Source organism: Phaseolus vulgaris, chromosome 2 (genome assembly GCF_000499845.2).
Source record: "Phaseolus vulgaris cultivar G19833 chromosome 2, P. vulgaris v2.0, whole genome shotgun sequence".
NCBI lineage: Eukaryota > Viridiplantae > Streptophyta > Magnoliopsida > Fabales > Fabaceae > Phaseolus > Phaseolus vulgaris.
The window spans coordinates 24884904-24945851 of NC_023758.2; the positions used below are offsets into that span (position 1 = coordinate 24884904).

The following is a 60948-nucleotide window of genomic DNA, read 5'->3' on the forward strand; positions in this document are numbered from 1 at the left end:
TGAAAATTAGATCATATTTACGAATTACAATTAGATTAAAATATACTTACTATCCTCTTTCTGCATGAAGCCAGGGTCTTTGATCAACTACATTGCCAGACTCATTGTCAGGTGTAAGAGAGTCTTGTATCGGTGAAGGTTGATTCATAGTTGGCTCTGTAGAAAAGGTAGTAGGATTTGATTCTCCTACATGATGTTCAATATCTTGTCCGTGAAGTGTAGGAAATGGGGCGGCTCCTTCATAAATAGGATGTGTAGACTCCATAGTTGTTGGAAGAACAAACGAAGGGGGAATGTTGGTATTGGGTAAAGATATATCATCAACACGAACACCTCGACCACCACGATTAGGTGGTCTACGACCACCACCTCTACCCCTTGGTGTCATCTGCAAGTAAAAAATATTACATATATAAGATGTAATTAATACAATAATCAAAGTGGATCAATCAATTTTGAATAAACAAATAAAGTAATCATGATCAAAAGACTCAAACCTGATTGTGTTTTCTACAACCAAATATGTCAGTTATCTTCTCTGTTATTCACTACAATTATGGGAAACCACAATAAAATTAATGTTAAACATAATTTGGACAAGGTATACAATCAATTTTAATGCATGAATTACCGAAGAGGTATCTGTGTCACTGAAATCACTCTCAATGTTATCCTCACTTGAAATGTATTCCTCCTCGTCTTGTTCATCTATGTTTGTTTCATTTAGTAATTGTATATCTACTTCTTCTCCCCCCATCAACATCAACAAGAGAATCATGAATGAATTATGGATCAACATGTAGCACTACTTCAAGTTGTAGAAGATCATCATCTTGGTATGGAGTGTCATGTTCAACCTCACTTACTGTGTTATCAATGATTCTAATACGAGTTTTTGTTTTAATTACTCCCTACCAACCTTGGTGTCCCTCTGGATATTTGGTGTAATAAACTTGCTCTGCCTGTTGGGCAAATATGAATGGATCATATGCTTTATTATATCTCCGTGATTCTTTTACTTGAACGATCCCATAGTTCTTATCTACTTTGGTTCCTATATTAGGAGTATTATCAAACCATTCACACTGGAAGAGAACTACATTCATTATTGGAAAGCCAGTATACTCCAATTGAATAATATTAGACAATATTCCATAAAAATCTGACTCTGATTGACCATTGGTTCCTCGTACATAAACACCATAGTTAGTGGAATTCATGCCTTCACTCCAAAGAACAGTGTGAAATTTGTATCCATTGATAACATAGATAGACCATGATTGAACTTTTCTCTTAGGACCCCATGCTAAGTTAACCAATAATGGATCTTCAATATTATTTTCTGGATTTAGAACCTAAACAAAAGATTATAAATTACACAATGTCTATCTAAAAGTAAAATTTGTATAAAAGGCAAATTAAAAACATACATATTGTTTGAACCATGTAGCAAAATAGGATGAAATGTATTGGCCAATTTGAGCTTCTGAAGCAGTAGGACTAATCTCTCTTAAATATTCAACATAAATACTGCAACAAAGAAATTGATTATTCAAACCTCATGCAACATAATTAACTTTCTTTTCAAATGAGTGAACATTGTCTTACTCAAAGTATGGTTGAACCTCTTCACAGTTTTGAAGAACATACAATTGGGCAGCATCAAAGTCTTTTTGATTTAGATAATATGTCATGCATTTTCCGATTTCTCTTCCTGGATAATTGAAAATTGAAATAGGAGGAGCACGTGAAGAACCCTCGCCTACTTCAAGATTACGAGGGATCCTAGTCCTTCTTGTTTCAACATGATCAAAATAATAAAATGAGGCAAATGTAGATGTTTCCTCCACCAAGTAAGCTTCACAAATAGAGCCTTCCACCCTCGCTTTATTTTTTACTTTTTTTTAGGGAGTGTAAGAACCTAAAAAAAGAATATGGATGTACATAACTTTAAATATTAAATAAATAAACAACAAATATTATAATAGTGATTAGTAATTTTATACCTCTCAAATGGATACATCCAACGATATTGGACTGGACCACCAACTTTTGCCTCGTAAGGTAGATGAATTGGAAGATGTTCCATGGAATCAAAGAAGCTTGGTGGAAATATTTGTTCCAATTTACACAATAACACAAGAATATTTTCTTCCATAACTCTTAGGTGTTCAACATTTAGTGTTGTCGAACTTAATTCTCTGAAGAAAAGACTAAGTTCAATAAGAACTTTCCAGATTGATTTTGGTAATGCGTCAAATGCAATTGGAAGCAAACGTTGCATGAACACATGACAATCATGACTTTTCATGCCATGTAACTTGCCTTGATTAAGGTCAACACATCTACCCAAATTGGAAGCATATCCATCTGGAAGCTTCAGTTCTTTAACCCATTTACAAATCACCAAACCAAAGTCGAGTAAGTCAGCTTCTCATATGCCACAACTATATACCTCACCTCATCTTTGCCTTCTTATGTTTTTATCTATTATGAGTTTGATTCTAATGCAATTATATCTCGTCATACAATGACAGTCCTAGCAGGTGACAAAAAGGCAGATGAAGAGGTTGTGATTGTGAATGCATCATCATGGATTGATGACAGGTTTGATTTTGACCCTGAGGAGTGCAATGTTGCCAATGGGAAATGGGTGTTTAACTCTTCAGTAACGTCTCTCTACTCTGACATAAGCTGCCCATATATAGATAGACAGTTTTCTTGTGTCAAGAATGGGAGGAATGATTCTGACTATCGTCACTGGGAGTGGCAGCCAGAAGATTGCACCTTGCCACGGTAAGTTCCTCACTCCAACTTGCCAATTGTAATTGTAGAACTTGCTTTATGTATATAAACATTTTTATCATATACATGTATGATTAGTTTATGTAAACTACATTCCAAAATGACTATATTTTGCAGTTTCAACCCAGAGCTAGCCCTCAAAAAGCTTCAAGGGAAAATACTGCTATTTGTTGGGGATTCACTGCAAAGAAACCAGTGGGAGTCTTTTGTCTGCTTGGTAGAATGGGTCATACCTCATAAGCATAAATCTATGAGACTAGCTCATTCGGTCTTCACTGCCAAGGTATTGATATATTGATTGAAATGATGGTCAAATATGTTTACTCAACTCAAACAGCTATTAACTAGAACAAAACTTAGATGCAGTTTTACATATGCTTTTGCTGTTGTTTTCCAATCAGAATTGGAGTTTCACTTCAATAGACAGAACTAAGATGAAGCTTTAAGAAAAAAAAAAGCCAAAAGAATACGACTCTAGGGGTAGCTATTTTCAATCAATCATATAGCCAAAATACAGGCATACCGTTCGCTCGCACCGCTCGCATGCTCGCACCGTTCGCCTCCGCTCACACCGTTCGTCTCCGCTCGGCTCCGCTCACACCTCCGTTCGCCTCTGTTCGTACCTCCGTTCGTACCACGACCATCACCTACAACTTCCTCCTCCTCCGACCACCGCTGCAGCTTCCTCCTCCTCCGACCACCGCTGTAGCTTCCTCTGCACCTTTCTTCACTCCTATAAGCAATTTTGGGTATTTCGTGCCCTAACAACACCTGTACTTCCAAATAACTCCAAAGCTTAAAAAAAACAAATTTCAAATTAAAAAATATTAAAAAATATAGCATTTGTGTAAAATTAAAAATAAATATTAAATAAATATTTAAATATCCATGATAGTAAATATGGATATTTTAATAATTAAAATTTAATAATTAAAAAACTATTTACAATTTAATTCTAAAAATTTATTTATTTTTATAAAATTAAATTTATTTTAAAGATATCATTTTATTTAAATTTAATTATATAGCATAATTTACTTTTTTTTTAAGGATTACTTTTTATTAATAATAATTTTTTGTTATGTAATTTTATTTAGAATTTTTATTTGAGCTGATATTTTAAAAAGAATATTTAATAAATTTTATTTAAATTTAAGAAATTACAAATATATTCGACATATATTTTTTAAATAGAAAAAGAAACCAGTAATACAACTAATTATTTTTTAAACGGATGAGTACTCATTAATATTCAAAAGTGTGTGTGATCCTTGTATAGTTTTTTAAAATTAAAATGAATTATTATTATTATTAATAGTAGTAAAATAAATAATTATCTTTAGCGACCAAAAGAAATTCGGTGGCTAAAAAATAAACGTATTTGGTGGCTGATTCAGTGGTAAAAATAAACAATTATATCTAGCGACCGAAACAAAATCGGTGGCTAAAAACTAAATAAATTTGGTGGCTAATTCGGTGGCAAAAATAAACATTTATATTTAGCGACCAAAAGAAAATCGGTGGCTAAGAAGTAAACATAATCGGTGGCTAATTCGGTGGCAGAAAAAAGCAATAAAATTTAGCGACCGAAATAAAATCGGTGGCTAAAAAATAAACATATTCGGTCGCTAATTCGGTTGCAGATATATATTTCCCAATTTATTCGAAACAGCCACCATTTTAGCGACCAATGGTTTTGTCACTCTCATATTCGGTCGCAAAACTAACTAACATGATAAATAATTCAGTCGGTCGCTATTTCGGTCGCAGATCTGACACTACGGGTATTTGGTGGCTATTTCGATTGCAAATTGCGACCACTAATTTTCGGTCGCTAAATTCGGTGACTAAATTGTTATTTCCTTGTAGTGTTTTTTTCCTTTTTTGCATTTTAGGGTTTTCGATGGTTTAATCGTTAATGGTGTTGTTGTTTTTTCAGTATATGGTTTTATGGTTGAAAACCTCAAGATTAACAAAGCACGTAAAAGGTAATGTTTTTGACCTCCTCTTTTGGTTATTTTTGATAATTTTTTGTTGCGTCCTCTTCTGATTCCATGGTTCATCAAAGGATATCTCCTTTTTACGGTTATATATTCAGTCACCGATTGAAGATTTTTGTCCTTTTTTCGATTCTAGGGTTTTCAAGGGTTTAATGTAAAAGGTACTGAGTTTTTACCTTCTCTTTGGATGCATTTGATAATTTTTTGTTGCGTCCTCTTCTGATTCCATGTTTCATTAAAATATATCTCCTTTTTACGGTTACATTCAGTCACCGATTGAAGATATTTGTTCTTTTTTGCATTCTAGGGTTTTCCAGGGTTTAATCTTAAAAGGTACTGAGTTTTTACCTTCTCTTTCGATGTTGTTTTCATTTTGATTTTTTCCTCTTTCATATTGATGTTCATAAACATTTTTTTGGTAAAGTCTAATATTTATGCGAAGGAATTTTTTGTTTATTTGTTTCTAGGCTTCTCGTCTAAGGACCGAGAAAAATAGTCTTAGAGTAGAAATGGTACAATTAAAATGGCACCTGAATATTTTATTATTAAAGTGAAAAGGCTATATAAATAGAAATTTAGTTATTCAGGTTTCATTTTAAAAAGAACTATCATCTCTCTAAAAACTCCTTTTTCCTTTCCTCTGCCTTCTCTCTAAAATCCCGACCTCCTCGCTCATCTGTTTGACGATCGGAGTCCACCATTGGACTCCTGGCAGCGAGATCTACAATATTGACCGATCAGAATCTTTCATAGAGTATGTTCATTTTTGTTCCCTTTTTCCTTTCCTCTCCCTTCTCTCTTAGATTCTGACCTCCTCTTTCGTCAGTTTGATGATCAGAGTCTGCCATTGGACTCCTGGCAGTGAACAGTACAAGATTGACCGATCAAAATCTTAGATAGAGTAAGTTCATTCTTGGCTCTTTTTCCTTTGAGTTAGTTTTGATCTGGTTGGGTTGCCTTTTAATTTAAGTTTGCATGTGAGGTTTTTATCTTCAGAATTAGTCTTTGTTAGCTCAGGGTCCTAGTGATGTAGTTAGATTTGTGATCAGGACTCTGTGGTGCAGGTTAGGGTATCCTTAAGCTTTTGGTGGGTTTGGAGCTCTTAGTGAGCATATGCTAAAGTCCAGGTAAGGGAAGCTAGTTTAAAATCTTCAATAGAACCCTAGGTTAGAAGATTTGAATGTGAGTGTGACGTGGTCACAAATTCCAAATTTTGTTGCAAGATTTCTTGTTTTGAGTAGATTGTAGTTTAATTGAAAGTGTTGTGATTGAGAATTGGTTGTTTGATTTAAATGGTTGTAGAATTAGAAATCATATATATATATATATATATATATATATAGATGGAGATAATAACTCAATGATTCAATGAGAGTGATTGTATCATGCTGAACAGGAACTACCAATGTAATGTGTAGATTTATAATTTATGAATCGAATGAGATGTTGATTTATAATCTGATAGGTATATTAAGTTATGCAGACTTTTTCTGCATATTTCGCCCAAGCTAGCAAGTTCTAACTCAAGCTAGAAAATTATGGGTGCTCTGTGGAGGATTTTAGCTCAAGCTAGCGAATTCTAGCTCAAGCTAAAATTCTGGGTGCTCTCTGGAGGATTTTAGCCCAAGCTAGCGAATTTTAGCTCAAGCTAAAATTCTGGGTGCTCTCTGGTGGATTTTAGCTTAAGCTAGCGAATTCTAGCTCAAGCTAAAGTCTAAAAAAAATAATAAAATAATAATAAATAAATAAAAATAAAATATATATTAAACTAATTTTTATTTGCTTTTAAAAGATTGATTTATTTATTTCTATATAGTTTTTCTTATAAAGTATGTAAACTTTTATTTCATGTATAGTTAATTGAAAATCTCTTTAATTAGACATTTATATGATTAGTCAATAAATTGTTGTGTATTTTGGAAATTTTAAACATTGGTATGATTTGATTGTTTGATGGTGGATATTTTGAGGTTCAAAATATGAATTCTAATCAAGACATAGTATTTTCAGGAAGGAAAATACCGTGTTAAGATTGTTTAGGATGTGCATTGACTAGGGATTCGTCTAGAAGGAGATATCCTGACTCTCCTGAGATAATGGAATCACATAGATGAAGTTATTCAGGTGGTGAGAGTCGAAGGAGGTTCATATGAGTGGGTAAGTTGTTTGAAAGATAATTAACTTGACCTGTTATATGAATTAACCCTGTCATACTAGGAGAGAGATGATATTGAGATTAATTATGCGCATAGATGTGTGGATTTCACAGTGATGTAGTATGACAGGTGCAGATCTCTGAGTCTAAGTCAACGCACGAGTCTTCTGGAAGTAGAGTCAAGTGTCTATGTGTTATGAGTCAGTAGAAGTCTGACATGAGAAAGATGAATATTGAAATTGTTGATAGACACTTGATGGTTATGTGAAATGCATGAGAAATGATGAATTTATGTGGATGTTTAAACTCATATTTGTGTTATAAGTTTTAAAAATACCTAGCTTACCCTTTGTTTTGTTTTGTGGTTGTTTTTCTTTGATCTGTGATGATCGTGTATTTTACACGGGAGCAGATGATGTTACAGGTGATAAAGTTTCTCGGTGAGAAGATGGATAATGGAAAATGTTTATTTTTCTTTTGAAATTTTGTTTTAAATTTTATGTAAATGTTTCAAGTCTTATAAAGAGAGATAATTTGAAACATTATAATAATGAAATTTTAGATATATTTGTATTATGTTTATATATTTATTTTAATATTTCATACAGATTATGGTTATAGATATGGGAAAATATAGGGATGTTACATCTCGGTTCAAAATTTCTAGGTTTGTTTCCTGCTATTCTGATTGCATTGTTAATTTAATTCATATTGATGTTCATTCTGATTTTGTTCTCTTTCACACTGCCTTCAAAATATAAATAATGTTGTTTTTTTATATATTTTTTGCAGTAAGTAATCATTATGAGAACATTAAAGTAAAGAGATTCTGATAAATTTAAATTTTTTATATATTATTTTATACTGACACCGTTTTGTATTCTTTATTCTTTGTCAAGTAATCATTATCATATAGTATTATTATTATTAATTATATTCTGGATGCTTCTCTTTTCTTTATACACTGCCTTCAACATATTAAAGTATAGGGATTATGAGTAATTTTTAATATATACGGTGCCCGTTTTGGTTTTCCCATATATTGTGACTGTACTGTGCTTTATACACTACTTTCAAGATCATAATATTTTCTTTCCAGATTTACTGCAGCAAGTAATCATTATATATTACATTATATTATATATTGTAGCCTTTTTCTATTCTTTAAACCCTGATTTAAACCCATTCATTTATTATTCAGAGTCCTACTTCCTTTCCCACTTTCTTACTTCTGTTGTTCTATTATTCACTGCCATGGCGCCCAATGCTGAAGAAATTATTAGACTTGACACACGAGGTCTGTTTTGTTCAATGAACATCCGCGGTGAAATATGTATTTTTTGTGGGTATTTTCTTAATTTTTTACTTTTATACATTTTCTACAATTGCTTAATTTTTTTTATTTTTTTCAAAATTTCTAGCTTGGGTATGTTGATCGTGCATTTGCTATTGAGTTTCAAAAAGAACTTGGTGAAGAGTGGACCCTTGCAGATAGCGCAGGGAATGTACATATAGTAGAATATAACCAAGATTTGTTGTCGCCACAAATCATGACAGGGTGGTGGACTTTGGCTGATTTTTATGGGTTTGAAGGGGATCACACTATCTTATTCCGTTATGTAGGCCAAAACGCTTTCCATATAACCGTTTATATGGAAGATGTCCCTGAAATTTATTTCAATAGTTATTTGGAAGAAATTGAAGGGAGGAAATCGTTGACCATTGGTCCCTTTCACCATTTTTCCATTAATTTGACTCCGGTAGACGTAAATGCAAGTTCTCTGGTGAGTTTATCATTGATTTGACTGTTATATTGTATTCTTTTTTGTTTACTTACTATTTTGATTTTATTGAAGGGTATATCTCCTGCATTTTCTGAATATCTTCGCCAAGGTAGATTCAAAATGGTTACGCTGCATGGACTATTGAAGGATGTTGAATGCAAGGTTTTAAAACGAAGGTTTCCTTATAGAACCATCAAAATTGGTAGCGGCTGGAAGAATTTTTGTCGTCGTCATTCTTTTCGTCCAGGCCAGAAAATTATCTTTGAGTGCGATAGCAGGAACCCATCTTCTCATATCAGGGTTTTGTTGTTGATGACAAGTTTTGAGGACAATTTTTTATGTTAACAAGTCTTTTAAGTTTTTTGTTATGCTTTTAGGCTAAACCTTTCTAGTCGTTGTTTTTAAACGAAGACAAATATTTAATTTTGTTTGTTATTTGTTAAGTATTTGTTAAGTATTACTTAATTTTTGTTAATTTACTTTATTTTTCGTTGTATTCGTTTCCTACTGTATGCATAGATAACGTCTTAGATTGTTCATTCACTATCCCAAATTTTTTCATCAGAACGCGTAAGAGTCAAATATTATAAATTACATGTTTAACAAATCAAATAATTCAGAGCTAGTGTAAGGATCGAGAAAAATAGTCTTAGAGTATAAATGGTACAATTAAAATGGCACCTGAATATTTTATTATTAAAGTGAAAAGGCTATATAAATAGAAATTTAGTTATTCAGGTTTCATTTTAAAAGAACCATCATCTCTCTAAAAGCTCATTTTCCTTTCCTCTGCCTTCTCTCTAAGATTCTGATCTCCTCGCTTATCAGTTTGGCGATCGGAGTCTGTCGTTGGACTCCTGGCAGCGAAGACTACAAGACTACCCGATCAGAATCTCTTATAGAGTAAGTTCGGTTTTGTTCCTCTTTTTCCTTTTCTCTCCCTTCTCTCTAAGATTCTGATCTCCTTACTTATCAGTTTGGCCATCGGAGTCTGTCATTGGACTCCTGGCAGCGAATCCTATAAGGTTGCCCGATCAGAATCTCTGATAGAGTAAGTTCAATTTTTACCCTTCTCTGAGTCAAATTTTGAACTTGTAGGTCTATCTCAATCTAAGTGTATGCATGTGCCTCTTTTAGTTTTAGGATTAGTCTTTAGTAGATCAGAGTCTTAGAGATATAGTTAGATTTTTTATCAGGACTCTGTGGTGCAAGTTAAGCTACTTTTGAAGATTTTGGTAGGTTTGGAGCTCTTCGTGAGCATATGCTCAAGTAAAGGTAAGGGAAGCTAGTTTAAAATCTTCAATAGAACCCTAGGTTAGAAGATTTGAATGTGAGTGTCACGGGGTCACCAATTCCAAATTTTGTTGCAAGATTTCTTGTTCTGAGTAGATGGTAGTTTGTTCGAAATTGAAAGTGTTGTGATTGAGAATTGGTTGTTTGATTTAAATAGTTTTGGAATTAGAAATCATATATATGTATACATGGACATAATAACTCAATGATTCAATGAGAGAGATTGTATCATGCTGAACAGGAACTGTCAATGTAATGTGTAGATTTATAATTTATGAATTGAATGAGATATTGATTTATAATCTAATAGGTATATTAAGTTATGCATAATTTTTCTGCATATTTCGCTCAAGCTAGCAAGTGCTAGCTCAAGCTAAAAATTTTGGGTGCTCTCTGGAGGATTTTAGCCCAAGCTAGCGAATTTTAGCTTAAGCTAAAATTATGGGTGCTCTCTGGAGGATTTTAGCCCAACCTAGCGAATTTTAGCTCAAGCTAAAACTATGGGTGCTCTTTGGAGGATTTTAGCCCAACCTAGCGAATTTTAGCTTAAGCTAAAATTATGGGTGCTCTCTGGAGGATTTTAGCTCAAGCTAGCGAATTTTAGCTCAAGTTAAAATTCTGGGTGCTCTCTGGTGGATTTTAGCTCAAGCTAGCGAATTCTAGCTCAAGCTAAAGTAAAATAAAAAATAAAATAAAATAAAATAAAATAAAATAAAAATAAAAATATTAAACTAATTTTTATTTGCTTTTAAAAGATTGATTTATTTATTTCTATATAGTTTTTCTTATAAAGTATGTAAACTTTTATTTCATGTATAGTTAATTGAAAATCTCTTTAATTAGACATTTATATAATTAGTCAATGAATTGTTGTGTATTTTGGAAATTCTAAACATTAGTATGATTTGATTGTTTGATGTTGGATATTATGAGGTTCAAAATATGAATTCTAATCAAGACATAGTATTTTCAGGAAAGAAAATACCGTGTTGAGATTGTTATTAGGGTGTATTGATTTGTGAGTGTCCTGTGTGGGTTGAAGGAGGTCCATTTGGCTGAGTCTGAGGTTTGAAAGAACTTATCAGAGCAGATCAAATGGATTTACCCTGTCATATGAAGATGATGAGATATTGAGATAATTATGCGCATGGTTGTGTGGGTTTCACAACAGTAGTATGACAGGTGCATGTCTCTGGATGCTAATTTCAATACACGAGTCTTCAGGGAGTAGAGTCAAGTGTCTATGTGTTATGAGTCAGTAGAAGTCTGACATGAGAAAGATGAATATTGAAATTGTTGACAGACACTTGATGGTTATGTGAAATGCATGAGAAAGGATGGATTTATGTGGATGTTTAAAGTTATATTTGTGTTATAAGTTTTAAAAATACCTAGCTTACCCTTTGTTTTGTTTTGTGGTTGTTTTTCTTTAATCTGTGATGATCGTGTATTTTACACGGGAGCAGATGATGTTACAGGTGATAAAGTTTCTCGGTGAGAAGATGATTGATGGAAAATGTTTTTTTTTTTCTTTTGAAATTTTATTTTAAATTTTATGTAAATGTTTCAAGTCTTATGAAGACAGAGATAATTTGAAATATTAAACTAATGAAATTTTAGATATATTTGTATTATATTTATATATTTATTTTAATATTTCATACATATTATGATTATTAGATATGAGAAAATATAGGGATGTTACAGCTAGGATTTATATTTTTTATTCTAAAATATTGTAAATTACATGTTTATCATTTCTTTACTTAAAAATAATAGAATTTGAAAATATTATTATTGAAAATTAATTCAAATACAAAAGATTTTTTTGTACTTTATTTAAAAAAATACAAATTGAAAAATGTTGAAAAACATGAAATAATTATTTATCAATTTTGCAAATCACAATATTCCATTTTTTTAATATTTAAAATAATGAAAAATTAAGTATAATAATATTAATAATATATTATTAATATCAAATAATATCAACATAATGAATATTAAACTTGAAAATGAATTCAAATAGAAAAGGTTGTAAAATAAGACAAATTGAAAATTGTTTAATAGTATTAAATAATTATTTAACAAAGTTGAAAATAGCAATATTCCATTTTTTAAATTAATGAAAATATTAAACTTGAAAATGAATTCAAATACAAAAAATAATGTAATTGTAATGCTATTTAAACAAATGAAGGATTAAGTCTATAAAGTTAATGTCAAATCAATTTTGTCTAAAAGTCCATCAACAATCAAGTTTGTCCATCAACAATCAAGTTTGAGGAGGGAGGGATTCTTTTTGCTGTTTCTTTCCATGGTTTTGAGAGTGGGGGAGTGGATGAGGGGAGAGGGTATAGGGTTTTTTTCATTCTTCACGAAGGGCCTATTTTTTTCATTTTTAAATTATTTTATAATAAATTCTTTAATAATATTTAAAAAATATTAATGAAATTTAAAGAATTTATTTTTATTGCAGCTGATACAAGGATTTTCTTAAAAGATGCAATTACCTAAACTCACCGCCTCTCTTCCATTTTGTGTTATTTGTTCATCAAATTTGCTTTGTCCCATCACATTTGCTTTGTCTCAGCCACCGCTATTTTGATAGGTTTTCCTTTTTTTTTCCATGTTTGTGAATCTGAATCCACGGTATATGAACCCCAAGGTAAGATTTTTTCGTTCTTTTGTATGCATGGGAAAGCAATACTGTATCATGAAATGAAATTGATAAGAACTTCATCATTTCCTAAACCCCACATTACCTTTTGTTGGAATTTTTACTGTGAATGTTTTGCTTGGCATAGTGATTTTTTCCCAAACTCTGTTAAACCTTTTCATAGGGTTCCCTTTTTTTCCATGTTTGTGAAACTGATTGCACAGTATATGAAACCCCAGGTACGATTTTTTCATTCTTTTGTACGATTATGTATAGATTTATGACATTTTACCTTCTTCATGAAACTTACATTCTCAATCTTCGTAGTATCAATTTTGTAAGCTTTCAATCTGTGTTTTATAGATAGGTTTTCAAAGCAAGGGTTCCTTTTTTTTGTAAACCAGAAAAGGTCTTTTGCAAATCTGCAAAAAAACGCATGTGAAGTTTCTATTTTTGGAACATCTTTCTGTAAATGGACCAATTTTTGAACTTTGGTTTTCATCTGTTTTACATATTGCATGTACGTCAGTTTGTATAACATCATTTTTTATAGATAGATGTCTGTGAAAGTCTCTTCGCAACATTTTTCTCTTTCTAAAGTCAAACAACATTTTCATTAATGTTAATGCTTAAAGTAGAATGATGTTCTTTTGAGTGGAAAAGCAATTTTGTTTCCAGGACCTAAAAGTTAAGAATTTTATCACAATGTTAACGTTACCGTATGTATTAGACCATTTTATGGTTTGATTCTTTCAAAAATCGTTTCCTTTTCGTGAAACATTGTATAAATCAATCATCATTCATTATTTTTCTTACTATTCGTACTCATTTTGAAATCTAGATTTTACTTATTTTTTACTTTTTCAAAATAATTAAGCACCAATCCTTCTATATAAATAGATGCGTGGTATGTTATTTGGAATCTCATTTAGCATCAACAGTTTGCATTTTCCTCTGCTCCTTGTCTGAACATAGAGATTTCAGACTTAGCTTTAATGTAGCGAGAGATTGGAAAAAATCTTTGCAGAAATTTTTCTTCTACATCCTCTCTGCTCGTGAGGCTCTGATTTGGTAATGATTTGAACCACTTTTTAGCCTTTCCTGCCAATGAGAAAGGAAACAAGTGCATATAAACATTCTCAACTTCACCTAATATAAAGCCCATTGCTCCCACCAATTTATAAAATGTATCCAAATGTGAATATGGATCCTCATGTTCCATTGCTGTGAATTGATGGGCACCGATGAGAGTAAGAAAATAGGGATCTATTTTCAATGTCTTGGTGGTAGTAGGTATGACCATACTAGAAAAAGGCATTGACCCCTTGATCGTGACATAATCTCCAAGTGTCCTCCTAGGATGTGTTGCTTGATTTTCTGTCATGTTGGAAAAAGAAACAGAGTATTTATATTTTATATTTTATATTTTATTTATATTATCTTTTTTTTTAGATTTAAAAAATAAACAGAAATTTAACTAGTTAACTAAAATAACTGCCTAAACTACAGATTAAAATTTAAAAATAAAATAAAACAAAACAAACTAGAATAAAACACTTAAAAGAAATTATATCTAAAATATTTAGAAAAAAAAATAAAAATTTACGTAAAATAAAAACTAAAAACAGAATAACATACTTAAAAATACAAATAAATACTAGGAATAAAATAAAAACAAAATAAAATAAAGCTAAAACAAAATAAAACTCAATCTATAATTGTAAACAACTAACTAAAATTCTTTAAAGATACTACGTAAAAATAAAAACTAAAACAAATAATGATAAATAATTAAAACAAATAAATAAAAACTACCTAAACCTAAATATAACTACGTAACTAAACCTAAAAAGAACTAAAATAAAATATAATAAAATAAAAACAAAATCAAAAGAATAATCAAAATAAATATGAAAATAAATAGAAACAAATAAAATCAAAATAAGAATTAAAATAATAAAAGTAAATCAGCAAATTAAAATAAAATCAAATAAAAACAAATATGTTTAAAACAAAATAAAAACAATAACAAATATAAACACAAAATCAAAACAAATCAAAACAATTAAAATATTCACAATATTTAGGAAACTATACTCAACAAATCAAATATGTTCCCCAACAACGGCACAAAAAACTTCATGACTTTTTACGGCAAGTGTACCGCTTTGTCATAAGTAATTATTTGTCCCTAAGGATGAATTATCAAGTACAATAATCGCTAAATATAGAACAAAACAATTAAAAGTGTGTTGAAAGTGGTTGTGTCTGCGATGATCAATAAGAAAACAGACAAAAAATTGGTTGTTTCAAGTTGGAAAAATAGGGATTAGGTTTCATCTCTCTCACTCTCATGTATTTTGATTAACATGTCAATATTAAGTTCTTTGATTGAAATTGATGCCTGTATAAAAATCATTTATATCAATTCCTCGCATATAAAATCCTTAAAAATGTCCCCTAACTATCGATACCTCACATAATTATAAGAACAACTTAGAACGAAGCTCAGACGTTTAATAACAATTAACATTTCAAGTTTATTCCTAGCACTCAAATATGTTAAGTATTGTTATTTAGTTCAGAACCCTAAAAATACTTTCCAGTCAGATTTAAGATTCTCAATTTGTCACGGAAAATTAAAAGTAAAACAACAATACTAATAATCAATCAAGAACTGAATATTTTAATATAAGATATCACCTCAATACATAAGAGTTCGAGCATATTACTCTAAATCCCAAAGGATAGAATTAGCCACGCATACTTCTAGCACCTTCCATTCTCCCAATTGGGTTACAATTCACTCTATGGTGTTTTCCTCTCAATCTAGCACACTAGGGTTGAGCCTCTAGCCTTCTATTTATCCTAGTTTTCTAGGGTTATGTCGCTTCTTGTGTCACGCTAATGGGCTAAGTGATAAAACATAAAAAATGTCCAATCTTTCTCTTACATCTTTTTCCATTCTGAGACCTTCCAACTTTTTCTTTTTAGCTCAAATTATTCTCCTTTACTCCAAATCTTCAATCCTCCCTAAAAATCTGCAATTAACACTAAATTTGTGAATAAAATGCTCTTATTCAAATAAAGCTCATAAAAAATTTTAAAAGGTATAAATTCATAAATTAGGGATTATTTTATATGTAAATTAGCAATAAATTCTCATAAGTGTCTATTTTTTAATATGAAATATTACTGAAATTAGACACTTATCAGTAATGTCTAATGAAAACCCTAGTCTTAATAGTAGTCACACTATTACATGCAATTTATGTGGTAAATACAGTCATACGGAGGTCGTTTGTATTCGCAAAGTGGGTTTTCCTTCTGGCAATGTTAAAACCTCAAAGTTTTCTTCTACTAGAAAAGTCTGCATTTTTTGTAATCGTTTTGACCACACTGTCGACACCTATTATAAAAAGCATGGGTTCCCTCCTGGCTACAAATTCACCAATTGGACATCCCAAGCCAATAATATGATTACTACTGACAATTTTTTTAGCTTTTTCCTAAAGAACAGGATGTAAAGGGGATTAAACTTACATCACTGCAGTGCCAATTCCTGACCATCATTTTGCATCAGCAAAACCTTGAGGATCCTGCCCCTCACACTCAAATTAATCAAGTCGGCACCTTCTCTGCGGATGAAATCCCTAATACTGAGCATTCTTCAACATGTAAGTTTCTCTCTTCACTATCTGCTATAAAAGAATCTTGGATTATTGATTCTGGTGCCACAGATCCTGTTTGCCACAATTTGAACGTTTTTACTACTTATACTAGAATTAAACCTGTCTTAATTAGTCTTCCAAATGGCCAAACTATTTATGCCACATATTCTGGTTTAGTACGTTTTTCTGATAAGTTTGATTTGTCTGATGTGTTATATGTGCCTCATTTTCAATTGAACTTAATATCTGTTTCTAAACTCACACACCAACTTAAATGCACTTTAAATTTCACTTCAACTCACTGCATTATACAGGACAATCTCACCCTAGAGAGGATTGGTACAGTTAAAGCCACCGCTGGCTTGTACCTTGTCACTACCTTGTGTGCTTCTAGCCGTTCTAAATCGCATTGTTTTGCTCCTTTTATTAATTGTAATAGCACAGACAAAACACTGTGGCATTATAGACTAGGACACCCTTCACTTGAAAGATTACATGCCTTAAGCAAACAATACTCTTTTATTACTGTTGATACTCATCATGTATGTGACACTTGTAGTCGTGCAAAACAGAGAAAACTTCCTTTCACTTTAAGTAATATTGTTACCTTTGCTATTTTTGATCTTGTACACTTTGATATTTGGGGACCATGTTCCATAATTTCTATGCAAGGTTTTCGTGATTTCTTGACTATTGTTGATGATTACTCGCATTATACTTGGGTTATTCTGCTGCATAACAAATCTGAAGTGCGTCAGCACATCATTAACTTCACTGTTTTCGTTCAAAATTATTTCAAAATTAATATCAAAACGATTCGTACTGACAATGATGTTGAGTTCAATATGTCAAATTTTTATGCTTCAAAGGGAATTATACATAAAAAATCTTGTGTTGAAACACCACAACAAAATGGCATTGTAGAACGTAAACATCAACACATACTAAATGTAACCCAAACTTTACTTTTTCAAGCAAATCTTCCTCCTACTTTTTGGGAATTTGCTGTAAATCATGTTATTTTCTTAATAAATGTTATTTCTACTCCATTACTTAATAACATCACTCCTCATGAAAAGTTGTTTGGAAAACCGTATGACATTTCCTTTTTAAAAGTGTTTGGTTGTCTCTGTTATGCTAGTACCATTACTGCACATAGGAAAAAAAATTAGATGATAAATCTATCAAAGGTATTTTTCTTGGCTTTCCGCAAAATACAAAAGGTTATATTATCTTAAATTTAAAGTTTCATAGCATAGAGATATCAAGACATGTAATCTTTCATGAAAACCACTTTCCATATAAATTGGACAGTGGCTTGCCTAAGGACCCTAACACTTTATCTCTCCCTATTTCTAATGCATATAATTCTGCTTTTGATTTTTTTTTTCTTCTGATATTGCACCTCCTGCCCAGGCATGTGCCTCTACTCCTGCACCCAATATTGTCTCTCCACTAGGCTCATTATCCTCTTATCTTCCAGCAAATAGTGTCTCTGCTCCTGCATCCAACATTGCACCTCCACCAAAATTATCATCGCCTGCATCTCCAGGAAGCACCTCACCCCAATTTCCAAGAAGATCAGCTCGTTCTCACTGACAACCTGCCTATCTTGCGGATTTCCACACTGCAACTAACACTGTAAGTATTAGATATCCTATTCATAATTACTTGTCTTATAATTCCTTATCTTCCAATTTTAGAAATATTATTTCCTCTATCAATTCTCATCCTGAACCTCGGACATATAATGAAGCCTCCAAACATGCTTCTTGGCAATCTGCCATGCAAGATGAGCTTCAAGCTCTTGCTTCTAACAATACTTAGCAACTTACCCCTCTTCCTCAAGGAAAGAAAACTATTGTTTGTAAATGGGTATATAAAATCAAATACCATTCTGATGGCACTGTTGAGCGCCACAAAGCTAGAGTTGTTGTCAAAGGGTTCACCCAACTTGAAGGACTTGATTTCTTAGACACTTTTGCACCTGTTGCTAAACTCACTCCCCTCCGCCTTCTCTTTGTTGTTGCCACTACCAAAAATTGGATTTTAAAACAACTTGATGTCAATAATGCCTTTCTTCATGGTGATCTCCATGAAGAGGTATACATGACCCCCCACCTGGCCTCTCTCTTCCTTCTCTCCAGCATGTCTGCAAGCTTCAACGATCTTTGTATGGCCTCCGTCAAGGTGGTCGCCAATGGTACGCCAAGCTTTCTACTTTTCTTTTATCAAATAATTACTCTATTTCTACTGCTGATCACTCTCTTTTTCTTAAATATAATAACGATAAACTCACTGTTATTCTTGTTTATGTTGATGATTTGGTCTTAATTGGTGATGACACGGAGGAAATCAATACAATTATTGCATCCCTTCACCATCACTTCAAGATAAAAAATTTAGGTCATCTCACTTACTTTTTGGGACTGGAAATTGCTCGCAACAGTTCTGGTCTTCATTTAAGTCAACATAAGTATACTCTTGATCTTCTTCACGAAATTGGCTCATACCTCTCGTCTCTCTCCCAATCAAGGCACCCCTCTTGATGCTAATGCAACTTCCCAATACAAAAGACTCCTTGGACTTCTAATCTACTTAACCAACACGCGACCTGACATCGCCCTCGCTGTCCACAATTTAAGCCAATTCATATCTGCACCCACAACTCATCATCAACAAGCTGTCTCACATCTTTTGTGTTACCTCAAGGTCACCCCTGGTGAAGGACTATATTTTTCTCATACTAGCTCACTTCACCTTTGTGGTTTTAGTGACTCTGACTGGGCAACTAGTCCTACCACACGCAAATCTGTCACTGGATATTCCATCTACTTAGGAGACTCCTAATATCATGGAAATCAAAGAAGCAACCAACTATCTCCCGCAACTCCTCCGAAGCCGAGTATAGAGTCCTTGCCACCACTACATGAGCTACAATGGTTGTCTTACCTCCTTTAGGATTTACATCTTCCTCACTCCCAGCATGCAACCCTGTACTGTGACAAAAAATCTGCCCTTCAAATAACGTCCAATTAAGTCTTTCATGAACTCACCAAACACATCGAAATTGATTGTCACCTTCCGCACAGTTCTCTACTCTCAAATCTAAGCTGGGTCTGACAAATATCTATTCCCAACTTGAGGGGGAGGGGGAGGGGGAGAGGAGTGTTAACATATTTAGTTTTTTTTATATTTGCCATTCGATAACATTCATCAACTGTTTCTACAGCAAAATTGTATATTTTATTGTTTTATCGTAGTTACTAATAATTATTTTCAGCCTAAAGACATCTTAAAAAAAAAAACAAAAGATAAATTAAAAATAAAATGATATATTTTATAATTATTGACAAAAATAGATATGAAATGATAAATATTTTCTTAAGAAATATTTCACATTCGGCAACAGCGATTTTTTACTACACCCGAATATAACTCATTTTTTATAATTTAAAAATAAGTAAATTTAAACCAATTTTATATAAATTGTGATATTTACCAAAAATATAAGTTCTAAACTAATTAAAACCTCATTTTAATTTTGTATAATAATATAATTTTAATTAATTAATTAATATGTCTACTGAACTAATTAATAATTAAAACTTAATTTATATATACTAATTTATATGTACTAATGATTTAACTTACAATATCATTATATATTTTATCTTTTAAGTAATACAATATAAAAAAGATTTTTTTTATTTTAAAATTTTATTAAAAAAATGTTATAATTCATCACAATAAATAATCTAAAAATTATGGACACAACCTCTTTCAATTTCATGTTATGAATTTGTTATGAATTTTAGTTTCATGCTTATTAATTTCAATTTCATGATTTTTCATGTTTATCAATTTCATGCTCATGCTCTCATGTTTTAAATTTTTTTTAGGAAATTTGTGAAGTTATTCAAAATGAAAAAAAATAAGAAGGACTTGAAAATTAAATCTTTAATAATTGATTATATTAGGAAATTTCTAAATGAATTATTTTAAATATATAGTGAAAAAAATTGAAATTTCACATAATTTTTTAACATAAAAAAAGACCTCGTCAAAAATTATTTTATTAAAAAAAAGAGAGATTTTGAAAGAATAATTTAAAACTATACTATTTCACTTTAATGTTTTTGTCTGAAATGTTAAGTTTTTATATGTAAATGTTTTATTCCTACTAGAAAGGATAATTTAGAAAAAAATTGTAAATTTTTTGATAAAATAACATATTCAAAATATGCACCATTTAGTAAAACATATATAGAATGTTTAATAAAAAAAATTAAGTGTATTTATTTTTACAAATATTCACACCTTATGTTATATTTCAATTTCATATTTTAAATTTCTAATTTTTTATTTACCTTAATGTTTTTATTTATAAAATTAATATTTAAACTTGTTGTTTAAAATATATATTTAAAAAAATAATATTTAAATTTATTGTTTAAAAATATAATTTAAAAAATTAAAATAGTAAAAGATAAAATAATTTTTTATTTTAACATTGAATTTTAAAAATTCAATGTCAATTTCTGTAAGAATTTTTGTTTTGTATGTTAAAATTTATTTAATTAAAGATATTCATTTAGGATGTATATAAAAGGGTGGATAAAATTTTAATAAGTTTTTTGGGGTTTTTTCCCCTAAGGTTTGGTTAGTAAGGAAGGACGGGTGAATATATTAGTAGAGAGGTGTTATTAGAAGCTAAAAAAACCTTCTCCATCTCTCTTATTATTATGAAAGAGAAACACGAGACCGAATTTCTTACAATTGTGGCATCTATTTAACACTTCCATAGATTATTTTTATGACACTCCTACTAGGAATGTGAAAATATTTTTTTAACCTTTTTGTGTCACTTCCATAGAGTAGTTTCTGGATTATATAATCCGAACACGCATTTAAAAAAAGACTTTCAGATTACATAATTCAGAAACTAATCATGCATCTAAAAGAAGAAGACTTTCAGATTATGTAATCCGAAAGTTAATTACAAATTTAAAAAAAAACTTATGAATTATATAATTCAAAATATTATTGAGAGATATTTTTAGAAATAAGAAAATTGATGGAGGTAAAAGAAAAATATATGAAAGTGCAGGAAGAAACAACCACATCTTCATTCTACTTCAAAACTAGGCCTGATATTTTTTATTTTTTATTTTACTTTTAATTGAAAACACTATAAAAATGATCCAAAAAAATGTTATTTATTTGCTATAAGCTCTACGGACAAATCTGCAAACTCTTGCGCATATTACTAACCAAGATATTATCCCAATCTGCAATGATAAAAAGAGTCAATTAGAAACAACTCTAAATTCCAAAAAAAATAACGAAAATCTTATAATCTTATAAATATAAAAACAAATAAAAATAGTTCCCAACTCTCCTCATATTTTACTACTAATAGAAAAAAATGATTCGAATGATATACGAATTTTGCCAAAAGTTTAGTCATTTTTCTGCTAGCAAGAGTTTATTTCATTAGTCGATTTTATTTTATATTAATAGTAACTAAATATATTTTAAAAAATAACTAGTTTCTTTTACTATTTGATAAATAACTTCATTAAATAATTATTGAACAAGTTCTTATTTGGTAATCACTTATATATAACTATTTTTTATAATTTAAAAAGAAGTAAATTTAAACTAATTTTATATAAATTGTAATATTTACCAAAAATATAAGTTCAAACTAATTGTTTACAAGTTATTTTGGAAATTTGATTAAAATAAGAGGAAAACAAGCTATGAACATATTAAGAAACTTTCATGCATTATCCTAAACTTTTAAACACGTATTTAAATTGTAAGATAAAGCTAAAAAAGTTTTTCAAAATGTAATTTTGGGTAATCAAGACAAAAAAGCACCATTTTAATCTTAAAAAACAAGTTTCTTTGAATTAAATCCTATGACTAATAGTAGTAGTAACCGAAGTCTGCACTTCAAAAATGATGACATCATGGCAACCATGCACATTAAGCGATTAGTTTTTGACTCCCAATCCAAAGATTCCTCAAAGTTAAAAAAAAAAAATACAAAGAAAGGGAAAAAGGTATTAACAATAGTTACCGGGGCACTGTTACTTTGAACTCCTCCGGACTTCCATGATAACAAGCTCCCTACAAAGAGTGTAAAATAAGTTCAGAAGTCAAAGCAAAAGCCCCTTGTTTCTTCTCTCTCAGAAATTCACAAGTTACAATTAAAAGCTGATTTTTATATCGCATGCAGATCTTGTCCAGATGAATGAAAGGGTTAAATAAGCAACTTAGTAAATCAAAGTACTATTCAGTCATTATTGCATTACCAAATGGTTGCACAAGTTGCCGATGTACGCTAGCCACAGGAACACGCCAAAACCACATAAGCAGCATTGCATATGTTAAATACTACATGGCAAAGTCAAAAAGTAGTGTCTTATAAACCTTTACCAAGAAATTTTGTTAACATACACACACTTCTGAAGATACCTTAAATATGAGCACCACTTTTGAATATACAGCATAATCTTTGTGACTTGAATGTCGATCTGCATAATATTTTGAACTATAACTTAACGAACTCAAGAAAATGAATTTAAATTAAGTGTTTTATTCAAACTTTCTTTATAGGTACATAATATACACTCATATAATACATTTAATCACATTTGTTTTTCAATCATCACTAAATATACACATATTGTTGTAGTTTTAAGGAGATTCTTACTCATGTAGCATAGAGTATATTTACTATTTACTGCAAAAATTGAGATAACCTTGCATTGTTCATCCGTTCATCAACTTTGGTTTTATATGCATGGTGCTTGTAAAGTCCACATAAACTGATACACATCATTTTTGTTAATTTAAAGTTGAACTTTGCAATGTCTTAATCTACACTGTAGGAAGTACAACAGTCACACACTCATCAGAAAGTAGAAAGAAAACTTTACAATTAATTTTAATTCAGTTGATACACACCAAGCAATGTGTTTTTATAAGCAAAATCTCCTAATTAAACTATTAGATAAATATAGAAAACTCATTAGAGTAAGTAAACTAAGAGAGGCACGATTGGAAATATGGAGCAATGATGGGTCAAAAGTTGCAACTTAATTGCAGCCATATTAAACAGCTATCCAGAGCTTCTGAGAAATTTTTATTGATAAGAGAGATAACAACAATTGGTTTTTCTCAATATACACTTCATTGCTTTTGCACGAAATAAAATAGGAAAAGTAGAAAACTTGCAACAAGAAATAAACTCACACTTTGAAAGTTCCCTCTCCTTAGCAGTTGCCAGCCTTTTGAGTTTTGCTGCTCGTGCAAATGTTGATGGCCTGAGAGGATAAAAAGAGACACACCACACCATAAATTTTGCAATCATATCTTACAGTCATCTCCCATTTCACTGATTTCTACTTATGCTATTTAATTTTTCTTCCTCCTATCCGCCTAATTTCTCTATTTGAATTTATCAATAGTTTCATAGTTGGCCTTGACTTTACTCCTTTGTTCTACTAGTCTAAATAATGCCAAATATTTCTTATTAACTTTATTTTTTCAAAATTGAAATGAACTTCAATATTGTAGTCAATATCAATACGTCTCTGTCGAAGATCACTTCAATTTTTCTCATTCCTTGTTCTCTTTTATTGAGCATGTAATTTTACTGTCAGACTTTCCACAAATTTGTTGATTTATCCTTTAATTTCAAATTATCAACCCCAAAACATAAGTGTTGCAAAATATTAACGAATGCAAACGATAACACCAACTCAAAACAAAAAAGGGTTCCAAAAGAGGACCACCCCCTTTATTTTCAGCAGAGGAAACATTGGTTATAAAGCCTTACTTACTGCGACATTGAACTTGCCTCCTTCAAAAGTTGTTTTATTTCTGCACGCAACCGATCTTCTTTTTCTCTATCGGATCCACTCTGCTGGAAAATCATACGCATAGATGTTAATGCCATAAGGTTTTGTTAAAGGAACGAAACTTCACCATCAATCGATCCTCTAATTAGTTTATGAGAATGGACGGTATATGACATTTGAATTTATAAGGTTCATCGTGAGAATGGGTATAACATTGTTTTCGTTTCAAATTTCAATTAAATAACAATTGTTAGAATGATACCTTCGCAACGTGATCGAGGCAATAGTATGCAAATTGAAAAGCAGCAACAATCAAAAATATGAGAGGTGCTGCTAATGACCTTTCACGTACATGGCTTCCTTCGTCTTCCATAATTCACTCGCTTCCCTGCTTCGATTCCAATGCCTGTGTTCTCTTGTTAGTTTTTTTTTTGTCTGTTTTTAACTTTCTCTAAATTAATTATTATTTAATAATTTATTATAATGTAAAAATATAACTAACAATTATATGCTCTATTTCTTATATATGGTTCTTCTGAATTAGTTTATGCCCTATAACTCTTAATCATGTAAATGTTTATCGTAAGAGTCTATATTAGAAAAACATCCATTGTCGATTTAATAATAAATAAAAACTGTGTGATTATTTTACGATAAAACTTATTTTTAAATTCATATAAATAATTTTTAATATTTACAAATTGGTATTCGGGTGTGTGTACATGTATAGTACTGTTCTTTTTCTAATTTTTTTAATGTGGATTTTCGAGAGGAGATGTAAGAAAATTTTGACCTTATTTATAAAATTTAATAAATTTAAAAATCAAGGTATTATTTTTAATTCAAGACTTTAAGATAATATATTTTTGAATTTTATTTATTTATACTAGTGGGAACACAAGCACGTGATGTATCCACATTTTTCATTTTTATTATTTATATATTCATGAAATTTTAATAAATATTAAATTATATGAGAAGACATGTAAATTATCTAAGTGCACCACTTATAATAGTTTTATTAAAATTTTACATTAATTTTTTATATTTTCATTTTATTGTTTTTGAATATTAAATTTTGATTTGACTTGGGTGTAATGTTGAACTTTGTAAGGTTATCAAGATTAAGATTAAGGCTTAAAAAAATTGGAGCAGCAAACAATGTCAAAACATAATGCAGATGATAATGTTCTTCAAGATCTTCCCATTTCAAGTTTAGAGTAACTTTCATGTTCATAAAACGCCTTATGCAAGGGTTGTATATTGGAAGTTGTAGAATCTATCACCATATCAATTGAATTCGCGTCTTCCATGGCAAAGAAGTTGAAAAAAAATAAAATAATAAACTAAATACAAATTACCAAACTTCCAACTTATGTAATATCTAGTAGATCAAAGCAACAATAGGCATAAAAGCTTTGCCCGCAAACTGGGCTTAGGATTCACTAAATTTAACATCTTATTTAAAAAGTATTATTCACCAAATTATCCATTATTAATTTTTTTACAATATCTTTGGCGGCTTGATAAAGGGGATTCTCCACTTTAACTGCTCTCAAATTTTTTCCTATTTTATCCTTAGATTAATATTTGATTTTATTTCATTATTTTGGGCATTGCGTCATTTCTTATTTTTTTAAAAAATATTTGAAATAAATGGAGCAACCGTTTTGAATTGAAAGAGATAATTTATTTTGAAAATTAATTCCTTTTCTCTTTTATATTTCGACTCCAAAGAAAAAAATGTTCATAAATTTTGACACATCTTGAACTCTCTTCCTTCACGCTCCATGTTCTTCTCCTACTCTCACCCGTCTCAATCCTTCTTCAATCACCACTGTACAACAACAACCATCATTGTTTCCTCCTCCTCACACTTCCCAAAGCGTTCAAAGCAGAGACACGTCTCATTTTATAAGGCAACTAAGAGGAGAGGAAGCCATGAGAGATCCAGAACGCAAGGAGGCACCGCGAGTTCGACATGGAAGCAATCAAATTGAAACCACAAATACTCACCAAAGAGTTCGATAGTGTCCCTTAGAGTCAAAAAACACCTAAAGTTAAAGAGAATCAGCAATACCCAAAGAGAGAGGAACTACCGGAACAAATGGTTACAAGTGCGAGAGAAAGAAAAAGGATATGAGCAAGTTATGCCTGTTTTTTTGTTCATATTTGGTTACTTTTTAATTTTTATTATTTAAAAGTAATACTATTTAATAGAAGGTTGTTTCAAATATTGTGTCGTTTTGAAGTTCTGGAAGGTTCTTCATTGGCAATAGATGCCGAAGCCACATCGCTTAGGTGGAGATTACGATGCGGAAGCCAACCGTTTGGGGATAAAATCGGTGAAATGTTTCAATGGCTCTCGGTGTCGTTTTGAAGTTTTGGAAGGTTCTTCGCTGGCAGTAGTCGTCGAAGCCACATCGCTTAGGTGGAGATTATGATGCGGAAGCCAACCGTTTGGGAATAAAATCGGTGAAATGTTTAATGGCTCTTGAGGTTTGAGATGTAAATGAACGGGATAATTAATACAGATTCAGAATTTTATAAAAGAAGTTTCAAAGCTTCATTTCATTCACTGTTATAGGATTTGAACATTTTTGTTTCTATTGCTTTCTTAATTTTTTTTTATATTTTTGTATGAAAATGTTTATTCAAGGCAGATTTGAGTTTTTATTTACCATTCAATTCTCTCTCAATTCTGGTTTAATTTGAGTGATTTCCATTGCTCTGTTAGGTGTGTACTTTTGGAGTGCAATGTTAATGTATTTTTTAAGTTTAAAATGTATTCTACATTTTAGAATTCAAAATTTAGTTTTAAACCCAACAAATAATTTCGAAACTTATATTACAAATTTTAAAGTGCAAAATGTATTTTGTCTCGAAAATATTGTTTAGACATTTTGGATAATTTTAATTATGATGATGATTTGGAGTGACAAAAACATGTGTGTCGGCAGAAACAGAAAGAAACCATGGATGGTCCTAGAAAATGCTTCCCCGACATGAGAAAACCTAACTCCACCCTTTTTCCCTCTCCTCATTTTCTGTTCATAGAGTTTGATTTCGTCGATTGATCTAATTAGGGTGTGGGAAAAACCATTCTTATTATGAGAATGTTGGAGTCCCTCAAGCTATGTTTGCTTCTGGGGTGGTGGAGGTTAAGGGTGGGGTGAATGGGTGTCACCCCCCGTTTGCTTCTATGAGAGGGGAGGTTGAAGGTGAGGGTGAATGGAAAGATGGAGGTAGTTAGGGTGCTCTCATAATTGAAGAGAAAGGGTAGTGGAATAAGATGAAAGTCACCTAAGATGTATGCAAAGACCATGATGCCTTTACTTTCTCACGTTTTGGACCATCATTATTAATAATAATTTTAAATTGTTAAATGTTACTTTACAAATTTATCCTAGCCTATTAAAATTTTTTAATAATGAAATGAATTATTTTTGTTTAAAAATAAACAACTTTCACATATTTCGTAGATTTAAAAATTAAAATTGGAAAATAAATATATATTAAATATAAATAGATATAATTTAAAAATTACAACTAGAAAAAAAATGTATTCAACAAATTAAATAAAAACAAAACTTCAAATAATTTCTTAAAATATTAAACATGCATTATAAAATTAGAAAATAAATCAGATCTTATATAAATAAAATATTTTATCATTAAAAACCCTATAGTAATGAAAAATAATAATAAAATACTAAAAAATAATATAACGTAATTAACAATAGAAAATAATTTCATAAAAAACTATTATCAAATAAATTACTAACTCATAAACATAATAATTATAAAAAAAAATATTAATATAAACGTAGCAACAAATTAAATAAAAAGAGAACTTCAAGTAATTTTTTAAAATATTAAATATATACTATAAAATTAGAAAATAAATCACATCTTATATAAATAAAAAAATACTATTTTTTAATATTAAAAACCCTTGCAGATGAATGATGGTAAATTCGGAAATAACACATGCTGATGTGATTTTCCCTCTACATCTCTTCATTTTGAGGGGAGAGGATATTTACTGTTCACATGTATATCCTCTCATCCTCTTCCCCGCAAAACCTTGGATCCAAACAATTGATATCCTCTCACTTCTTTCCTTATGAACAGTACATCTATAGAAGCAAACAGAGCCTAACATACCCCAATCCAAACAACCTCAATTTTCTTCTCAAATCTTCACACTTCCACTCTCCCACACCCTCAACTTTCCACTCCCCACACTCTCTAATCCTAACATAGCATCAGTGTCAATTCCTCCATAAAGCTTCAGGGCTTCTATACACGTACGTAAGCATATGATATGATGCGATATCTGTTGAATAAACTTTAAATGTAATGTGTGGGTTTTAAAATTAGAAGTTACTAGAAAATAGTAGAATGAGAGTTAGGATAGGTGAAAGGTCAAAAGTTGTGAGTGGGATTTTAATTATGTTGTTAGTGAGGTTTTAAGGCCATAATGAAGATTTTTCTAGAAGAGCTTCCTAAAGCCTATAAATAGGATGCTCTATCAGTTGTAAGATGCACCACATAAAGAAATACAATAAAGAGAAATACAAAGAAGAGTGTTTCTTTAGAGAAAATTCAAGTGTGAGTGGTTGTTTGTTTTACAATTTGGTATCAAGAGCCAATGGCGAATGTGATGGGTGAAATACCGCTACCACGGTTAATAAAGGCGACCACATATGATAATTGGAGCATTCAAATGAAAGCTCTTCTCGGTTCTCAAGATGCATGGGAGGTGGTCGAAGAAGGTTTCGAAGAACCAACAAATACCACGGGTTATACGACGGCTCAAACCAAGGTGTTGAAAGAGATGCGATCAAAGGATACGGCGACACTATACATGTTGTTCCGAGCGGTTGATGAGTCGGGCTTTGAGAAGATTGTCAGTGCAACTACTTCAAAAGAAGCGTGGGACATCTTAAAAAAGGTGTTCAAAGGAGCCGACCAAGTTAAGCAAGTGCGTCTACAAACTCTTCATGGCGAGTTGGAGAGCATGAAGATGATGGAGCCAGAGAGTGTATTTGACTACATTACGCGTGTACAGACTGTGGTGAATCAACTCAATTGAAACGGTGAAACGTTGACTGATGCACGAGTTGTGGAGAAGATTTTGAGAACATTAACCGACAATTTTGAGAGTATTGTGTGCAATAGAATAGTCAAAGGACCTAAGACGCTCACAGTCGACGAGCTTGTCGGTTCTCTCGAGGCACACGAGCAACAGAAGAAGAAGAAGGAGGAGGAAACACTTGAGCAAGCATTTCAAACCAAGGCGTCAATAAAATATGAAAAGGTACTCTATCATCAAAATTCTCAAAATAGAGGCGTGGTCGTGGAAGTCGTGGAAGTCGTGGAAACAGTCGTGGTGGAAAAGGCAGTAGTCAAGAAGGGTACTATAAGGAGAAGGAACAGTCTAGCCAACCAAATTGGCGTGGAAGAGGACGTGGTAGAGGAAGAGGCGGCCGATCGAATTATTCCAACATCGAGTGCTACAAATGTCACAAATATGGTCACTATGCGAAGGATTGCAACTCTCACAAATGTTACAATTGTGGTAAAGTGGGGCATTTTGCAAAAGATTGTCGAGCTGATATAAAGATAGAAGAAACAACCAACCTAGCCTTGGAAGTCGAAACGAATGAAGGTGTTCTCTTGATGGCTCAAGATGAAGTCAACATTAATAGTGACACTCTGTGGTACCTCGACTCATGAGCAAGCAACCATATGTGCGGTCACGAGTACCTATTCAAAGATATGCAAAAGATTGAAGATAGTCATGTGTCATTTGGAGATGCATCAAAGGTGGAGGTCAAAGGGTGAGGTACGTTTTTTTACTTACAAAAAGATGGCTTAATTGGGTCACTCCAAGATGTTTATTACGTACCAGACCTCAAGACCAACATTTTTAGTATGGGGCAACTCATGGAGAAAGGTTACTCGATATTTTTGAAAGATCGACTACTACACTTGAAGAACAAGCAAGGGCGTTTGGTTTCTTGAATCGAGATGACAAGAAATTGGATGTACAAGCTGAATTTGAGAGGCATACGAGAAATTTTTTTGCAAGTCAACATAGAAGATAAGGCATCACTGTGGCATCTCTATTTTGATCACCTACATCATTGTGGTCTAAAAGAGTTAGCGAAGAAGAATATGGTGCACGGGCTACCCAACATAGACTACAAGAGAAAATTTTGTGAAGAATGTGTGCTCAGCAAGCATGTGAGAACCTCGTTTCCAAAGAAGGCTCAATATTGGGCTAAGCAACCTCTCGAAATGATTCATACCGACATATGTGGACCAATTACTCCATAATTCTTCGGCGGTAAAAGGTATTTCATTACTTTTATCGATGATTTCTCACGAAAAACTTGGGTTTATTTTCTAAAGGAAAAATTTGAGGCATTCGAGGTGTTCAAAAAGTTCAAGGTGATGGTGGAGAAGGCAACTGATAGATAGATAGATCAAAATTGTACGATCTGATAGAAGTGACGAGGAGCAAGGCATAAGGCGATTTCTAACTGCAACAAAATGGTGTGGCCGAGAGGAAGAACCGGACAATTCTCGACATGGTTCGATCAATGCTTAAGAGCAAAAAGATGCCAAAGGAATTTTGGGCGGAAGCTGTGCAATGCGCCATCTATGTGCAAAATCAATGTCCACATGTGAAGTTAGATGATCAAACACCACAAGAGGCATGGAGCGGACAAAAGCCAACGGTTTCTCATCTCAAAGTGTTTGGTAGTGTGGCTTATGCACAAGTACCAGATCAACAAAGAACGAAGCTCGAAGACAAAAGCAAAAGGTATATTTTTATTAGGTATAATGAGAAGACAAAAAGATATGAGTTGATTTTATGATTGTTCATTTGATTAGTGACACTTTACTTAGATTTAGATTTTTGAACAATTATAGGTGAGAAGCCTAAGGAAAATTCCCACCAGACATTAATTTAACAAGTGTTAAGTAGAGGTGAAGGTTCATTTCCATAAGGCCAAAGGAAAAACACAATTCAATGGTGAGAATGAATGACAATTAGGTGCAGAATTTAAGCAAACACAAAGTGAGCAATGTTATGGACCGAATTGAAAAACAAGGAAACAACAATAAGAACAAGACATATTTTGGAATTGAAATTGGAATGGAAAAAGATGAGTGAAAGGAAACTTAGGAATGGTGGAATTGTGAATGAGCACGCCACTTGGATGGTGAATTGAATTCAAGATAAATGTAGATGTCGCCACTTAAGAGCTCACAACACTCACAAGATAAGACCAATGGTTTAGACAGACAATGCTCACAAACTCTAACACAATTTGTGTATAGTAACTTTACTCTTCATTCAACATGTCAATAGATGAGGTAAACCTCTCTATTTATAGATTTAGGAGCCTTGGAAAAGAAGAAAAGAGGGTAGAAAGGGGAAATGAAATGTGGTGCAGTTTTGCTATTGATCACTCCATGTGTTTCTAGAAGGTAGGGTTCCTATCTTCACCTCCTAATATTGCTATATAGACCTACTCTTGTTTATTCTTTACTATTTGGACACTTTAGTCTTCATTCTTCACGTATTCCCCAAGGAAGGTTCAATGGAACTCCCCCCTTTTAGAGGAATAGAACATCAAATAGATTTAGTTCCAGGAGCTAGTGTACCTAATAGACCATCTTATAGAACTAACCCTGAAGAAACTAAGGAGATAGAATCACAAGTACAAAATTTGTTGGAGAAGGGTTGGGTTCAAATGAGCCTAAGTCCTTGTGTTGTACCTGTCTTGTTGGTACCAAAAAAAGATGGCAAGTGGAGAATGCGTTGTGACTGTAGGGCCATCAATAATATCACCATCAAGTATAGGCATCCAATCCCAAAACTAGATTATATGCTTGATGAATTACATGGGTCCATTATATTTTCCAAGATTGATCTTAAAAGTGGCTATCACCAAATTCGAATTAAAGAAGGTGATGAGTGGAAAATCGCTTTTAAAACCAAATTTGGATTATATGAATGGTTAGTAATGCCTTTTGGCCTTACTAATGCACCCAACACTTTTATGAGTCTTATGAATCATGTCTTGCAAGATTGTATAGGTAAATATGTAGAAGTTTATTTTGATGATATATTAGTGTATAGTCAAGGCCTAGACGACCACCTAAGTCACCTTACGGAAGTTCTCTTAGTGCTTAGAGACAATTGTTTGTTTGCTAATATTGATAAGTGTACTTTTTGTGTTGATAGTGTAGTATTTTTAGGTTTTGTAGTTAACAAAAATGGGGTACATGTTGACCCCGAGAAAATCAAAGCCATCCAAGAATGGCCAACTCCACAAAATGTAGGAGATGTTAGGAGTTTTCGTGGGTTAGCAAGTTTCTATAGAGAATTTGTGCCTAACTTCTCGAGTCTAGCTTCACCACTCAATGAGTTAGTGAAGAAGGACACTCCATTTTGTTGGACTGAGAAGCGAGACCAAGCCTTCAAGAGGCTTAAAGCTCAACTCACTAATGCACCTATTTTAGCTCTACCAAACTTTTCAAAAAAAAATTGAGCTAGAATGTGATGCATCAGGAGTAGGCATAGGTGCAGTGTTGTTGCAAAGTGGACACCCAATTACTTATTTTAGTGAAAAACTTCATGGTGCCACCCCCAACTACCCCACCTATGATAAGGAGCTCTATGCACTTGTGAGGGCCCTGAAGACTTAGGAGCACTATCTAGTTTCAAAAGAATTTGTAATTCATAGTGATCACGAGTCTTTAAAATATATGAAGGGTCAGCATAAGTTAAATAAATGTCATGCAAAATGGATGGAATTTCTTGAACAATTCCCTTATGTTATCAAATACAAGAAGGGCAATGCTAATATTGTGGTTGATGCTCTTTCTAGGAGACACGCCCTCTTTTCAAAACTTGGTATCCAGATTCTTGGATTTCAAAACATACCTGAACTGTACAAAGAAGATCGAGATTTTGCATCCACTTTTGTTAAATGTGAACATAGAGCACATGGAGGATTTTATGTGTCTGAAGGGTATCTTTTTAAAGAAGGAAAACTCTGTATACCCCAAGGAACACATAGGAAACTTCTTGTAAAAGAAACTCATGAAGGAGGTCTCATGGGCCATTTTAGAGTTGATAAAACTCTAGAGCTTTTAAAAGGAAAATTCTTTTGGCCACATATGAGAAAAGATGTTCATAGACATTGTTATAGATGCATTTCTTGTTTAAAACCCAAATCTAAAACAATGCCTCATGGATTCTATACTCCTCTACCTTTTGCAAGTGTTTCGTGGGAAGACATTAGCATAGATTTTATTCTAGGACTTCCTAGGACAACAAGAGGTTTTGATTATATTTTTGTGGTGGTGAATAGGTTTAGTAAGATGGCACATTTTATTCTATGCCACAAGATAGATGATGCAAACAATATCTCTAGGCTCTTCTTTAGAGAAGTGGTAAGACTTCATGTTCTACCCAAAAGTATAGTATCTGATAGAGATCCAAAATTTATAAGTCATTTATAGAGAACTCTCTAGGAAAGGCTTGGAACTAAATTGAAATTTTCAACTTCTTGCCATCCTCAAACGGATGGACAAACTGAAGTAGTAAATAGATCTCTTTCAACTATGCTTAGGGCAGTTATGAAAAGCAACCACAAATCTTGGGATGAGTACCTTCCCCATATTGAGTTTGCATATAATAGGGTAGTTCATAAAACTATCAATATTTCTCCATTTGAAGCTGTATATGGGTTTAATCCTCTTACACCTTTAGAATTGTTGCCTCTTCCTAATCCACAAGAATGTGTGCATAAGGAAAGAGTAACAAAAGCTGAATTTGTCAAGAAAATGCATGAGAGGATTAAAGAACAAATACAACAACAAACAAAGAAATATGTAAAACAAAACAATAAGGGGAAGCGAGAGATAATTTTTGAGGAAGGAGACTGGGTTTGGCTACACCTTAGAAAAGATAGATTTTCAACTAAGAGAAAATCTAAGCTTAGCCCCCGGGGAGATGGACCCTTCCAAGTTCTCAAAAGAATCAACAACAATGCCTACATTCTTGATTTACCTTACGAATATGGAGTTCATAATACTCTCAATGTTATGGACCTAATGCCTTTTGCATGAAGTAATAAAGAATAAGTATAAGTATTGGATTTGAGAACAAATCCTTTCCAAGTGGGAGGGGATGATGGAAGAGGCCCAAGCCCAAACCCAAGTTCAAGTCCAAGCCCAAGTTCAAGCCCAACAAATAGAAGATCTGGGCCAACTACAAGAGCTATGGAAAGAAGGACTCAAGATGATTGGGACACTGCTACTGATGGTAGAGAAACTTTCCTTTATATGTTTAAAAGTGCCATAAGTTTAGTGTTGGGTAGAATTTAATTTTTGTCAAAGTAGAATAGGAAATTTTACTTGTAATTTTTCTTAGAGTTAATTTTTGGCACCTAATTACCAACCTAGATTAAATTAGGGTTTCTAAAACACCTAATTTAATCTAAGTCGGTCATGAGAAGGCCCATGAAGGAGAGAATATGAAACGCTAATCACACCTCCCATGTGTTCTCCTTTAGGCACCAAATTCCATTTGAATTTAGCTTTCATTTCACTTGTATTTGGCTCTTCAAATTCCAGCCCTCCATTGCTATAAAAGGAGGTGTTTGGTTCATCATTTGCTCAATATTAATGAAGAGTGATTTGCTGCCCAAATTGTGCCAATTTCACTCATTGTCTCCTACCTCCCTAGGATAGACACTTTAGTCTTCATTCTTCACCTATTCCAAGTGAGATGGCCTCACCACTCACTCTCCACACCTAGCATGCACCTTCAAGGAGTCCAACTTTCTACGTGAGATCCTTGTTCATTCTCCTCCATTGAAGCTTCCGCCAATTCCTCCAAAGAAAAGCTAATCGGATGAACGAACAACTACATCAAATCCAACTGATGCCAAAGAAATTCAACAACAAGTAGAGGACTTAATAGCTAAGGGGTGGGTGCAAGATAGCATGAGTCCATGAGCTATGCCTGTAATTCTTGTCCCTAAAAAAGATTGGAGTTGGAGGATGTGTACAGATTGTCGCGCAATAAACAACATAACCATCAAGTATAGGCATCCCATTCCTAGATTAGATGACTTGTTGGATGAATTACATGGGTCTAAAATATTTACCAAAATTGATCTTAAGAGTGGTTATAACCAAATACGGATTAAACCGGGGGATGAATGGAAAACCACCTTTAAGACCAAGTTTGGTTTATAAGAATGGTTAGTCATGCCTTTTGGCTTGACTAATGCTCCAAGTACCTTCATGCGACTCATGCACCATGTTTTAAGGCCTTTCATTGGCAAGTTTGTAGTGGTCTATTTTGATGACATTCTTATCTATAACTTGTCTTTAGAGGATCATGAGAAGCATATTAGGGAAGTGTTAGAAACCCTTAGGAAGGAGAGTTTGTATGCTAATTATGCTAAATGTATGTTTGCATTAGACCATATAGACTTCCTAGGGTTTGTTGTGAGTTCCAACGGGGTGCATGTAGACAAAGAAAAGGTTGCAGCAATTCAACATTGGCCAACACCCACTAATGTTAGTGAGGTACGTAGTTTTGATGGACTTGCTAGTTTTTATAGGCAATTTGTGAAAGACTTTAGTACCATTGTCGCACCTCTAAATGCCATAGTAAAGTAGAATGTGGTGTTTAAATAGGGACAAGACCAAATTGAAGCTTTTGGAAGTTTGAAAGAAAAATTGACTAAGGCCCCCATTTTAGCCCTTCCTAACTTTGCTAAGACATTTGAAATAGAATGTGATGCCTCAAACATAGGCATTGGGTTGTCCTCCTTCAAGAGGGTCACCCCATAACTTATTTTAGTGAGAAACTCAAGGGGATTCATCTCAACTACTGCACATATGATAAAGAACTTTATGCTCTTGTTAGAGCCTTGCAAAATTGGCAACATTACCTTTTTTCAAAGGAGTTTGTGATACATAGTGATCATGAATCCCTTAAATATTTGAAAGGCCAAAGCAAGCTTAATAAGAGACATGCTAAGTGGGTGGAGTTCATTGAGCAATTTCCTTATGTGATCAAACATAAGCAAGGTAAAATAAATGTGGTTGCGGATGCTCTTTCAAGAAGGTATACCTTGCTCAATGTTTTGGATGTTCAATACTTAGGTTTTGATCACATAAAGGAAATATATAAAGATGACCTTGATTTCTCTCTCATCTATTAAGAGTGCTTAAAAGGAGGACACAAAGACTGTTTCATCCATAATGATTTTCTTTTCAAAGGAAAAAGACTTTGTGTTCCCCAAGGGTCTTTACGACAATCTCTTGTTAGAGAGACACATGAGGGTGGTCTTATGGGACACTTTGGGGTAGCTAAGACTTTAGATACATTGCATGAGCATTTCTTTTGGCCACACATGCGCAAATTCGTACATAGCTTCTGTGACAAATGCATAGCATGTAGGAAGGCTAAATCTAAAGTGCAACTCCATGGTTTATATACTCCTCTTCCCATCCCCACTATGCCTCGGGTAGACATCTCCATGGATTTCATCTTAGGTCTTCCCAAGACATCAAAGGGTATGGATTCTATCTTTGTGGTAGTGAACCGCTTTTCTAAAATGGCTCACTTTATTCCATGCCATAAAGTAGATGATGCTTGTTTTGTTGCAAATCTATTCTTTAAGGAAGTAGTTCATTTGCATGGGTTTCCTAGAAGTATTGTATCCGACAGAGATTCAAAGTTCTTAAGTCACTTTTGGAGGACTTTGTGGGGAAAACTTGGAACTAAACTCTTGCTTTCTACTACTTGTCACCCCCAAACTGATGGTCAAACAGAAGTAGTTAATAGAACTTTGGGTCAAATGTTAAGGTGCCTTATTTTTGGGAAGCCAAGGGTGTGGGAGAATTTACTACCTCATATTGAGTTTGCTTATAATAAAGTAGTAAATTCTACTACTTCCCACACCCCTTTTGAGGTTGTCTATGGGTTCAATCCCCTCACACCTCTTGACCTCCTTCCTATTCCTGTACTTGATGAGGTGTTGTGCAAAGATGGTTTTGAAAAAACTTCTTTTATTAAAAGACTTGCACCACCACATCAAGCAACAAATGGAAAGGAAGGTAGGTAAGTATGTTGAGCATGCCAACAAAGGGTGCAAGGCATTGATCTTTGAACCCGGGGATTGGGTTTGGCTACACTTGAGGAAGGATATATTCCCTACTCATAGGAAGTTCAAACTTATGCCACACGGTGATGGTCCTTTTCAAATCATCAAGAGGATTAATGACAATGCCTATGAGTTGGATTTGCCTAATACTTAGGTAGTCATTCTTTTAATATCAGTGATCTGACTTCCTTCTCTGCAGGTCTTTCAAATTCGTGGACAAATTCCCTCCTACCCGGGGAGCATGATGAGGACTAAGGAGAGAGGGCACCCACCCATGATGATGACCAAGCTCAACCCATGACCTCAACACCCACCATACCTTAGAGGATTACTAGGAGTAGAGCACAAACTCAGGGGTGTTGAGCATCAGTTGGTCTCCCTTTTTGTAATTTATGTAGAGTAGGTCTATATAGCATAATTAGGAGGAGAAGACATAAGAATGGGCCTATAAGATGTCCATTAGGGTAGGAAGGAAACCTTACCTTCTAGAATATGTTGAATGGTGCGGCATTGATCAATGTCAACACCCTAGCCGCACCATATTTTGCTTCTTCCCCTTCTACCCTCTTTTCTTGTTTTCCAAGGCTCCTAAATCTATAAATAGGAGGTCTCCCCCTTTGTAAACACAAATTGAAATTATAGTAAAGAAATTTTGCACAATTTTTGTGTGAGTTGTGAGTTAGTGAGTCCCCTCCAAAATTGGTCTTATCTTATGAGATATGATGCTCTCAAGTGGCGGCCTCCTTTCACTCATCTTGGTGATTCCACCCCCATCAAGTGGCATGATACATCCTTGCTTCACCATCTATAAGTTCTTCTTTCATCATCTCTTCCACTAATCCATTTTCATTCCATTCTTTCATAAACATGTTCTTAGTTATGCTTCTTTGAATCAATTCGGTCTTATCTTTTGTTCCTTTGTTGCTTGTTCATTTCCACACCATAATTGTCATCATATTCACCATATAATTGTGTTTTCCTTTTTCCTTTTTGAAATGAACCTTCACATCTACTTAATCACTTGGTTAAGTTAATGTCCAGTGGAGATTTTCCTTAGGTTTTCACTCTTTATTTTGTCCTAAAATCTCAATCATAAATATAAAAATGTCATCTAATGATCAATCTTAAAAGCAACTCACATCATGAACTCACCGTGTAGATTTTCTGTTTTAAACCAACCATGATGGGTTAACATTATTAAATGTAGGAAAAAAAGTGCAATTCTTAGTTGAGTCTTAAATAAGTTTGTGAGTTAGTTGAGCCTCAACCAAGGCATGGAGGACCGTGTAGTGGTTTGAAATTTCCTACATTTTTAGTAATGAATCATCCGTATGTGACTATATTATGAATAAATTTAATTTGATGCATCACGGAGCATGATTTTTTGTAATGAATCATCCGTATGTGACTATATTATGAATTAATATGATGCATCACGGATACGTAGATAGTTTTGCCACCCCTTGTTTGTATTGCGGACAATTTCTTTCGTGGGTAAAGGTGAAACTCAAAATCTAAATCCATCTAAGTATTCATATAAGTGCTGTTGTCACTGTAAAATGAAGCGTGAACTCAACATAATTGTGAGCAAAATGACGTATAAAAATTATTAAAAAAGAGTATATGTACAATTAAATAAATAATGTATGACCTAAGTAGAATCGAATAACTAATAGATATTTCAACTTCGTCTATCATGCTCAGCAGTTCGGAGCACTTGTTTTGCCAATGATGAAAATGATTTTGTTGTATCTTGCATCTCTCTGGCACGAAGGTTGGTACCCTGACACCAAGTTAGAAGATGAGGAAACAAATGAGTTCTGGATTCTCTTTCCCAAATTTTCTTGGGTGCATTGGCATATGACTACGAAATTCTAACTGTTTTATAGTTTTTTGTCAAGGTATATGTTTTATTTATTTTAGCCTGACAAAAATAGATTATGTAATCTTAGTTTATTTTTAGTTTTTAGATTTTGTTTACTAGATAAGAGAAGTAATTTACTATTTCTTTTACACCAAATTAGGTATAAAAGAAGATTACATGTACTCATTTTTGTAACTTTGTTATAAAGAGTGTGAATTTTTCTCTTCTCCTTCCTCGTATTCATCTAAGAGTTCGTTTTGAAACTTTTAGTGAAAAGATCCACCAACCCTCCAACTTTTGTTTTCTTGTGTGTTCAATAAAGAGTTTTCATAATCTTTAAAAATGGCCAAATAATATTATGGAATATTTGAGAAAGCAGGTTCATTGTTAGAACTGGAGGATGAATGTCACCCACACAATATACTGAAACAAAGAAAGTGTCTGGTTGTAGGGTACAACAAGGAGAGCTCTTCATTTGAGCATCTCTTCTATAATCAAAGGAAGTAGTTTAGAAATATAGTAGTCAAAACACTCCCATGGAATGGTACAAACCATCCAAAAACAATTTAAACTTGAACATAGAAAGAGGTTTCCATATATGCAGGGGAATTTTTTAGCACTACTAGAAGTAGAAAAAGTTATACACATATACTTTGAGGATAGATAACACTTTTTTTACTCAGAAAATAATCTAACTTGCTTTTGTATATTGAATTGCTGTTGGTTTAGCACAAATTTTAAGGAGAAAAGAGTTTGATTTTACATCTTTGCTTAAAAAATCCACAAACTAGCTTGAAACTATTTTTATTGACGTAATATTTTGCATTATCTATCATTTACATTAATATTAGACAAATAATATTTTCGATATAATAAATGCTTGGTATTTTATAATGTCCAGTTCTGGCATTCATTGAGAATATATTTTAATCCCTCACTCTAAGAGTAGATACAAGGCATTAGTTTTCACTTAGTTGGAAAAATATTTGATTTCGAAAAGGTTTTAAATCACATCAGTTTTAGATTCAACAAAAGAGTGGATTACATTCAATTCTACCCTGATCTCACCCAAGCACTGCATCAACACCAGTTTGTCATCAAACACTTTGGATTTGGATTCTTCAAAGCATTTGATCATTCTTGATCAACAATCTCCCCCTATTTGATGAAGACAAATCCCTAGTTGCTTGTGTTGATCTTGATTGAATCTGAAACCACGAAACAACCTATTGTTTGGCTTGACAATTAAGTCAACCAAACTAAAACAGCTTTCAACCTTTTCAAAACCCCTAAGAGTAAAACACAGGTTGATTCGACAAAACAATAGGTTGTTTTTCACTTAGTTGGAAAAACACTTGATTTCAAAAAGGTTTTAAATCAAATCAGTTTTAGATTCAACAAAATAGTGAATTACATTTAATTCTACTCAGATCCCACCCAAGCACTATGGCAACACCAGTTTTTCATCAAACACTTTGGATTTAGATTCTTCAAAGCACGTGATCACTCTTGATCAACACAATGATCTCTTTAAATAAAGATTATAAAAGGGACACAATGATTAAACTCACTCACTAAACATGGTGTCTAGTCAGTCCAACCCAATTGGTCTTGGTTTTATACACCCAACAATGCTTCCATCTAGTCTATTCTTAGAATTATTTATGAATAGGTATAGTCTACCTATGTATCGTTTTTGTTAACATGTGGGTTTTGGTCTAGCCTCCCCATATTTTTGTATTTTCTTTCTTTTTTTTTCCTTTTTTTAATAATACTTTTTTTATGTAATGGCAGATGATTGTTGTTACTTGAGGTGTCAGCCTAGCTGAAATGTTAAGTTGCATAGTGATGCCTACCATGAAAGTTTTTATAAAAAAAAAACTCAAAATATATGTATGTAAAAAACATAAAAATGGTTCATATATCGAAAGATATAATACAAAAATTAATGATTAAAGATAATTAAGAGATAGTGTTTGGAGTGTGCAAGATATTAATAGGAAATTATAGTTGAAGTAGAACCTTAAGAATGAAAGTAGTTTAGGAGCGTAGAATATGATCTTCTAATTTGGATAAATTGAAGATAAAGTGGTGGTGACATAAAGAAGAGAAACATGTGAAAGTATTAAATAGTATATTTTAATCTTAACTCAATTCTTAAAAAACTAATTTATAAAATGAGTTTTGCATCTATTTATTTATATATTACTAAATATCTTTATTTATAGTTGATGTAGAATATTCAACACACTCTTTCACTTCGAGACTGCACCTCCATAAATTTTTTAATTAGAAAATTATCCTTAAATTCATTCAAATTGTATATTTTGTAGAATTTATGAAATTTAAAATTCAGAATATAAAATTGCATTTCAAATTTTAGAGTTCAAAATAATTTTTTTTAAGTAAAAAAAGTATTTTATGAATTTGAAAATGCATTTCAAAAGGTATTTTTTGAATTTGAAAATGCATTTCAAAATTTATAATTCAAAAACATAATTTTGAATTTTATATTTTAGAATTCAGAATTTACTTTTAAATCCAAAAATACTTTCCAAACTAGTATTCCAAATTTTAAAGTGCAAAATGTATTTTGTCTCGAAAATATTATTTAAACTTTACTAAGAATTTGAACATAGACTTTTTGATAATTTTAATTATGATGATATGGAGTGACAAAAACATGTGTGTCCCATCTCAGATAGGCAGAAACAGAAAGAAACCATGGCTGGTCCTGGAAAATGCTTCCTCGTCACGGGTCCTCCGGTGAGAAAACCCAACTCCACCCTTTTTCCCTCTCTTCATTTTCTGTTCATAGAGTTTGATTTCGTCGATTGATCTGATCAGGGTGTGGGAAAAACCACTCTTATTATGAGAGTGTTGGAGTCCCTCAGTGCCAATTCCTCCATCAAGCTTCAGGGCTTTTACACACGTACGTAAGCATATGGTATGATATGATATATTCCTCTTCTTTCACTGTAACATATAACATGATATGATGCTTTTGTAGGGGAAGTTAGGCGCGCAGGTCAAAGGGTTGGTTTCGAAGTGGTTACTCTCGATGCTCGCACTGCCCCACTTGCTTCCCTCCACTTTTCGACGTACACTTTTTATTCTTCCTTTTTTTAGCTGCACAACATCAACATCCCAATTTGTTTGTTAGGACCCATTTATTTCGAAATTTGTGTTTCTTGGTCACGCTGCTTCTGGGTCTTTCTTCATTTTTTAAGGAAAGGTTTTCCTGTAAAATTACATCCTTAATACACTCGTTCCTCTAGCAAACTCTCTTGATGTTTAAAATTTGTTGAAAACTATAATATATGCAAGAATTCTTAATTAAGAGGTGAAATAAAGTTTAAGGGATAACAAATAGTATGTTCAAAAGAGTATGTTACTAGAATTTCTTTTTAAATCCTACCTGAAATAACACACAACACAACTCTGCCTATATGATTCAATGGTTTTATTTGATGGCTTTGGATTTGCAGCCCTGAGTCTCACGGATGGCCAAGTGTTGGCAAGTATAAAGTTGATGTAGCATCTTTCGAGTCACTAGCACTGCCCGAGTTACAGGTCTGCTTACTTTTTTTAATATCTTTTCGGTTTGCTTTCTTTTCTTTGCAGCAGATTAGGTTACTGCATGTTTTGCCAACCATACAACCATTTTTACATGCATCTTCCAGTTGTGGTATTATAGGCATAAACTGTTCCCTTGCATTTTTAAACTGTTGGCTGGTGTTATTTTCTGCATGTAGATTTGTCCCTCATTCAAGATACTGAAATGCTGAATGTATTATTCCACCATATCCCATGTATTATATCAGTTCTCCAGCTTTTAAGACTTATATTCACTGACTAGGTTAGAGAAGACACCAGCCTCTTCATCATTGACGAAGTTGGTAAGATGGAGTTATTCAGTTCGTCATTTTTCCCTGCAGTTCTAAGAGTTTTGGAGTCAAATATCCCAGTTTTGGCTTCCATTCCAGTTCCAAAATTTGGCAGAGACATACCAGAAGGTAAATCTTCTTTCCATATTTTGAAGTCCCCATTTTTCAAGCGGTATCTTGTTTCTTTCTGAACAATACTAGGAACAAATTTCCTTTGTTTGATTCTTAAAATAAGCAAGATAGGGTAAAATCTGTCACTAGGTCTTATAGGCATGAAGCTCAAAGATGATTTTGTTGCAATTCTCTGGCTAATTTTCTTTGCTGAACTTGTGAATGACTAATGCTGTCAATTTCTGAAGTTGCAAGGTTGAGGAATCATGCAGGGGCAACTTGTTTTACATTGAATGTTGCTAACAGAGATGCTGTTAGAGAACAGATACGATCACTATTGGAAGATCTGTTGATTAAACACTAGTCATTGCAAGTTTGTAGTCTGAGCTCACAATGTAGATTTTCTGTTTTAAACCAACCATGATGGGTTAACACTATTAAGTGTAGGAAAAAAAGTGCAATTCTTAGTTGAGTCTTAATTAAGTTTGTGAGTTAGTTGAGCCTCAACCAAGGCATGGAGGACCGTTTAGTGGTTTGAGATTTGCTACAGTTATGCATGATTTTTTGTAATGAATCATCCGTACGTATATATTATGAATAAATTCGATGCATCACGGATACGTAGATAGTTTTGCCACCCTTTGTTTGTATTGCGGACAATTTCTTTCACGGGTAAAGGTGTATCTCAAAATCTAAATCCATTTAAGTATTCAGATAAGTGCTGCTGTCACTGTAAAATGAAGCATGAACTCAACATATTTGTGAGCAAACTGACGTATAAAAATTATTAAAAGAGCATATGTGCAATTAAAAAATAAATAATGTATGACCTAAGTAGAATCGAATAACTAATAGATCTATCAACTTCGTCTATCATGCTCAGCAGTTCGGAGCACTTGTTTTGCCAATGATGAAAATGATTTTGCTGTATCTTGCATCTCTCTGGCACGAAGATTGGTACCCTGCCACCAAGTTAGAAGATGAGTTCTGGATTCTCTTTCCCAAATTTTCTTGGGTGCATTGGCATATGACTACAAAATTCTAACTGTTTTATAGTTTTTTTGTCAAGGTACAAGATACCTGTAATTTCCATGTGTTTTCGTGCAGCTTGATTTGTGCCTGTTTAGCAGCGGCTGTTTCCTGTAGCACCAGTTTAATGTTTGATTAATTTTGCACTCATATTTCAGCATGAAGAAAAACGAAGCTTTATAATGTACGGAGAAACTGTCTAATTATGCAATAAGTGTAACCTTTTTTGTTGAAACTAAAGAATGTATTGTGGCTATATGCCATTAGGCCCTAAAATTTTGATGAAAATATAACTTATGTTCATAATAACCAAAGATAGTCTCAGATATTTCAAACGAAGGTATCATACAAGTGTCTCAAAATTTTGTACTATTCCATTCAAAATCAAATGAGGCTATTTTGAAGTTTTTACAATGCTTAATGCGCAAGATTTTACAATGTTTTTACAATGAAGATTCAAAAATTTTACCCAATCTCAGACATTCAAGTTACAAAAGTGCTGGAAGATAACTACACTCTGCCAACTTTTAGCATTCAAGTTGAAGATGTCATTAAATCTATACTGTACATGAGAAGGAATGACGAATACTACTTCAGTCTGATTCTTGAGACTATAATCAACTGCTATTTGGCCAGTCTTACTAGATAACTGATTGGAAATCTCTAATGGGTAGGTAATAAATTGTAGATTAAATCTTCTGGTGGTGATCTACTTGATCCTCAACCTACCTATTACACTAACAAATGCACTTAATACCTCCAACTTAGAAATTAACAATAGGGGCTAGGCATACACCTTTTACTAGTAAATCGGCACACAAATCATGTGATGCCTGTGAATTGTTTTGGTAGAAAATTCAAGGATAATTAGAATGCATGTATGATGGGTATATTCTTACATTGGAGGAAGAAGAAAATCCATATTTCTTCTTAATTTGATCAAGCGCACCATCTTTTTCCTCCTGCTGCCCTTCCTTATCTGATGCCTTCTGGTAGTTTCCCTTCATTTCTTTCAATCTTCCTGTAATTGAAAAGCTCGATTAAAGTGGCTAGCGATTATGAAAACCTTGCAATTATCTTCTGTACAAAAAAAAAGACTCGTAAGAGATTGAAAATTCCTAAATTGAACTCATTGTCACAAACCTTTCAGAGACTGAAATTTTCCAACCAAATTCTTCTTATTAAGAGATCCTAATATGCTTTGTTCTTTGCGTTTTTCTCCATGATCCTCTAGGTCAATGTCATCTGCATGGGAAGAAAGTAGACACCTCAAAGTGGTTAGTTTAAACTCGAGTATCCATATGTTAGAAAATACTATGTAGTAACTGCCTTAGGAATCAAATTAATCTAGTAATGTAATTTAGTCCTGTTTGTAACATACAGCTTTAAGCAAGCAGATTCAGATCACCAATAAAAAACAGACAACGTGAATTCATTGCCATAAAAAGAGTTTCTCATCTTTCTTTTAAGAAAATGTTTAGTAGCACATATATGTTGCATTGTTTTACCTATGTTTAATTCAAGCTGACTTTCATCCACTGTTGGTTTATCATCACTATCATTACATGTAAAGTTCGTATTTGAGAATACTGCTGAGAGTTCCCGTATGTTTTCTTTAGGATCTTCTTTTCCCATGAGGGCCCCATGCTTTTCTTTACTACTTGTAAAATCTTTTATAACTGAGCTGAGTATACCCTGGAATGCCGGAAAAAAGTACCAAATACCATCATTCATAAATACAGTTGTGTTAGTTATTAAAATGTTACTGTTTTACCTTTTTCTTTTCCTTATCGATGACAGGGCCAGGAACAAGTTCTTCTTGTGATGGCATTCTTTCCTTCCTGTAGATGCAGCTAACAGAATCCAAAAGCCTAAAACAAAGTCGTGCATTATGCACTGAGACTAATATCGACTAATTCTAAACAGAAATAGTAGAGAAGATAAAATGCTGTAAATATCTTTTTCTGTGGGAAATATTTTCCTATAGCCAGACAGAAGTTTATATACGGTTATTGGTAAATATTGATAACAACATTCCAAATGCCATTGTCTAGGATATATACCTGAAAATATTCCTCTGGGTCAACAATGAGACAACAAAAATTTCCTGATCACCATTCACCTGTACATTTGACATTGAGTTAAATAGATGTCTCAAATGTTTTTAAAAAACCCCGTGTACTAGTCCAAGATACAGTCATACCAAAACAATATCTCCCTTGGGTGAACAACATATCTGGCTATCAGAATATGGCTTCAATTTTGGAGGTGAATAATTGAAACCTCTAATTGAAGTCTCCACTATCAGAGATAACGCTGGCAAAGACCTAAGATCGTTGAATATGACTTGTTAATTCACTAATAAAAATAGAATGCTACATGAAGTTGACATGATGGGAGGCTATTAAGAAGGATTTAAGATATATGAGATTGCATGAAAACATTAATCAAGATTCAGCATTAAAATATGATAGAATCCATAAAGCCAAACCCACTTGGTGCACTTAGTGGGGTAACAATTATTGGTTGTAGCTTTTTTCTAACTGAAGAATAATCCTCAAAATGGGGATTGAATTTTAACACCAATTTGTTGGCAAGTCTTATCTCATGTGATATACCACTCAATTCTTCTAAAAAAGTATGTGCAGACCACCACCTTAATTCCACTTTCCCACTGTTGAAAAGGAGAATAAGACTGATATCAGAGAGGCTGTAAATTGTCGATGCCCAGCAACAGGAAGAGGAATAAAATTTCTTCTTGTAAAGCACCTTTTTAACTCCCTGAAACGTGTGAGAGTGAGTAACTGCAAGCATCATCTGATAGTCGGGTCATTCATAACTCATGAGTAAGGACCGAAGTCAAGAACATGTCACCTGTACAGCATGCACAAAAGAATATACATACAAAGCCTTCTCAGAACAGAGCAAAATGTACAATTGCTTTGCTGTTGCATCTTCAGTACGATTCCCTTCTCTCGAATCTAAACCATCTTTTGTAACCGATCCTGTGACTGGTTCTCCTAGTCCATCTGTATTGCATAGTACAAAGTTTTACTCTTTTTAGTCAGATCCTTCACTGCTATAAGAAAACAACATTGGAATTTGAATCCTAAACACAATAAGAAGAATTTAGATCATTGATAAATTAAATCAACATATTTTGACATCTGATCATTTTTTCAAGTGTGCAAACTCTTACCCAACACTTGCATATATATGGCTTTAGAGGGCTTCTTAGGGTGAATAGCTCCAGTGTTGAATGAGTTTCCAGTTTCACCATCTAGTGCTAGAACAGATGAGTCCTTTGTTACAACTATTAAAATGTTTTTCTCAAAACCAAGCAAACTGCAGGTTTTAAACTGCAAAGAGACGATACTGGAGGAAATTTCACTTGCAATATTTTTCCGGTATAACAAAGATGGATCATCTATGTTAATGACTGAAACCTGTAACAAAATGGTTCATTATCACATAAATTAGCACTACGAATATATTAAAACAACTGTACACTCAAATCAAAGATCCTAAAATAGAAAGTTTCACACTAACAGATTCTCGTTTAAGCAACAATATGACAATTAGTTATCATTATCACCCAAATATATGATCATCATCAGTGATAGAATTGATATTCTGGGCTTCTTAAGTTGCTTAAAGCAGTGACAGAGTGTTGTCTGTTTCAGTGCTAATGTGTTCAATGATCCTTGTTAACTCCAATGGATCTTAAAGTTATAAGATAGTTTACTCGCATTAATCAATGCTTCCATATAATTAAAAGTGTCTTTGAAAAACTTCCATCACATTGAAGGACAATCTAGAGTGCAAGGAGGATTGGTGTTGAATGGCCAATTAAACTTGTTTCTGTAGAACAGCGTGAACAACACATCTCCAAATTCAAAAAGTGAAGAAAGAAAACTAGAAAAATATCTCACATTTCCTTGGTCAGAACCAACAGCAAGATGCCTTGAGTTATGATCTATGTTCATGCAAATTACAGCACCACTAGTTTTTACGAGTTTCATACTGTGGATTACATGGTCAGTCCCTTTCTTTGTACCTCCTGTAAAGAGGAATGGAAATGTAAGTCACTATCAACTAAAATGAGAAGTCTGTGCTTGTTTAATAACTAAGTATTTAGTATTGAAGTGAGTAAGTAACATTCTATAGAATACCAGTAAGAGACATGAAGTTGTTGGATGCATAAGGTTTAGGTTTGAATTTGTAGATACGAACCTGCAGATCATATAATCATATCATACTTACTATAAAATAAGCATGGGTGACTAGAATTTAAAAGGGAAAATATCACTTTCACAAAATTCATAATTGAACGAAACTCACCATCCCACTTTGGTCACCAGAAACAAGAAGTGAAGATTTGCTATCAAAATATAATTCCGTCAAGGGTACACCACTTAAAGAAACATCATTTTCAGCCTGCAATAAGATGAAGGAAGCAGAAAAAACAATAACTATGTGTAAAAGAGAAAGTTATCACTTTCTACGGTTGCTAATACATTAGAAAGAAAATAGCTGTGCCTTTAATATTCCTAGAGTAGGAACTAAAAAAACCAAGAGAAATGCTAGCAATGCACTGTTTAAAATACTCTTTTGAACACACTTGTTGTAATTGATTGAAAATCTAAAATTTGTGGGTCTGAATTCTTATTCAATGAGTCTCTACCATGACTTTATAGCTTACAATAAATCTTAACCAATAATAAGAGGTGTGCTTAAAGAGAATTTTTTTAGAGTATGTTGCTATTACTCTTCAAAAAATTAATAGTGACACAAACGTACAACATACTGGAGTTGGAGTCTTCGGAAGTCGAAGCCTATTTTGTTCTAGGTTCTTCTAAGCATGCTTTTAAATATTCCTATTATTCTATCACTATTTCAATATGACTTCAAAAAATCACTATTTCTGGGCATATAAGCGGACTGGTTTATTTACAAACATGAAAACTGTCTACTTTCTGAATGGGAAAACATAAACTCTTTCTGATGCTACCTTATTCAATAAAGGGAAAACATGCCCATTTTATAGGCATGTTTTTCCAAAAACAAATTGAAATATAATGCTATTTTTGGGCAATTCTTTCTTACCACTCAAATGTAATAAAGCTAACATTTGGACACAAGCTTATTGCTTTGGATAAAATTAGTACCTGTTGCTTTAACTGCAAAATTGGGGTGAAAAAGGGACATGACGCATCCCAAAAAGTTATGGCTCCATTACTGTGTCCAGTTATGTACAAGTTTCTAAAGTTCGAAAATCCGGTGAAATTGGCAGAACTGAAGTTAATCCCATCTTTGAGATTTGTTTCAATGGGAATAAGCGGTGGATAATTCTTGACCAGTTGGCTGTAATACTACATGACCAAAAAGAAAAAATTAATAATGTAAAATCAATAGAATTAGACTGTCAAAATAATTAATATATATTTGATGCAGTAACAAAACAGTTTTACTATCCCATTACCTCGTCTTCAGAACTAAACACATTGGGATTGTTGGAGATGAATTTTGCTGTAGTGATCCTTGAATCTGCCAGTGGTAACTTCACAAACACTTCCTTTGGCAGTGAAGGAGTGGACTTAGACTGGCTTTGCAATAGATATCTTTCAATCAAATTATCATCATATAGATATACATTCCCTGATTTCCCAAGCAAAATTAAATAATTTTGTCTCTGCTTGCTTGAGGTTGATATGATCTCCATGTCAATAGACCCTTCTGACAAATGAAGTCCCATCTTAATTGTGCGAGATTCTGTATGCTCATTCAACAGCACTACCTGTTTCATTTCATGCTGATTAGTGGTAGCTATTTAAATCACAAAATCAAGCTTAGCTCAAGTTCATCAAACCAATTCAATGCAAAGTAAACCATCCAAATCACAAATTTGTTTTAATACGTGAACAAGCCAAGATACATATTTTAATAATATAGGCACAGTATTCAAATACCTGCAAGAAGTTTGAAGGGGCATGACCAGAACCTCCCATAATGTATAGTCGACTGGCCCTTCCTTCAGCATAAATCCATTTTACTGATCTTATGGAAGTTTTGTCAGATTTATATCCTAAGTTAAACTTGAACATTGGAGTATTTTGACTACTATTATCAGCTGCTAAACTATTTCCTGTGTTTAGAGAAGGGATGCTCCAAATTAAGAGTTCTCCATTGTTGTACCCTACAACCACCTTACTTCCGAATGGACATACCCAACATGCAGAAGACACTTTCTTTGTTTCATTATACTGTACATGTAACATTCTTCCTCCAGTTCTAAATATGGACCTGCTTTCTTGAATATCCCATAATATTATTTGCCCATTTTTAAAGATTATGAGAACTCTGCGTTGAACACACAAGAGGACAAAAAGTTGGAAACTTTTTAGATAAGAAAAATTTGATCAAGTGAAGCTAGCAAGCACCAAATTAGTTGTAAATAAATGTCCTAAAAGAAGGCTTCTTGGCCAATCACCTCTGACTCTCGGCTGCTGGTTGAGGCAGTACGTGTGTGACAACAGTATCATCAGATTCTTCTGTTGAATTTCCTAAAAAATGACAAGAAGCTATGTCTAAGAAAGTACTCATTATTTATTTACATGTTTTTTCAATCGAACTGCTGGTTTAGAAATTCAACAATATAAAAAGTTTTTCATCTAACAAGGAAAAAGACCAAAAATTGCACCAAATCTTACCATAGGAAGCTAAAAGGGGTATGGAGTATTTCATCCTTACCAAATGCCATGGTTCTTGATCAAGACTCAAAACTGCAATATTACCATTAGAAAATCCAATGTACCTGCAAATTGATACACATGCTCATAACTTCTGGTGCTTCTACCAAATTTAATTTCTCGACAGCTTATTTCCAAGTACACTGAAAAACTTACATGAAGAGGCTATGTTGAAGAACCGAAAAACAGGTGATTTCTTCTTTAACAATGAACACATCAATGAGCAGTTTCTTGTCTATGTCCCAAACCTATATGTGAAATATCTTTATTGCCATATATTTTCTGAATAACTTCTGTTTGAACATTATTATTGACATGGTGAATCTTAATAGTGAAACTCTGCCTAGTAATGAAATGCAGAGGTAACTTGAAAGTTGAAATATATATAAGAAATATAAGCTCGTCCATAGATACACTTGCCTCAATATGATTATTGAAAGATACGTTTATAAGGATGCCTTGGTTCTGAATGAACTGCATAGAAATATTAATTACATTAGTAATGTTAGTGCATAGAAAAATAAAATCTTTCACGGCATCAAAGAAAGCAATGAGCCATTTGAAATGATAAGAGCAAAAAATTGGTTAGGAAAAAGAAAGGAAATATAACCTGTAAAAATTTGCTAGGCACTGCCTCTCTAGATTCAAGTAGGACTTGGGCATTATCTTTTCCAAATAGTTTAATCCGACCATCCCTTAAAAAAATCTCAACAAAAATCAGTTTCAAGCATAAATTCAGCAAAATACTTGAGTTGTTGTAACATATTTTTCTGTTAATTAAATGTCATAAAAGACAGTTTACATAAAAAAATTGACAAAGGGTGAACATACTTGGTGGAAAGAGCAAGTATCTTCTGAATATTATCATAGGCAAACTTGGTACCACCAGATGGTACCCCTTGATGAAATACCAAACGTGGTTCTACATCACTAGCTTTTAACCCATCCACTGAATTTCCAACAGCCTGCAACACAAATTTACAACTGGGATTTTTAGTTTTCAAGTTGCATGCATCCTACATGAAGTTCACAAATTTTTCTTGTTGCATGTCTTTGTTGCTACAGGTTTATTGACTAATAATTATATGACAAATATTACCATTTAATCTAATTTGGGCTTAAATTAAAATTAATCGTGTAAATGTTAAATTTTATGTGAACGTGCTGCGGGAAGTGTAGAGATTTTGATGAAATAGCGTTTGTCTTTGGCTCTTGGATATGTTTCAAATTCAAAATGAAATTATTTGGTAAGAAAAGGACCAAGCATTAAATTAGCTCATGCAAAAACTTGCATTGCATGCACAGTGCTTCACTGCCACGATTCTTCTGACTTCTGATTTCTGAGGTTCCCTCCACCCTCGGGCCTTGGATTCTTGCTGGCTAATCTAAGGGAACATAACGGTCTCTTATGGGTCCACACTAACACCTTTCTCGTTAAAATCGACCAGAGTTATATATCATATACAACAAATTTATGATTATTATCCTCTAATCATTATTGATATAACTTTAAAATTAATTGTTGTATAATTTGGTATCAGAATTATTTATAGTTTGTTGGAGGTTACCTTGTGGCAACATACATAAATATATAATTTCATCCAACAATCTCGATGTAAGAGGTAAGAGAAATGTGTTAAAGATCCTATATCAACTAAAAATTATAATATTTCATAGAAACTCATTTTATAAACTTATTTTATTAGATTAGGTTAGAGTTTTAAATTCCACAAGTGAATAAACTTGCACATAATATTTTGTGATTGAATCATCCGGTAAAACTATTTTATATTATTGGTGTACAGTGTTAAAATTAACATTTTGCCTTGGGTTGGTAAATAGGACAATATCTTAAACTATCTCTATACTTGCATTGTATTAATGAAAAAGATCACACACAAACAATGTTCTGATACGATCACCTAATCCTTTTATTTCCATTTCAGTTTTACTCCATCCCTTGGACACAAAACCAATAACAATTTCATCACAAAGAAACAGAGTACACATGAGGTCAATCATTTTAATAAATTCTGAAGTAAAAGTATACCGATTCTGAATTTCAATCATTTACGTAAAATCAAATATGTATCTAGAAATCGTGTTTGGTTCCTCGTTTGAAGTCATAATCTATTGAACTGAAGAAAACTCTGTTTCTAGTAGTTTAGTTCAAACAACTGTTCCGAGATTTCAATTGAAAAACTAATCGACACAAAAGAAAAGTAGAAGAAAACTAAGGTCTGGTTGGGAAGAAATAAAAAGCGATGAGTGCATGAAGCAAAGTAGAGCGGTTTGAGAAAAGGAAGTAGAGGCATAGAAATTGAGTTACCTTCTTTATGGATGCTTTCTCCACGAGTTTCTTCACGAACATGGTTGAAGAATCTGAGAGTGAGAATAGAAAATAAATTGAAGCAAATAAAGAGAGAAAGTGAGTGATGTTAAAATGTGCTTTGTGATAACCGAAAACAGAGAGAGTTGTAGTTTAGTGTTTGAGCAACTAGCACATAGCAGTTGGTTTGTTTATTTTGGTTTCTCTCTCTCTCTTATAGGAGGATATTGGACCAAACGAAAACGCTTGTTAGCAGAAGACAGTTAATAAATTGTGGTACGACAAAGTAACCAACGGTTAGGATCATACTATATGACCTTTGCTTACCCTTTCAATCAAACAAAAGACAAAATCTAGGAATAAACAAATGTTTGAGAAACAGCACTGTTAAAACTAGGAACAAACAATGACGTCGTTTGTTCGGAAAGTTTACCGTTTTCATCAGAGGTTGACGCACACGTAGCAGGAGAAGATTTCCATGTTGGTCCCACCACTGGTACGTGGCACCACCCAAACGAGTTTGCTTCTTCTTTTTGAATTTTCATTCTTTTATCTATTAACAATCACAATTTTCTTCGAAGTATAATTATTTTATATTATTGTATAATAATAACTATAATTTTTTATTTTAAGTCAATAGGTGTGTGTTATAATCTGAAACAGTGCACCTTCCCACCAACCCCTCTCCCATATAGGAAGGGAATTGTAATATTAAATACAAATTAAGAGATGTCCATAATAGAGTAGCAGAGGGTGAGATATCACAATCACTTATTTGTTAACATATTTTTAAATCAAATTAATTTCGTAAAATGAATTTTAAGCCTTTAATCCTCTTTAATTCGAATAATGAATTTCCGTATAAATTCTTTTGTCTAACCCAATTTACCTAAAATTACATTAACTTGTATTTTAACTTGAATCTAGATTATTCAACTTAATTACATGATGCAATGTGATTTACATATAAGGATGGCAAAAAACATAAATTGAATAATACCTTGCTTAAGTTCGTTTTATGTTGAAAAATTTAAGATTCGAACTTCACATGTTATTTTTCTTATTGGTTAGAATCATTTTTTTTAGTTCTCTCTTCATATTTAAGTTTTTAGATAAACATCACCTATCTCAAAATAGGGTAATTATCTAATAATTTAATTAAATATAGTTATTGATATTTGTTATAGATATCATGTACTCGTTAAGTATTTAAAAAACATTCAACATGGATGGTATAAGATTATTCTTGAACATTTATTCACGTTTTTATAAAATAATTTAATACTTTTGGATGAAGTTCCATAATAAAGTATGATCTTTAATTGTTTAGTATACAAATGAAGTTATAGACAATAATAAACAATGGACATACATAACTGGAAGCACAATAATTGAGGCATATTGATGGACCTACAAACGGGCCAGGGGATGCACCCGAAGACAATGAAACGGTGTCCCAATCCAAAGCGATTTTTGCGTTCTGCAACCCCATAAAACTCAATTGCACCCTAATACTCCTTACTAAAAGGCAAAAATACCCCTTATATTTACATTTAACTTACTTCTCTCTTTTTTCTCCCCCACTCTTCTTCTATCATCCGCGTTGTACCCCATGCACCCTTGAGAAATTTCTTCCTCTGTTGTAAATGGGAAAGGCTACGATCGAACTCCCATTGAAGAGGTAAGTTTTAAGGTGTATTTTTGTTCTCTATAGTTTTATTTACCATTTGGTTTTTAGATCTATAACGTATATATATTTTAAATTATGCAATTCAAAATGTATATATTAATTTTTTTTTAAATATTGGTTGATTGTTTGTTATTATTTGTAAATATATGACTAAGACTAGAGGTGAATCATCATTTCAAGCGCAAGCTAGGTAAAGATCAACAATGTTAGTACGTAAAAGAGACAGGGAACAAGTTGTCACCGTTGTCATTGATGAAGAAATTGGAGTAGCATTTCTTTGAGGACCTACTGATACCTCGTTGTTGCATAGTTACGCTTATTCTGTGGCAAGTAAACTATGGAAGGGCAAGCATCAAGGGGAACTGAAGTTGGTCTCCCACGGATGCAAACTCAATAAGTTTGAGATCTCTCATCCTCAAATTGAGGTTATGATGCTTAACATTAAGTTTTCACCACTGTACAACCTTAGTTATGAGACCGCTGATAAAAGTCTCATATCAGTCTTTTTCGAGAGGTGTCATCGTGACACCAACAATTTTTACCTCTTTGTCGGTGATATGACTATCACATGTGTTTGCAGTGCTCCGTCTCTCCATTATGGGACAATTTTGAACGTATATGACATCGGATTCACATCAACATCATCATTGTTGGTTGGGTTTCTTGGGGTAGATTTTGGTAATGTCGTGACAGAGTAGAGGGAGTATCCCCGTGCCCACTTCCAATTGAGCTAGTTGCACAAGGTGTATGAGGAGTCCATCGTACACCACATGTGGGAGTTAGTAGCTCAAGCTTATTTGTTGAATCTAGTTGGATACACAATTTTTTCTAATAAAATTACGATATCGGTTATGTGTCGTACTTGTCGCTATTCGAAAATTTAAGGATGTGTGGTAGGAATGTCTAGGGAGCTGCCGCACCCACCCACATGTAGGACCAATTGCAGGGTACTTGCTTTCCATAGACAAAGAAGTTAGGAGGTTATGTCACATTGTTACAAGAAAATAATACACATAATTTGAACAATTTAGATTTTTTTTCAACTTAATATATAAATAATATTTAGTTCATAATGGATCATAATAAATATATGAACATTTCTCGTAGATGAGGATCAAGGATATCACTCTTGTTGGGAAAAACGGGTAATTTTCCCACTAAAACAAAACCCTAACAGAGCTACCCGACAAATAATATTGAATAAATAAAGCGGAATAATAAAAGAGATAAAGAGGAAAAAACACACCCGAAAATTGTTAACGGAGTTCGGCCTATTTAGCCTAATCTCCGATCACAGCAAAAACAGCTCACTTTTATTATTATGAGAGAAGATATTACAAATTGGGATATATAACAGTGAAGGAGAAGAGTTTAATTTATAACCCTCAAACCTCCTTCCCAAACAATGAACCCACCGATGTGGGACTTGGAATTAAGCCAAAATCAACAAATCTCCACCTTGGCTTAATTTCAAGTCCCACCTAAAACAAATCTTCTCACAACATAACAAAAAACAAACTTTACAGTGCTTCAAATTTGCGCCTCCGGGCGCCAACTTCAAATGTGCAAAATATTAACCAAGTCTAAACAATATTCAAACTTGGCCCTTGTAACCACCTTGCCTTGTAGCGAACATCTTCTTTATTAGAAAATTCTTCTTTCTTTGCAAATACCCATTTGCACCCAATTGCCTTCTTACCTTTTGGTAATTGTGCCAACTTCCACGTCTTGTTCTTCTTCAAAGACTGCATCTCCTCTTCCATCGCACCCGCCCAATTACCACTCTCTGAACTCAGAATGGCTTTTGGGTAAGTGGATGGAATGTCATCAACAACGGGAAGTGCATAGGCAACCATATCCATGAAACGAGCAGGCTTCTGAATATCTCGTCTCTGTCTTCTAACTGCAATTGGCGCTGATTGTTGTTGAGATTCTTGGGTAGGAACCTCTTCCTCATCTGACTCTTCTTCTGCCATAGGAGAGTCACTTGTGGTATTTCGTGTTGGGATCACCACTGTCGGCTCAAACTCCACCTGCTTCCGAACACACTCCACCTGTTGTGGAGTACTATCAGCTCCTTCTGGATTTACCTTCTTTAACATGGCAGATTCATCAAAGGTAACATCCCTGCTGATAATCGTCTTCTTTGCCTCTAGACACCACAAACGGTATCCCTTCACTCCAGGACTAAAGCCCATGAAAAGAGCTTTCTTTGCCCGTGGATCCAACTTTGATTCAATCACATGATAATATGCAATAGAACCAAAAACATGCAAAGAATCATAATCAGTTGCAGGTTTTCCAGACCATACCTCTAACGGGGTTTTGCCATCTATAGCAGATGATGGCAAACGATTGACGAGATGTTGAGCGTATGTCACAGCCTCAGCCCAAAACTCTCTGCCTAACTCAGCATTAGACAACATACAACGAACTTTCTCCACAAGTATCTTGTTCATACGCTCCGACACCCCATTCTGCTGTGGTGTTTTTCTAACAGTGAAGTGCCGAACTATGCCACAATCTTGACATACCTTCAGGAACGGATCACTCTTGTATTCTCCTCCATTGTCTGTTCGGAGAACCTTAATCTTCCTTCCTGTCTGGTTTTCAACTTCAGCTTTCCACTTAAGGAAAATTTCAAGCACATCATTTTTGTTCTTCATAGTAAACACCCAAACTCTCCTGGAAAAATCATCCACAAAAGTGACAAAATAATGCCTACCTCCGATTGACGGAGTCTTGGCAGGTCCCCACACATCTGAATGCACATAATCCAGAATACCCTTGGTATTGTGAATTGCAGTGCCAAACTTCACTCTTCGTTGTTTTCCCAGAACACAATGCTCACAAAATTCAAGTTTGCAAGCCTTCGTACCTTTCAACAATCCCTGCTTGGTAAGAATTTGCAAGGATTTCTCTCCAGCATGTCCCAACCTCATATGCCACAACTTCGTTGCCTCAGCATCCTTCTTAGAGCTAGAAGTTTCTGCCGCTACTGTCCCCACCACTGTACTACCTTGATAGTAATACAAATTGTTCTTTATCACGCCTTTCAACATCACCAGTGCTCCCGAAGTTGCTTTAAGAATTCCATCTCGCATCGTCACAACTAGGCCTTTAGATTCTAAAGCCCCCAATGAGATGAGATTCTTCTTCAACTTTGGCACGTACCGTACATCCCGCAAAATTCTGGTGGATCCATCATGATTCCGCAGCTTGATTGAACCTATCCCAGCTGTCTTACATGGATTATCATTACCCATGTAAACAACCCCGCCATCGAGTTCTTGAAAATCAAAGAACCATTCCCGAATGGGACACATGTGATAAGTACAACCTGAATCCAATATCCACTCATCTGGATACGATGATGCTGAAAGCGAGACAATTAAAGAGATATCTGATTCCACGTCACTTTTGCATTCTGCAACATTTGCATCTTGTGGAGTCTTCCCTTTCTTCTGCAGTTTTGGACAGTCTTTCTTCCAGTGTCCTTTCTCATGACAGAAAGCACACTCATCTTTGGCAACGACTCGACCTTTAGACTTAGACATCCCTCTTCTCTCCTTTGTTTGACTTTGCTGACGACCTCTTGCCACCAATGCTTCTTCTGATGTCGTTGATTTGGTTCTCATCTTATCCTGCTTTCTTAATTCATGACTATATAAAGCAGAACAAACAGCATCTAACGACACATTCTCCTTCCCGTGAAGGAGCGTAGTCTCCAAATGTTCAAATTCATCAGGAAGAGATGATAACAACATCAAAGCCAAATCCTCATCCTCAAACTTCACATCTAAATTCAACAGGTCTGCTACTAATTGATTAAACATAGTGATGTGTGCATTCATAGTAGTACCTTGTTGGTAGTCAAATCGGAACAACCTTTTCTTCATCAGGAGCTTGTTCTGACCACTCTTCTTCAGAAACTTGTCCTCCAATGCCTTCCACAGTTTGTGTGCAGAAGTCTCGTTTTTTACAGCGTACTTCTGCTCTCTGGACAGGCAGGATCGAATAGTTCCGCATGCCAACCGGTTGATGATGCTCCAATCTTTCTCCTCTACCTCTTTTGGTTTCTCTCCTTCAATAGCAATATCAAGACCCTGCTGAAAAAGAGAGTCCAAGACCTCTCCTTGCCACATGCCAAAATGTCCAGTGCCATCAAATATTTCCACCGCCAATTTCAAGGTGGACACCGGGAACCTCGACCATGATGAAGAGGAGCCCGACACTCTGGATACATCCTTGGCTTCTTCTTCTTGATTTGCCATTACAAACTCAAAATATAATATTCAATATTACAAATAATTTCAAACAACCCAAGGCGAACCTTCGGCTCTGATACCACTTGTTGGGAAAAACGGGTAATTTTCCCACTAAAACAAAACCCTAACAGAGCTACCCGACAAATAATATTGAATAAATAAAGCGGAATAATAAAAGAGATAAAGAGGAAAAAACACACCCGAAAATTGTTAACGGAGTTCGGCCTATTTAGCCTAATCTCCGATCACAGCAAAAACAGCTCACTTTTATTATTATGAGAGAAGATATTACAAATTGGGATATATAACAGTGAAGGAGAAGAGTTTAATTTATAACCCTCAAACCTCCTTCCCAAACAATGAACCCACCGATGTGGGACTTGGAATTAAGCCAAAATCAACAACTCTCACGTACCAGGAGCTCCTCCTTGAGAGTGTTGTTATGTCATCGGATGTTATGTATACTTGGCGTTGTGTGATGAAACTTGATTGTCTTATCCATGTTGTGGTGCTCTTGACTCATTACGATGACCATTGGTCTAATTGTCTGTTTGAGGTGATAACTATGTTCTTGGGATATATTTGGCCTAGGACGTGCTCACAATGCCATTTGTTTGAGAATGTGTTGTGCTAGTTTGGGTTAGAGCAAATGATTCCTCAGCCTCCCCCAACTTTTTAGGAAGGTGTATTTGTTGTCATTGATGACCGATAATTGCATTTTTCCAACCATCTTGTTATCGATGAGACATTAACTTCACATCCCTCGGCGTGTGCAATTAGATACATACACTGGTTCAGATTAGTTTCATATCCCTACATACTTCCTCATACGAACAAAGATTGATTATATGTATTGTCTCGTCGTCAAGCACATAGTCCAGATGATGCCCAAACACGATCGTTGTCACAACACGAGCATGCTTGTCCAGTGAGTTAGTTTCATTATTATGTTACCATGATTTTTTGTTTTTATTTTTTAAGTACCTAATGCAACAGTTCAACGAATGCAATGTATATTTAGGAGTATCGCCAACATTTTTGTAGTGCATGATTGACTATGAACATGTAGCAGAAGATACTCCAACGTGAGACAAAATTCACAATGCATTGCAATTAATTTAGAATGTTACGATGAGAGATTGTTTATACTAGATGATCACATGTTGTATTGATTAGGCAACAAAAACTGTCATCTAATACTTAAGTTTTGTATTTTTAAATGATATTTATTATACACAAATTTTAATTATTAATATATAACATATTATCTTTATTTCAGAATGTTTTTTTTGGTGAATATTGTTTTTATTAAAAAAACACCTTTCCATTAAATAAATTAGTCATTTTAAAATTTAAAGACACTTTTAAAAAAAAAACTAATTATATGTTTGAAATTAATTAAAATAAAATATAAATACATTTAAAAGAATCCAAAAAATAATGCATTTTGGAATGTAAAGTCCGCAATAGATATTGTGAATTCCGGATAGATGTAGTTGAGATGATATAAATATAACATATGTATTTCGAAATGTATAATTTAAAATCCGGAAAATATATTTTAGA

The 60948-nt window shown here is 33.4% G+C and overlaps 7 protein-coding genes across 8 annotated transcripts; 3 read left to right on the top strand and 4 right to left on the bottom strand.

Annotated features, from left to right (window-relative positions):
* Nucleotides 1–911: 911 nt before the first annotated feature.
* Nucleotides 912–2397, bottom strand: LOC137809249 (uncharacterized). Its single transcript, XM_068610384.1, has 4 exons — nucleotides 2007–2397; nucleotides 1609–1921; nucleotides 1431–1530; nucleotides 912–1355 (listed from the first exon to the last, which is right to left on the bottom strand). The coding sequence occupies exons 2-4, from the start codon at nucleotides 1692–1694 to the stop codon at nucleotides 912–914; spliced, it is 630 nt and encodes a 209-aa protein (XP_068466485.1). The 5' UTR covers nucleotides 1695–1921; nucleotides 2007–2397.
* LOC137809250 (protein trichome birefringence-like 3) lies at nucleotides 2088–3170 on the top strand. Its single transcript, XM_068610385.1, has 4 exons — nucleotides 2088–2247; nucleotides 2362–2421; nucleotides 2538–2796; nucleotides 2923–3170. Exons 1-4 carry the CDS (start codon nucleotides 2088–2090, stop codon nucleotides 3101–3103), a joined length of 660 nt encoding a protein of 219 aa, XP_068466486.1. The 3' UTR covers nucleotides 3104–3170.
* Nucleotides 3171–13630: 10460 nt separating this feature from the next.
* LOC137809251 (uncharacterized) lies at nucleotides 13631–14080 on the bottom strand. Its single transcript, XM_068610386.1, has one exon. It carries the CDS (start codon nucleotides 14078–14080, stop codon nucleotides 13631–13633), a length of 450 nt encoding a protein of 149 aa, XP_068466487.1.
* A 7442-nt stretch (nucleotides 14081–21522) lies between these two features.
* LOC137809668 (protein GET1-like) lies at nucleotides 21523–24665 on the bottom strand. Of its 2 annotated transcripts, none has more exons than XM_068610768.1 (7): nucleotides 24504–24665; nucleotides 24224–24303; nucleotides 23634–23704; nucleotides 22854–22912; nucleotides 22691–22772; nucleotides 22456–22505; nucleotides 21523–21658 (listed from the first exon to the last, which is right to left on the bottom strand). In XM_068610768.1, exons 1-7 carry the CDS (start codon nucleotides 24612–24614, stop codon nucleotides 21587–21589), a joined length of 525 nt encoding a protein of 174 aa, XP_068466869.1. In that variant the 5' UTR covers nucleotides 24615–24665; the 3' UTR covers nucleotides 21523–21586. The 2 variants fall into 2 exon arrangements, with proteins under 2 accessions (XP_068466869.1, XP_068466868.1); XM_068610767.1 differs by having other exon boundaries at nucleotides 24224–24306.
* A 4230-nt stretch (nucleotides 24666–28895) lies between these two features.
* LOC137809252 (uncharacterized) lies at nucleotides 28896–29339 on the top strand. The gene has a single exon (XM_068610387.1). The coding sequence runs from the start codon at nucleotides 28896–28898 to the stop codon at nucleotides 29337–29339; it is 444 nt and encodes a 147-aa protein (XP_068466488.1).
* A 12621-nt stretch (nucleotides 29340–41960) lies between these two features.
* Nucleotides 41961–43954, top strand: LOC137811033 (uncharacterized). The gene is made up of 6 exons (XM_068612584.1): nucleotides 41961–42085; nucleotides 42167–42251; nucleotides 42330–42420; nucleotides 42808–42892; nucleotides 43179–43335; nucleotides 43566–43954. Exons 1-6 carry the CDS (start codon nucleotides 42044–42046, stop codon nucleotides 43679–43681), a joined length of 576 nt encoding a protein of 191 aa, XP_068468685.1. The 5' UTR covers nucleotides 41961–42043; the 3' UTR covers nucleotides 43682–43954.
* A 44-nt stretch (nucleotides 43955–43998) lies between these two features.
* LOC137811032 (lethal(2) giant larvae protein homolog SRO77) lies at nucleotides 43999–53613 on the bottom strand. Its single transcript, XM_068612583.1, has 24 exons — nucleotides 53425–53613; nucleotides 51927–52060; nucleotides 51706–51790; nucleotides 51516–51569; nucleotides 51252–51343; nucleotides 51057–51160; nucleotides 50837–50909; nucleotides 50316–50706; nucleotides 49829–50143; nucleotides 49515–49718; nucleotides 48688–48783; nucleotides 48519–48579; nucleotides 48279–48406; nucleotides 47546–47792; nucleotides 47221–47375; nucleotides 47003–47127; nucleotides 46550–46673; nucleotides 46410–46468; nucleotides 46121–46217; nucleotides 45855–46041; nucleotides 45490–45591; nucleotides 45246–45367; nucleotides 44398–44457; nucleotides 43999–44279 (listed from the first exon to the last, which is right to left on the bottom strand). The coding sequence occupies exons 1-24, from the start codon at nucleotides 53464–53466 to the stop codon at nucleotides 44178–44180; spliced, it is 3159 nt and encodes a 1052-aa protein (XP_068468684.1). The 5' UTR covers nucleotides 53467–53613; the 3' UTR covers nucleotides 43999–44177.
* Nucleotides 53614–60948: the final 7335 nt, after the last annotated feature.

Excerpts from the sequence above, each read along its gene's own strand:
- LOC137811033 (XM_068612584.1), top strand. The coding sequence starts at position 42,044 with ATGGCTGGTCCTGGAAAATGCTTCCTCGTCACGGGTCCTCCG. Across the intron at positions 42,421-42,807 it reads GCTTCCCTCCACTTTTCGAC|CCCTGAGTCTCACGGATGGC; the intron begins GTACACTTTTTA and ends TTGGATTTGCAG. Across the intron at positions 42,893-43,178 it reads TAGCACTGCCCGAGTTACAG|GTTAGAGAAGACACCAGCCT; the intron begins GTCTGCTTACTT and ends TTCACTGACTAG.
- LOC137809249 (XM_068610384.1), bottom strand. The coding sequence starts at position 1,694 with ATGACATATTATCTAAATCAAAAAGACTTTGATGCTGCCCAATTGTAT. Across the intron at positions 1,531-1,608 it reads GAGGTTCAACCATACTTTGA|TATTTATGTTGAATATTTAA; the intron begins GTAAGACAATGT and ends TCTTTGTTGCAG. Across the intron at positions 1,356-1,430 it reads CTACATGGTTCAAACAATAT|GTTCTAAATCCAGAAAATAA; the intron begins GTATGTTTTTAA and ends TCTTTTGTTTAG.
- LOC137809250 (XM_068610385.1), top strand. The coding sequence starts at position 2,088 with ATGGAATCAAAGAAGCTTGGTGGAAATATTTGTTCCAATTTACACAAT. Across the intron at positions 2,248-2,361 it reads AACTTTCCAGATTGATTTTG|CATATCCATCTGGAAGCTTC; the intron begins GTAATGCGTCAA and ends CCAAATTGGAAG. Across the intron at positions 2,797-2,922 it reads GAAGATTGCACCTTGCCACG|TTTCAACCCAGAGCTAGCCC; the intron begins GTAAGTTCCTCA and ends TATATTTTGCAG.
- LOC137811032 (XM_068612583.1), bottom strand. The coding sequence starts at position 53,466 with ATGTTCGTGAAGAAACTCGTGGAGAAAGCATCCATAAAGAAG. Across the intron at positions 47,376-47,545 it reads CATATATATGCAAGTGTTGG|ATGGACTAGGAGAACCAGTC; the intron begins GTAAGAGTTTGC and ends TATGCAATACAG. Across the intron at positions 46,469-46,549 it reads CCAAGGGAGATATTGTTTTG|GTGAATGGTGATCAGGAAAT; the intron begins GTATGACTGTAT and ends TCAAATGTACAG.
- LOC137809252 (XM_068610387.1), top strand. The coding sequence starts at position 28,896 with ATGGCGAATGTGATGGGTGAAATACCGCTACCACGGTTAATAAAGGCG.
- LOC137809251 (XM_068610386.1), bottom strand. The coding sequence starts at position 14,080 with ATGACAGAAAATCAAGCAACACATCCTAGGAGGACACTTGGAGATTAT.
- LOC137809668 (XM_068610767.1), bottom strand. The coding sequence starts at position 24,614 with ATGGAAGACGAAGGAAGCCATGTACGTGAAAGGTCATTAGCAGCACCT. Across the intron at positions 24,307-24,503 it reads GCCTCGATCACGTTGCGAAG|CAGAGTGGATCCGATAGAGA; the intron begins GTATCATTCTAA and ends ATGATTTTCCAG. Across the intron at positions 22,773-22,853 it reads AAGTGGTGCTCATATTTAAG|TATTTAACATATGCAATGCT; the intron begins GTATCTTCAGAA and ends TTTGCCATGTAG.